The sequence below is a fragment of the Anopheles moucheti genome, chromosome 3 (genome assembly GCF_943734755.1).
Source record: "Anopheles moucheti chromosome 3, idAnoMoucSN_F20_07, whole genome shotgun sequence".
NCBI classification, from domain to species: Eukaryota; Metazoa; Arthropoda; class Insecta; order Diptera; family Culicidae; genus Anopheles; species Anopheles moucheti.
In genome coordinates this window covers 78,531,912-78,604,000 of record NC_069141.1, presented here as the reverse complement: position 1 = coordinate 78,604,000, position 72,089 = coordinate 78,531,912, and the positions used below count along the sequence as shown (strand labels likewise).

General features: G+C 42.0%; 1 protein-coding gene across 1 annotated transcript; it reads left to right on the top strand.

Moving 5' to 3' along the window:
* The first annotated feature begins 46,215 nt into the window (after positions 1-46,215).
* LOC128303028 (alpha-tocopherol transfer protein-like) lies at positions 46,216-64,600 on the top strand. Its single transcript, XM_053039881.1, has 3 exons — positions 46,216-46,226; positions 63,515-64,268; positions 64,346-64,600. The coding sequence occupies exons 1-3, from the start codon at positions 46,216-46,218 to the stop codon at positions 64,598-64,600; spliced, it is 1,020 nt and encodes a 339-aa protein (XP_052895841.1).
* The last annotated feature ends 7,489 nt before the right edge of the window (positions 64,601-72,089 follow it).

The following is a 72,089-nucleotide window of genomic DNA, read 5'->3' as shown; positions in this document are numbered from 1 at the left end:
CCGGAAATGAAAAGGCAGATCTTTTGGCCAAACGAGGTGCCTCTGAGGGCAACTTTTTTGAGAGGTCGATTCCCCCTCACGAGTTTCTTCGCACCCCACAACAGCTTTGCATGGCTCGCTGGCAGAGCATGTGGGCTGACGATGAGCTTGGGAGGTTCTTGTATTCAATCTCACCTCAGGTATCCCTGCGTCCTTGGTTTCACAGGCTCCCGGTTGGTCGTGCGTTCATTCGTATGATGTCTAGACTTATGTCGAACCATTATGCAATGAATGCGCACCTTCAACGTATAGGTATGTCCGACTCCAAGGTTTGCAGCTGTAGTGTTGGATTCCATGACATCGACCACATCCTCTGGTCATGTGGTGAATTCGACACCGCAAGACCCGGTCTTCTAGCAGCCGTTCGGGCATCAGGAAGATCCGCTGCTGTGCCAATTCGCGACATTCTGGGTCAGAAGGACTACGAGTACGCTCGGATTTTGTTCGACTTCGCCAAAGAGATCGGAATCACCCTATGATTCCCTCCCCTTCCCCATCCTGTAGGTAGTACGCACTATCGTTTGTTGTTGTCTAGTCCTTGTTACAGATGTTTGTCCCTCGTTTCTGTTGTCCTTACTGTTATATGTACTATTGCTGTTGTCGAGGATACATTGGGGAGGCTTGGACAGTCGCACCTATATAGGTTGGGACAGACGCTACCATGAGGCAGTCTGGTATGCCAAAAACAAATACAAATAGTATTTGTCCGAGACGTCAGCCCACACGGACGACAACGAATCAAAGGCTCCAAAGACTGGCAAGATGGTCACGACGCCGATCATCAAACTCACTTCCGACTAAAGGACGCCGCAGACGGCCTGTCTAAATGTCGAAATAATACGAAAGCCCACCGAAAAAGGAGGACAAGAGGGACTCCAAAATGACACAAATATTCCTACCGAGTTCACCCGGGATAAGGTGCATCTCAATGGTGTGAGAAGGAAATGTCCCACCCCGTTAACTACTAGATATTAAGCATAGTTTATAAGATATACGGCCTGGCCGTTCTAACGATAATAAAAAAAAATCAATTCTTCAAACATTATTATTACTCTTCCTAGTAAAGCCCTTCCAGCTAACGCTTTAAAGCAAGACAAAAAATACATAATTTAAACAATTTCGTCCGAAACTCCAAAAGTAAGAAAAAAAACACTAAATTGCACTGCTTAACAACACAACATCATGAAAATCCATTGAGTAAATCGAGGAAACGTGTAAAGAAAAATCAATTCACCACAGAATAAATGGGAATGGGGAGGGAGCAGAAAAAAAGAAAACCAACACCTAGAAACATTCCAGCATTAGCACCAATGATCGTATCGCGTGTGATGCATGTGGCTATCCGTACTATACACATCGCTACTGACAGCACCCGATAGATGGGCGTGATACCAGCATATGTTTCGCAGTGTTCTGATTTTTTCCTTCGCGTTTTATTATCGCATAGTGCGCTTCCCACACCGGGCAGTGCATACATCCCGGGGTTTAGGAGCACCCGAGGTTCGCTCCTGCCGCTGATGTTCAATGCACTTGACGCGCAAGAAATGGAGTGTTCGGAAAGATTGGAGATTGGATAAAAAAATATATTGGCCAAAATTGAATTGATCTAACCATTGGGGCCTAGTAGTGGAGGGGATGGTACCGTACCGTCTCTCCCCGTGCGAACGAACGTACGATGCTGACCGGTAGTTTCCGGTGCTGTAACAGATTGCTTTCGACCGCCTGTTACACACTCCCTACCCTTTATAGGCGTCGGTTAGTAGGTTGGTCATGTTGGTTCCGTGGTTTTGTGCTCAACTCGCACCAGCCGACCAGCCAGCCAGAGCCGCGCTCGACTAGTGTTGCTGACCGCGGTGTTAGGAGGGCGGCATTGGGGATCCTTCCCCCTCTTTTGCTGGCAAAGCCGGCTCCGCACTGGTATTGTCACGATTTTAATTGAAAGACTTATTGGATGCACGGCCATGCAATGGTGCAGGCGCTGTGTCCCGGCGCAGATCGAGCAAAAACGCGGTCAACAGCAAACCCTTATTTACAGCAGCCGCCCTCTATCGGCCCCGTTTTAGCGTGATTGAGAGATATTGAAAGGGGCAAAACAGCGAGTAAAAAGCTGTGAGCGAAATATGTCCCTCTGTTCAAGCGGTCACACTCACTTAGTGACTTAGTTGGGACAGCGCAATAAACACAATCAAAGCCATTATTTACAGGTGTCTCGCTGAATTATAGTCGATCAGCGAATTTTCGCACACTTCCGTGCAATAGGAGGACCCTCAACATGGTGCAATATTGCACCATCAACTTACTGCGCAACAAATGCAATTTAATCGAAAATGAAAAGAATGAGAATTGATTACAAATTTAAAAATAAAAATGGAAAATTCAAGTCTCCATTTATCCGACAATTAATGAACGCTTGATCGAACAATTCACAAACTTTAGTAAATAAATTTATCTAAAAAGATAGCAAAAGACTATTCAAGCTAACAGGAATAAAATTTTATGCTTGGTGTATCATCACAAAAGCATTTGTGCACTTTTCGGTAGGTTATTGAAATTATAATCGACCACAACAACAACAAAAGGAGATCTCTATTGGAATTATTCCAATTTATGAATATTTCCTGCACAGCGCGGACCAATAACAGGATATGCTTTTTTTTTGCATGGGGACCGGGATGAAATTCTTTCCGCTCAGCCGCAAAAATATGCACAAATTGGTTTTCTGTCGCAAACCTGTTGCGTGCACGTGTTGTGGAACCTCTTTTGTTGAACCTCTTGATTCACTTTGATTGAGACGCATTTGCATGAAAATAATAGACCTTCTGCTTTCCGTTTTTATTATGAACCACCACCTTCTCCTTCCTTGCCGCCTTGGCTCGCGTTCTCGCTGTTTGCCCTAGTAGTAACGCACCAAATGAGGGTGGGAACGTGCGAACCGGCACCGCATTGAACACCGAAAACAAGGACATTCAATTGGAAAAGCAACATAAAATTTAAGGTACATTAAAAACGATATTCGAATCGTCGCCAAAAACAAAGTTTCGCCCGTGATCGATCGGTAGCGCTTGTTTTCCTTTCATGCTGAAGGCTCGAAACCCAATGTTTCACCCATTCGCAGTTTATCCGAATTGCGTTAAGGTGACCAGAAATGGGCTAACAATAAAAAAAGGACAGCACATTACCTTAAAACGAACTCTATTGCAATGAAAGAAAAAATACGAAACACACCTTTTACTGTGTGTGTGCGAGTGTGGATTGCCATTTCATTTTATGCATGGTTGTACAAAAAATGGGTTCCCCCCTCAACACATAGCATCGCACTTTTCACGATATACTTGCTGTTTTTTTATTTTGGTTCAGTTCACTTTGGTTCACTAAAACGAAAAAAAAGCTTATTCGGGGCCAGGCGCGTTTATTTATTCATTATAGAGCTTATTTTCATTTTTATTGGAAATTCATTTTTATTACCATTGGCACTTCGGTTTTGCAAATGCGCGCGTTCGGGGCGTTTGCACCGAGCGGCAGGCGATAGAATGTGTAGCAGATTTGCACCTCTTCTGCGAAAAGCACACGAAACAGTTTAAGGGTTTGGCGAAACGTGGCGAAAAGCAGTGCAATACACGCGTTGCAGTTTTGTGCATCCGAAACAAAAAAAAGAACGGTTTAATGCTCTTTTTTACTTTCGCTGTGCCGTGTGCAATTGATGTTAATCTGCTACCCTGGTGCAGACGTGGGGTGGGAGGTGCGTTGGTTGGGTAGATTTTGCTTTGCTTTCCAAATGATCCCCCATCCCCATTCGCTGTGCTTTACTTTCGCTCTCAATTGGGAAAAAGCTTTTTTTTTCACCCCTTTTAGGTTTGTGTAGTGTATGCCGATCAATTCCATTTCGGAAAATAAATTTATAAATTAAAATCCACCTGAATTTGATCGGTATCCTTTTCATTTCATGCACATTTGTCTGCGCAAGTGTACTCAAGCGCTATCATGGATCATGGATGGTATTTATTTATGGGTGATCTCCATATGATGGTTTTTTAATCGACAGATATAAAAGAGACTTTTTATTGAAACACAAACTAAATGTAGTTGACATTTCATTTTTCTTGGGAATGTTCAAAACTTAAGCTAGGTTTCTTTTATTACAAGCATAGAGTATGCTTCATATGGGTTGATCTATTTAAATAAAAATGATTTACCAAAAACCAAAGGTCCCTAAAACCATCCACATATATAACTAACAGAACTTTTTTGGACAAATCTTAAACGAAAGATGTTCTGCAACAAATTCCAACAACATATAACGGAGGTCCGGTCAACCTTCAAACCGCTAAACCAAATCCTAATTGATCTTCCTTTATACAAATTTTTTGAATAAAATTGGGACTATAAAGAACCCATTTTTTGCTTCGCCAACACCTTCGAGACATGGCCTCTGTTCAATTCTGGTAAAAGTTTCATTAAAAATTGTACGATGATCTCTCTACCGTGCAATTAATTAGACTCGTCAGGCTACGGTTGGTTAATCGTGCCATTAGAATGACATCGAACAATCCGAATTTACAGTCTTTAGTGTTAGGTCATCTAAATGGATCAGAAAAGATGGAAAAATTGAAGGAAGAGAACTGTGAGCAATTCAAAAACTTCTTGTACTATGCTGACGATATGATGCAGTTGTAGTGCCGGTTTGACAAGTAAGGATTAGAGTTCCAACAATAAGCAACTGTTCGGGTTTCTTTATTAATCCAAATTATTCTACTTCAACTCCGGCAGGGTGAGTTGAAGTTACACTCTTTCGAAGGACCAATCTATTCTACAACTCCGGCAGGGTGAGTTGTAGCTCTATCTTAATCGAAGGACCAAGGTGTTCTCTCCTGTCACTTATATACTCTTGAACGTCATCGGGACGCGGTAGTGATGGGCACGCTTTAGGGATGGGCACACTATAGGGATGGGAACACTATAAGGATGGGAGTGCGGGAACGAACTTACTCTGCTATAAGGATGGGAGTGCGGGAACGAACTTACTCCGGTTCAATGGGAACGGAACAGCAACCTTAAATATTTTGATTAATTTTATCTTTCACTTTTTCATTATGCTAGTGCTATTTGAAGTGAACCTATTTTTGCAAAAGGATACAATAATACGCCAGTAAATATTTTACATCAAGCAAATATATAAACAAGTCTTTATAATATTAATAAATTAATAGTATTATGATAGCAAAACAAATACATTTTAAATTGAACTATATAACAGGAATGAACAATACATTATTCCCTTTCAATTTTACTTTCTATTCACACGATGTGCTTTATCATTTCATCCTAAAATGTGCTAACCTACTGGCCAAACTTTCCCTGAGTTTAATTAACACAAAGCTTTATAAAAGAATGCTCTAAAGCGATGCTTATCTTCCTAAAAAGTTGTTCATTTGATGAACACCATTTGGCTATCGCAGGCCACTACCACCGGCAGGCACAATGCGATAAATTTATCACGAGCTGCAATCAACCATACTACGAACACTGAAAAGGAATATCCCTAACAACCTCAAAGACAACAAACCATCACCGGTGGCGGCAGGAAACCCGTGTACCCCAGCAGCGTACGCAGGGAAAACATCAAACTGTGGCAGCGCTTCGTGTGATCTAAAATTCATCAGTCAGCTCTGCACGCCTGCCTGCGTACGGAACGCCAATTACTGTTGGCGAATGGGTGGGTCGGGGGGCACACCTTATGCTAAAGCTTTGGCCGGAACTCACGCGGGTATGCTAAACGGTTGGATGCGCGTGATGTCAAATATTTACTTTTCCAAAGCAAACTGGCGGACACCTACCTTCTCTACTCTACCACGGCCCTCCCACCCCGATGGAGGATGGAGGGGGGGGGGGACATCTCTCGCGCCGATGAGTTGTTGAAACACACGCATCATCCTCCTGTTGTGTAGGAGGCGTTGAGCTGATAGCTTCACAAAGAACCAAAAACCCATGTGCGCACAAATAAAGCCAAACAAGGTGTAGAAAATGGAATGAAGCAACGAAAAAAACGCACACACGCACGCGAAACAGAACAGATTGCCATTGTGAATTGGATTGGGTGTGCACACAGACCTGGCAAGGAAATGATAGGAAAACGAATCTGAAATAAAACAACACAATATACCACCTCTAGGCTCGGCCTACCGACAGTGCACAGACCACCGCTCCACTGGTGGCAATTTGCCGATGCCAGGAAGCTCCGAACGGCACCTTCCGGCGTGAGAAAACCGCGTGGGAAATTTGGGCGCTTTCCCCAGGAGCCTTTTTTTTGCTGCCGTCCCGTGACAACCCGATGCAGGATCGTTACCAGACTGGCTGATGTTTTTCGTCGATCACGCAAAACCCACAACTACCGGCAAACACACACACACACGCACTCACACTGAGAACAATAAAATATTCTTACTCCGCCAACAAAACGCCACCGTCGGGGTTTGACGTCAGCCAAACGCATCAAGCTGTGACTGACTGCGTGTGTGTGTCTGGCGCTACCCGGTTTTGACGTTGGTGTTTAAAAATTCCTTTGCACGTTTGTACTATTATACGAGAAACCGTGCTAGTAGCTCGGAGCGGATGTGAATGCACAACGTGTGAGCTATGCGCGCCAAAGGCCACATAAAGTTGGGACCAAAACGCAACGGTAGTAAAGCAGGATGAAAAACGGACCTTGAGCCGGGCAAATGGTTTGCGGTGTAGCGCGTTTGTATATCCTGCGCGTACTTGAATAGCGTCGTGTGCTCATCAGGCGTACCATGTGAGATTGGCAGATCTATGCGTACCTATTGTAATTGAAGAGTCGTGTATGATGATGATAACCACAGGGTGTGTCACTATTAGAATGTTCATAGAATTTTTGCAAATATTTTCTTATAATATAATTTCTTTGTAATAAATAGTTTTCTTTGTTGAAATTAGGTTCTTTAAAAGCTTTATCTTTAATTTTTGAATATGCACTAGAAACCGTTTGGATGTTATTTTCTGCACGCATTTCATCTGATGCCCATTATATTCAGATGACACTATATTGTCAAAGTATTTGTGGAATTATTTTTGACCAAAAAAGAAGTAAACTGGGAACGATATTTAATTCTGAATATTTGTTGTGTCCGAGAGATTGATTCTGCAGAAAAATTAGTTGTGAATTAAAAAAGCATAGCGTATAATTTATTATATTAATATTAATCTTCTTCAGCTTCTATTTTTGGTGCCTTCCGTTGTACTATTAGACAACGTCATAAATGATTGGTTTAGAGTGGCTGTTTGACACCGAAACGTCAAATGTCAAATGTTCAACCTGGCGATTAGAAGATGTCAGATTGGAGAGAAAGAAGGAGAGCAAAAAGGAAGAAGAAGAGTTTTTTTTTAAAGTTTGATATGAGCACGTGTCTTATTCGGTTCGCTCCAAATATCTAAGCATTTTGTAAATTGATAAACGGAAAAATATACACAACGTAAGGTCAAAGACATTTTAAGTCTACCATTTATTTTACGTGCACGATCACGGTACAAAACAGTGGCATTGACGTGAACAGATTTTGAAAATTCCAAATCTGGTAAAAGTTTCTTTATTCTTTCGACTTTCACACTGAGCTAAAAAACAGGTTCCAAAAATTGGATCGCTTTGCGAGATGTCGCTCGTTGAAAGAGGTATTTTTATAGCATGCAGATTTGCTCGCTAGTAGCGATGTTCACACCATGAGAAGGTTGACTATATATCAAACATTTTCTGCTGGTAGTAATGCGAATCTGACTGAGGAAATACACAATACACAATCTGACTATAAATACACAAAGCAAAAGATATCAGAAACTGATTTATGGTAAACAGCTGTTTAAACAAGCGATGAACTAACCCAGCGCTGCAAAACAGTGAACACATTTTCCACCTGAAATGAATGTACGGCGCTACACACTGCGATGCCACTATTTGCTGTGCGTTATTTATGCACTGACCCGCTGACAAAATGCACAAAGTGTCCATTTTGTTGCTGTTGTGCTTATGTTAGTTTACGAAAAAAAAAAACATTACACTGTCAGTGCAAAACAATAGAAGCATGATATCTATTCGTTCCGGGCAGGACGCGAACAAAAGTGAACATGATACAGACTCCGTAAGGGTAAAAGGTAAACGAAGCATCATCCGGGACAGTGGCCCGTAACAAGTAACGGCACAGTAACTATTTACTTATGCGTATCGTATTGCGAGTAAATTCGGTCAGTCGCGACCCTTTTTTGGGACGTTTTCACGCATGCGACCCTTCTTCCCCGCACAGCGGCAACGAGCGAGCATTCGAATGAAAAATTTAATGTTTATTCGGGGATTTATGATTACAGCGGTACACACGGCACGGTACGCCCGCCCGGTACGATTTCACCCGGAAGCCGTGCAAAACGGTCACAGCACCCGTTCGCTGAGTACATCGCAAATTGTACAAATACTACCAGTCGGTAAAGGGTGGCTAGCATGGTGTGTGTGTGCTCATCTCATCCTATGGTAAATATCGCACTAAAAGCCAGTATCATTGCGCTCCAATTGGACCAGCACTGTAACACCGCCGAATATTCGGAAAAAGGTTCATGCAGTGAAAGTCCACACGAAAAAGCGGACGCCTGGTGCCTCACGGTGGGGGTTGGTGAAAGTGTGTGCAACCGTCATACCGGGGGGACGAGGGCAGAATCCGTACACCGAACCGATTACCACTGCTCACAACAGAGAGCGAGAGACACATGCGCTGTATAATTAATGGGATTATTTTCGGGTTGTGCCACGGATTAGCTAAAGCTAACCTTCCTCATGGCCGCGCCCCAAAACCCGGTATCGAAAGGAGCAAAGTGTGTCCTGGCGCTAACAACCCTGATTTAAGTCTGATTAGTTGTCTCCAATGGCGATGGATAAACGGTAGTAGCCTATAGTGCTCCACGGCACGGGTCAGTGTCGGTCGGGCACGGCAAAGGATAGCAGAATTATTATAAAGGGGATAATGATCTAATTTATTTGCTTAACTAAAACATGCTCGTGTCGCGGCTAATGTTGAGATTAGATGTATCGCTATTATCTTGCGGTGTGCGTGTGTGTAAGTGTGTCCAATGTGCACCAGAAGCACCACTTCGGTACTTTGCGGTATGTCTTTATCGTCACAATAACCATTAGAACCCTTGGCTTAGTCAAGCTTTAGTAAATCGATCGATCGGTAAGGATTAGAACAATTCGCACATTTTTTTTGTGAATTGTAACTAAGTTAATTACGAAAGGGTATGTACTGCAATAACTGTATTTTATTTTAAGAATAAAAGTTGAAATAATAAAACAAATGATTAATTGAAAAATTTAATAAAAAATATGAAATGTTTAGTTAAAATTATTTCTTAATTTCCTAAAATGATACTCAGGGTATATTATCCGTTCTTTGTTTAATTTCTTAGTTGAGTATTAACCTAACTCTATAATAATAAAGTAAATAACTTTATTTTATTGCAAGAATAAAAGTTGAAATAATTAGGAAAATTCTCATTGGAAACTTTCAATACGTTTTTAAATGTTTAATTAATCATATTTCTTAATTTCTTAAAAAGATACTCAGGGTATATTATCCTTTTTTAATTAAATTTCTTAGTTGAATCACTGCAATAACTTTATTTTATTTTAAGAATCAAAAGTTAAAATAATTAAGAAAATTCTAACTAGAAAGTTTTAATATATTTTTTTAAAATATTCAGTTAAAATTATTACTTAATTTCTTAAAATGATACTCAGTGTGTATTATCCGTTTTTAAATAAATTTTTCAGTTGAGTCACTGCAATAACTTTATTTTATTGTAAGAATAAAAATTGAAATAATTAGGAAAATTCTAATTAGAAAGTTTTAATATTTTTTTTTAATATTTAGTTAAAATTAATTCTTTATTATTTCAAGTTATGCTCAGGGCATATTATCCTTTCTTAGTTGAATTTCTTACTTAAGTACCGATTTCCATACCACATTCCAAACGGCAGAAGCCATTAAATGTTTTTTAATGAATGGTAGAAAAACACTCTTTTCACCCTTCAGTTACATTACCACACAGTCCGTTTGCGAGTGTTGCAAAAAAAAATTCCTTACCCAGTCCTCTCCCTGCTTGCCGGCTAACACGTGCGGGATATAAACGAAGAAAGCAAAATGCACAAAGCGCCACTGCGCCAAACAAGACACCGGACAAAAGAGCCTGGTGACTGTTTACACCTGCTAACCGTCATTTGGCTGTCAGCCTGTAAACGAAGCAACCATATGCCGTAGCCCACAAGTGCCCAGGTTTGCTGCAGGCTACGACTTCCCACAGATGGCACACTGGGGCTGAACACGTCAGCACTTTGGCTTTTCTCGTACGTTCCCTCTCTCTCTCGCTCTCCCGGGGAATGGTAATGTGCTTTTAAGTGAATTTTCCCCTTCATAGTGCACTGCCTCTCCACGAACTTGGTCCGGATGCTTTGTCCGCATTCGAATGCGCTTTTCGGAAGCATCCGTCCACCGTACGCACACGCATCCCCGCCCAAAGAGACAGTGGCCTTGCGCTTGACCACTTAACTACGCCTAAACGCCGTGAACCGCATGCAACATCCTGCACCTGGGTTCGGGTTGTTCGGTTAGCTTTAATTGGTTCGCTTGCTGGTGTTGGCGGTTCGTAAACCGGGTGAAAGCACATACGACAAGAAAGAAAACTCATCGCCTTAGGTGACGATTTATTGCTTGTTTTGTGAAGCAGATTGGTACTTTAACTTGATGTGATTACAATTTTTTACAAAAACATACTTACATATTTTCCACATTTTTCAAAACGATCTTAACCGAGAGTACACACCTGTAAAAAAAAGAAAAAACATGACATAATTTATTAAAAAAATTGCACATTAGTAAAGGCTAACATAAACGTGATATCCATCTTATACATTATTGTGTTGACAAGCTCAACTCCGATATCAATATCAGCAACTTCTCAATCACCAAAGCAAACCACATCAAAACCTCGGAAGCCAGAAGAAGAATCTTTCACTGAAGCGATCGTTTCGTGGCGTGTTGAAATCAAATTCTAACATTCCCCGCAGCCCAACACGTGTACGAAAGCATTTCCCGAGTGTGTGGCTTCGTAGCTCCACCGATGTAAATGTGGCTTCCATTTCATACTGTGCACTTCAGTCGAGTACTTTTTTCTTTCGAGACGAACCTTTCGAGACGAAAAAAAACCTTTACCCCTACATTAGTGGAAGAGTGTACGGTACTCACAACCCACAACACTTTGTAAAACCCAATCCAAAACCTTCTAACGCTCGAGTGAGATGTGCGGCTCGGTAAAACTGCAGTTCAATTCAAAGATTCGCTTTTGAAGAGATTTTTAAATTGTAAACGATACCATGCAGGGTGGGTGGTGGATTCGTTTTTCGCCCTTTTTGGAAATGGATCACTTGCAGGATTTCCTTTTCTTGGCTTGGGCAAAATCTTTACATTCGCAGACGAGCTGGCGCAATGTTTCAATCTGTTCTGGCCCTTTATCTATTTCCATTTTCAGAATGTAAATCAATAGATCGATTAGTTTAGAATGTACCTAAAAAAATATATCAGGCTGGTTGGGAATATATGCAAGAAATGATACACCTTGACAGGGGTGGCTCGGTGGCATGATGGTATCGGCGTCGGTCTTCACACGAACAGACCGGACCAAAATCCCTCCCGGACCAATACGGCTACGATGTGATAAAATAAATCTAGCAAGCCAGAAATGGCAGGCATGACCTACTAGGTCCTTACGCCTATAGGAGAGATATACACTCTGGTTTGAAGGCTTTCGAAGATGAAATCTATTAAACTGTTATCAAATAACATTAGAATTTTATTCTAAAAACGTTGTATAAAAATTCTCTAAACGTCAACAATTCACTTTATGTTATATTAATAATAGTTGAATAATGAATAATTACTTCATGTAAACTATTTGCAATGTGAACGAAAAGCTCTTTCATGCCAATTTTACACACATTTAGGTATAAATGAATGTAATCGGCTCTCAATAATTTTCCCCTGTATTGTGCGATCATAATTCCATCGAAATACGTATTCGCTCTTCATTTAGCAAAAACATTTCCGCGAAAAGGCAAAAATTAATTGTAGCGCTCTAAAAATCACTGCAGTTACGTACCATCAAACGGTGGCAGCACACGGAACTGCGTTAATAACTATTTTGACAGGAATTTAGCACAAATTGTGTTATGCGTAAATATGATACGACAAATGTTCCTCCCTGCTTAAATGCAGCAACAGCATGCGTAAATTGTTTTATGACAAATGCGCTTGTATAAAATGAAAACGCAAGCGCTATTGATAATTACCACTTCGTTATCCCTGTGATAATAACACACCATACTTCCACACATTCAATATCAAACATTCACTAATTGCATTCACCGGTTAGTATGGGAAGGGTGGCGTAGAGTGCTATCGGAAATGCACTGATCAATAAAACATCCTCAACGATATCAAATGTTGATGTGCGGGATCATGTTGAACGGAGTGAAATCCGGTTTAAGGGTTTGTTTTTTTTTATGTTCCTTTCATTCATCTATTTATTTGTTTGTTTGTAAACGAACATAAATAGCCATTTCACTTTGATCTTGTTCTGAAGTACCGATAATGAGTGTCTCTTGGTCGTTGTTTTTTTTTTTGTACATTTCACATTTTTTCCCCCTGCCCATTAACATGGACACGCGATGCGTTCTTCCATAATTTCACCGGAACCAATTTTCACCAATCCGCCACCAGGAATAATGGAAAATCACTGAGCGGTGAGGGTGAAGTTGATACCATTAAAACGTGAAAAATGATGTCACCCCGGATGCCATTGGGCTGCGGTTACCAGACCAAAGAAACCATTATCGAATTTCAAATATAGCCAAGCGGAGCTCGCAAATTTTCCACTGCTGCATGGCTCTAGCTCCGTAAAAGGAGCGACAAATAATGCAAAACACAACAATTACATTGTAAAACCGCAACGCCCTCCGAGCAGCGTATACGACATGGGAAATAGTTTATGCATGTTGCAGAACTGAACCAACGAGCCGTAAAACGTTGCGCTACTCCAGTGAAACATAAAATGAAAGATACACCTTTGCACTCTGTCCTTGTTTCAGATCTTTCAAGAGGAAAACGTTGTCATTTTTACGTAAAACAAGTGGACGGAAATTTAATTATCTACCCACGCGCCCTTCATACTGTGCCCCGGTGTAGATAGTCCTACGACTAAAACGCTACAAGGCGAAGAGAAAATTGCACACCATGACCACAAGAAAAGTTCATTTTCCCTCCTATCATCTTGTGGAGCTGAAGTGAACCCTGGCAACAATGGTGCGAAACAAAAAGCAAAATAAATTTACCGCATTTTCCCTCTTCCATTGAAATCTTCCGCCGGCCGCGACAGCCGCCGTACGCGAAGTGCGTCACCCATTCGAGAACATAATCCGTGTCGAAACGAAGCCAATGAAGCCACCCCGGAACTGCTGACTTGGTTGAACTGCGGCCATTCGCTCTCTTTCGCAGGGAACCACCATCGAAAAAAAACTCGCACCGAAAGCCACTGCATAGTATTGCTACTTTGACCATCCTCGTCGACGACACCCCAGCAAAGAAATCCTGCTCTGTCTAGACGTCTACGGAGAATGGTTTTATAGTCTTCCAAACTAAACACAAAAAAAAAACACCAAACTAACGCCACATCACCCTAAACAGGCGAAAAGCTTCGCGCTGTCTGCGTGTGACTGAGTGGGAAGGATTTTCCAGCTCAACACCAGACGTTCAAATTATTGGCTGCAAACAATGTGCTTGCAGCTGCAGCAACTGTGAGAAGGCGTCGGGTTTTGGCCGGGAAGGATGATGGCGCTCAGAATATCGATCACACTTATTTGCGTGCCGTACGTTGGCAAACCACCATACCATTGCTTTGCCGGGCCTCGATAATTATACCCTTGAGAAAGCTTTCGTTTTAACGGGCAAAAAGGAATCATCATGCAATGGTGGGTCTTGATTTGGAATTTATAAGTTTTCATATAAAATAAAACCATTCCTGTGATTGATATGCGATGTATTTGCAGCACGTTTTTCAATCTTTTAGTTGCACAACTTCTAACGGTTTAACTTACTTACCTATTAAGAAAAAAGCACAACCACAAAGCTCACGGACTATTTGCCTAGGGTATCAGTTTGTTTTCATGTAGCTCTTCCAAGGAACATTTTTTTCAAGCGGTTAGGAACTGAACTTGGAGCTGAGCGCTGGTTTTCACTTTGCGGTTTATTTGTGTGTCCTGTACCGGTTGGCGCGAGCAGAGTATTGGTGAACTAATAGGCTAACCACAATGTTAGAAGGTGAAACTAACTAGCTCTGAGCTTTGACCAATACTACTTTTGCAACTAAAGGGGTACACCTTGAAGCGAATTCAGTACGCTTTTTCATAAAACTGCAAACTTTCATGCTCAGTGTTTTCAGGTTGATTTTAAGTTGGAAACTTTTGAGAGTCTGTAGTACGAATACTTAAATTGTATTTTTTTAATATAAAGAAATGAACATTTGGAGTACAAGAGAAATTTCCAAACATTGTAAAATCTTTGCTGATATCAGTATCAAATAGATATTTTATTTTACTTGCACCTAGTTGTCAAGATTTGAAAGTCGTCTGACAAAAATATGTGAGGGCTAATTTCCACACAGTGGGATTTTTAACATCCCTCATTATCTCTTAGTTATTCAATAGTGTAAAGGCTTACATTATACAAGATACTATAATATATCTACAGCGGATCTAGCCAGACTCCACACTCTCTCTCCCTTCGGAAATAGGAAGCCAATTATCAAACGGTGGTACTTCGCTAAGTCACTGAAAAATAAGTGCAAATGAGCAAATTTTGTTAACGGCTTAGCGAACAAGCGCAACTTCCATTATACACTTACACCGTACTACGTGCCAATGTTGTGTCCATTTTGTATTTGATTTCTTTGCTGCTAAAATGTTGACTGTCAAACGAATAGGATTTGGTGCAAAGTTAGCTCAAAGATGAGTGCAACAGTGCAGCAGCGGTAACTATAAAAGTCACTCCCGCTAAAAGTTGTACAATCCTTAACGAATGGGTAACAGCAGCAGAGAAAGAAATCGTCTGACCGGATTAAGTTTTCATCAGCTTATGCGCTGTGAAGCGCTTGTTGGACTGGGAGTTAAAGTTTGAGTGGTGGTGAAGGTGGTAAGTTGTTTGTAGTAAATTTTATAATCTGGACATAATGTTTTATGCTTTAAAGATTATGAAATGTATTTTATTTATTTATAAATAAGGACTAATCATCAAGGCTTAACAATTTGCTATGTTTGATAACAAATTAGCGCGGATTAGCATACGGATAAACCGTAGAAGTCGACTCTACAATACCTTACAGATTATTTACATTTTTTTTTAAATACTAATTGTAATATTTGTAGAAACAATCCTAACAAATCATCAATTTCATTATCTTGCCAATGTATATCGGATAAAAGTGTATATGTGTGGACCTGTTACAAATTTCACGACAAACACCATATACTGACCATGACACGTCTTCGGCAGCATGTCCCCATTTCCACTGTGGTTAAGCAACAAAAACAACTTCACCACCGGGTAGCATAGCTCCTCGGGTATATGTGACCGTAAAATGTCATGTTGAAAATTTATAGTCCCTTTTTCCACAGTGCAAAAGGGGTGCTTCCTGAGTGTGTTGCAAAATAAAAGCAAAAAAAAAACACATATATACACATTTTCACACAGAAACTAGAGACTCTAGAATTGTCGGAACACCAGTCAACCCTGCTAGAACGGTATCAAACTGTTGCCATGAAACTGTTGGTAACAGGAGCTCAAGTATCGTTTGAAATTGGAAAGCGAAGCAACAAAATGTGCCCTCCTCTCGACGGTGGCGGGCGCACACGGCACCGGTAAGCGTTTTAGGGAGCGGCGGCAGTGGATTCCACAATGACAGACCAAAGAATTGTATTCTGTGACGGAAATCGCCCAGACGTGTCTTTTCAGCCGCAGGCAACCTTTGCCGTGCCAGGTGTAAAACGATTAATGTAATTCTATGTCAATTGGTGTGCAGCAGTGTAATGCATTTATTATGTCACGCTTTCGAATATCGCAAACTATTATTAAACCAACATCCTTCAACAAAAATCGTACACAAAAATGAATAAACTAAACTCAGGATATAAAGCTGAGGATTGAAAGAGCAAATATTTCACAAAAAAAGAAATGGAAAATGAAGCCTATTACCCGAAAACTATAAAATCTCACAAACCACAATCATTTGTGGTATGCTCTAAATGTTTTGCTCGATATTTGATTGAGAAAAAGGATAAGAAAACAGCATGCCAACAACAGATAATGGTAAACCACATCCAATTCATTCCCACTTCCCGAGCAGCAACTCGATAAGGATCATCGTTTTTTTTTCATGCAGGCTCGCTATAAAGAGAAAAGTTTCCCGTCTGCCTGTTTTATCTGGCCTGGTACATGGTCGAACAATTTCACAGGAGGAAAAGGTGTTTTACTGAGTTGTTTTGTTTCAATTTTAACGAAGCGTCAGAAGTTGTATGTCGAATAGTAACGCGATAATTGAAAAAAGTTATTTAATTTGGTATTTTAGGAGTTTCAATAAAGTTCTTTTAAACTAAAAATAAAACACCGTAGAGCTTACAGACACTACATTTACAAATTTTAAATAAAAGTTAATGTAAAATATAAACAAGTGATAAAAAAAAATATTCCACGTTCGTTCACTAGGCAGCCTACTAACATCGCGCATCGCTCATCATTAGAGCACGTTTAGGCTGATGACGTCTTATTTCATTACCGGTGGGCAAACAAACGGCACACCACTCATTGCAAAATGGACGAAACGTCAGCAATCAGGACACTCAATCAGCATCATGATCCCCGCAAGCACGAGTGCATTACGGTTATGCTTTCGCTGTTTAGTAACGTTTTTAAAAGCGCTCTAAACGATGGTAAGCAAACAGAAAGAATAAATTTCAATATGAACCAACGTCAACAAGCACATCGGCGGCGCAGTCATTGAGTGAATCATCGGGTCCGGGCATTCCAGCGAGATTGAATCTCTCGGTATCGTTTAGCAAAGGTAAACAGGACATCAATTTCAAATGAAATATTCGACGAACAAAAAAAGTGTGCGGAAAACCGCAATTCAACGAATAAATCAACCATAAACGAGAAGACCAATAATTACTTTTATAATACCTTCTTCGTGCGAGGTTCAGGAGTTTCATAGTACCAAATATTTGAATAATAAACAAGAATTCACGAATAACGCAAAGTGAAACACAGGATTAATAAAAAAGAAAAGGTAAAAACGATGGTCGAAAAATTAGTCTAAAAAAAGTAGAAACTGTCTACAGCCCAGAAAAAAAAACTCAAACTGAAATAAATAAAAAGACACTTAATTAACTGCTGACAGATTGACTCACTCATTTCCGACACAAACTGATTCCGACAGACTTTTATCGTGCCCATTAATTTTCACTCATTAAAGACCCGATACGGAAGGCCTGTTTTTGCTTATTTCATATTTAATGAACCAGGAATGGGGTAACATAGGCCGATCAGAACGCGTACCAGTGAGAGATGTTATTGCAAACCGAAGGGATAGATAACTAGCAGACAGTTAGTGACTAGTGGCGAGAGCGAGAATACTTAAAGCCCTGAAAATGAATTAATTCATCCTTTGTTCTTGTTCTTTAACAAGTTAAACGCAACCGCAGCACATAGTTAGAGAGTTATAATAATAATAATATTAATATAACAATTATAAATAATTAAAATACATCCAATACAACCGAGTATGCACGGGATAAGGCAAATCGCAAGGAGGAAATGCCTTGTGCCACTTGTTATTATCGCTCAACACAAGCGGTGTTGAAAATACGGCATTGCCGTCATAATATAAATTAAATAAATAAAAAAATAAATAATTAAAGCATATCAAGCACTAATTTATATTAATGTTAGAGTACACTAAAATAAAGCTCCATTATATAAGTTAACAAGTTTGAATTCTCTTGAAGTCGAACTCAACAAAGTCCTTTAAGGTTAATTAAAGTTTTCCATCAGTACATTAAAAGTGGCTATCGATTACTGGATGAACGAGTAATAAAGAGTGATGGAATAATAGCAGCAATGCAAAGCACCCTTCGAATGCCCACGAATGCAAAAAAAAACCTTTTGAAACTCACAGCACATAGGGCCGAGTTATCCTTTCGTCCATATGTTGTAATACCACTTCCGAGAAAGATATAACGAATGAAGGCATCCAACAGCTTCTACGAAACGGAATGAATTAACCACAACTACCCATATCAAACATTTGACATTAGTAACGGTTCTGAAATCTTCTTGAAGATTTAAAACGTTTAAAGTCATATTGCACTAAATATTTCCCTTTCGCTTCTGCAAGCGATACGAGTAACAGATTCCCTTAGCAATAGGTAAAGGTTGGAAAATACACAGAGATATAAGTATCTGCTGTTTGATAATTTGTAACCGAAGCTAAAGCTGGATTACAGGAAGTGGAGATGTTATTCTAGAAAGGAGATTTTAGTATAAACATATACGACATAAGTGTTTGTCTGAAACATTTGTTGGAAAAATGACTCACCATAGAAGTGAGTTGGAAAATGGGAAATTACGTGGAACTTTCTGAGATCAGAATCCAAACGTTCGTGGGGAAATTTGTCTCCCATGTTCACTTAACCGACGAACAGGAAACGGAAATCAGACTGTCAGGAGTGGTACTTGCATCGATTTGATTAAACATACATGCGACTTTAATGTTTTGTTTCACCCACAAAGGGTAACAGAAGACGCTAGTTTCTCGGAAGATAAAACGCAAACCCAAACACTTCTCTTGCCGAAATTTGGAATTCAGCTTTAAACTAATTCTGACCACAATGAAATTCTCACCAGATTTCACACAAAATGTGCACCGAACACTGCTTTAATTGATGACAATATACTATCCTAGCGCCTGATAGCAAAATCGGTTTCAACCCGTGGAAATTATTATCAACATAACTAACCACCGCAATGCCACGGTAGCGGAAAGTAAGGGAATATCCTCTGTTTGGTTCCAGAGATAAATTGAAAACTTGCTCATGCGCTCATTATTTTGCACCAACAACCAACACCACCACCACCCCCAACAGGGAGCATTTGAATTGGACAGCAGCTGTAGAAACCACCAACCACGGCCAGGGGAAATAGTGTGATTTAGGAAGCGAAAGATCGGATTTAGCCGTAGCCATGCAACGAAACACATAACCTCTAACCGAAAACAGTAGACGAAAAAAAAAACAATAATAAACCTCTTTTGTCGATCCAACCGTCGCTCTGCTGGAGCACCTCCTGCGCAAAAAGCAACCGCTTCACGGAGCATAAAACTAATGAATAAAATTTCCCACCACATCCTAATGCCGCCTTGGACGATCGTACCGATTTCATAATCACTCGGCCATTCGCTGCACACACCGGTAATCATCGAAAGGGGTTGGGTTTTGCGAGGACCAACGAAAACCCACCAACTATTTTTCACGGCATTACTCATCCCGGCCAAAAGGGTTCCAGGTGGAGGAACCACGGCCAAATGAAAAGTTTGACGGTTTACGGGTACACTACTCGTACACCACACGCCCACATACACCCAGGAAAAGTGTACATAGCAGGGCACCACCAGATCGGTCAAGGGCCAATAAATTAAAGAGTTGTTCTATCCGGGATGGTTTAGCTATAAGTTGTTGTTCAACATTTGCAGTTGAAAGTTTTGCTCAATCGAGGAGAATGAAGTTAAAATTAATTAAAAAAAAAAAGAAATCCGCTTACACTAGAAAATGCTAAAAGTGGAGCTTATCTTTAAAACTGAAAAGCTCTCCTTCCAGGTGATGGAATAAAGCCCGATTTAAAGCCATTATTGATGCGGCACCGATACAAAATATTGACCGAGTGCCTATATTGCATCGATAGTCAAAGTTCCGGCCCGCTGATAAGCGTCAAAAGTTTTTCAATTTACGGTCGTTTAATGTTGAAACTTCTCTAGCGAAGATCAGTTGCAGCATATTATGCTGATAAAGTCAAGTGCCTTGCACAAATCGGTTTTCCGAAACCGATGGAGCTACATGTTTTGTGAGATTTAGTACAATACGTCAATGCATTTTTATACGTTGACAATGTCAGCATAGTTGAAAATAAATAAAGCACAAGTTCCAAGAGATTGTTTACTTGATTTATTTACAATTTCTATCGAAAACATTTAAAATATACGAAAAAATCTCAAACAAGTGCAGCAAATTTTATATTTCCAAATAAATTAACACAATTTTTAAAAGTTTATCTTTTTGTTGCACCATTTACCCTCCATCTAAGTCCATCTGTCGCACCGATGCTTTCGAAAATCCTGGCGACAGCAATGCGCACTATTTCACCCTCCGGATTGATTGATCTAAATCGCTGCTATGGCCCCGTTCATGCCGTGTCCATTGGATGGCGAAAAAAAGTGCATGCACAATGTTTCTACGCTCTTTGCAAAAGTTTCCACAAAGAAAAACAAAATGGAAATAGGGAACAGTGTGTTCAGGGACCACATCACCAGCTCCGGATTCCATGTATACATATCATAATTTTCCATTCCATTTGTTCTCGGTTTTGTTTGTGCGTCGTCGTAATTTTTTGCATTCCAACGAGGTTTTTTTTGTTTTGCTTAACTCTCTGTGGCATTCCAGTAACAAAGAAAAAAAAAGAACAGACCGCGTACATAAAATCCTTGATTTGTCCCTACATTCCATCCATTAGAGCGTATGCGCGCTTTGGTACGCGGTACCGGCCCTATTACATTTTCCATTGCGTTCCGGCAATGTACGGGGCAGTGTACGTGAAGCATGGTACCTCAGCGGCACTACATGGTACAGCGCACACAGGCAGCTTTTATTCGCCTAATCTTTGATCTCTCACACAGCATGAACACGGTGTGTCCTACATCGGAATGCATTTTTGTGTGCCGTGCTGTGAACCGTTCGTGTGGATAAAAGCAGTTGCAAATCAGTGATCGGGATGTACTACTTTAGCGGTTAACGAAGTCGCGGACATGTCAACGCATTCTTCTGTAGTGAAGTAGACCTATTAGAACTACTGCCAACTAATGTCGGAGAAATTCCGACTAAATTAATACTAAGGCCTTTGGATATCATATGTCGAGGGTTTAATATAATATTGAACTCTTTTAAAAGTGTTAACATTGAATTTCCCGAAAGCATTAAGTAGATTTTATTGGTAATTACTTCATAAACATTTCCAGCAAGCAGCAAGAGATTATTACTTTATTATATTTATTATTATATTAATGTCTATCTATAATATCATTTATAATGTAAATATTAATATTATTAATTATTATATTAATATATTATATTATATGATATGATTCAGATTCATGAATTATCAAATATTCAATTCTAGTTGAATGATCATGAATCTTTAGAGATTCGTAAATAGCGTTAGCGCTAAATAGTTAGCGCTGCTCGCATAACTGAAAATTGAAATCTTAAAATGACAGCTGTCAAGTATTGGAACGTCATAGAAAACGAATTTTTAGCTAGGGCCACGGCTGAAGAGAGATAGATCGGCAGTAGCACAGGAAGCGTGGAAGAGTAAGGACGAGTTGGCCACTATTTTGAGTTTTTTTACTTTTATCTATTTGTTTTAATACACATTTGTTAAAATTGTTATCTGAACTGTAAATAACTAAGCATAACGATTACTTCGAAATGGACCACCCCTTTGTTGCGTTAGCAATATCTCCCAAAACATGATTTTAGGCTTATTTTTATTCGTTTTGCTTCCAAGATAAGAACGGAGTTGGATTGTTGATTTATTTTTATTGGATTTATTTGTTTTTATTAATATTTTTTATAACAAATATTGTGATTAAAACTAAATACACCAGTCAAAATGACCGATCAGCTAGTTCTTGTGTTGTAATCAACTGTTAAAATCATTAATAAATTAAAATTTCATAAAAATAACATTTATAACAACAGGACACTAATACGTTATATCCAAAATAGCAAGAATTTGTGACACTTGTACTTATCACATACACGCTTTACATAGTTTACTGTTCCTAGAGCACGAGCCACAAAGACATCCCATAAACCAGCCCTTTGCCTGCACATGTGAAAAAGTCGTGCGTGCGTAAGCATGGAACCGTGGTGTCATACGAAAGGTGTTAAAATATGTCGCCACTATGCGAGAGAGTTGAAAAAAAACGACACCCCCCAAACATGGATTCGTCCCATTTCGGGTCCCATTATGTGTAGAGTGAACCGTTGGAACCCATCGCGCGGGCATACTTCCGACGGCGGGCTCTTCCGGTTACGTGATAAGGTGCCGCCGCACAGAGAGTGCAGCCTAATCGTACGTAATATTTCTTCGGCCAGCGAACGATCCGTTTTCCCCGGTGTGATGCTTTCCTCCTGCTCGTCTATTCTCCAACCATCTCTCCTCGCATCCCATCGATGATTACACGGTCGGGTTGCTTTCAACGGGTGAAGAATGGGTTTGTGATAGTATTCTAAAGGGAATGTGAAGGATACAGCAGCAACAACAAAAAAAAAAACGAAAAACCAACCATACCCAAAACCATTTGGACGCGAGTGGGTGACAACAACAAAAAAAAAGCCGTGGCATGCATAAACGGAGCCCGCGCGCATGGCAGGGAAAGAACTAAAAGACAGCCACCATCCATTTGCTCGTTTTCCACGTTAAGGCCGAGCTGTATGTGCCCCACTGCGAAACGATTTCCGTGCAGAAACACATTCAAATCGGTGGTCTACAGTTGCAAATCGGTGGTGCGGTAAGGTCGTTTTCAGCCGTGTTCTGGTTCGCAATGCAGCAAAACCCTTAAAAGGTACACAGCCACCAGTATCACCATCAACCGCCCACAACGTAGGCGCCCACGTGTATTACGCGACAGGATGTTGGGACACAATCGTGAAAGCAAAAGATGAAGTACTCACACACACACACACACACACCCACAAAAAAAACGAACACACAAAAAAAAACAAAATTTGTCCTCCACCAATGGAAGAGAAGTAATGATGATAGATTTTTTTCGCTTCCTTTTGCGGGTTGCACTACTAAATCTGCACCATTGAGCATCAACATCAGACAACATGTCGCTCGTTAGGATCGGGCGACAGATTGGAGTTTTCCGCGGTAGGGTGAAAAATTGACCCATTTTATGTGAGGCGACAGATTGTCGCTACTCCCAGCCCGTAAGTAGCCGGTTTTAAAAGATTAATCTTTCAAGCCCAGTACAAACAACGGAGTTGCTTTTTAGTTCAAGATTTTTAGTACATCTTACCAACTGAAACATTTTCCGCTATTGGGTACAAGCGTTGCAAAAGCAAAGCTTCTTAAGCCCATCGATACTCACACGCTGACCATTGACACCTGTGGTGCAGCGGAAAGTTCAACAGGACTTTGCAGGGAAAAGTCACCTACAACGGCTGTCGGTGGTCACAAACACACTGCCCGGCGGGCCAAAAGGAGCACTCAATTAACACGTCTTAAAACTTTCACATCCCCTTCGATGCACGGAGGAATAGGTCGTACCGAGGCAGATGGAAAGTACCATGGCATCGTCCAATTAGTACCAGCTTTGGCCTCCATCTATTGGGGCCGTTCTTATCCCTTCGTTGCAACCGGGCTATTCATCGTGTCCCTGTCCGGAAGCGGGCATTCGATGAAGATGTTGCTCCTGAAGAACCCCGTACATGGATGCGGTTCGTTGCGCATCGATTGCCATTGTGGTGAAGGTAAAAATAATGAGCGGATAAAGGAAACGTAGCGGTTTCTAGTGGTGCTCGAGCAGATCCGGACCAATGGGGACCCAGGAAAGGCCAGGCCAGAGGTCACAGGGATCAAATCGATCGGTCACAATGCTACACATTGCTGCACTCTAGCAACGATTTCCCGGTGAAAACCCGTACGAAGAAGGAAGGATCGACCACGACCGCCCCACGTCAGGTGATGTCTGGTAAGATATTACGGCCCCACCATATTCAAGATGGTTGGGCAGTCCGAGCGCGTTGGGTGTAAAACTTCTCGCCACAGAAAAGCGTACGACACTGCTCACCGACGACGCAAACGCGTGTCCTTACTTCACCATCATCACAGTTTGTGGTTTGCAGCAACCTGCAACAGTGTCGAGCATACACACACGCGCGCAAGTAACATACAGTGTGGTTTTCTAGAGTGTCCTTGCACTAAAGACACCACCGGAACACATCGACCAGATGGTTCCCGGGGAACGACAACTTTCTTCTCATCTGCTCATCTCACTTCCCGCCATACCGCGACGTGTGCATCTGTCGGAATGCAACCAACCACCATACCATATCCTTTCGCAACTAGTTTTTCGTTGCGAACCAGGCGGAAGAAATCGTTACAGCACCACACTGGTGATGCCGGTTCAAACCCGGGACCAAAGTCCAACAAAGCCCGGACACCCATGTTGCAATGTTATTCGTTTCATTGCCGGTTTGCTACGGTCGGGAACGGGAACTTTCCGGTGGGAAGAAGTAAAATCTACCACTTTATTTCCAATCATGCTCGTTACCCGGAAGTGCACCCCGAGTATTCTGACACGCCGAATGCGAAGGGAAGATACAAACATGCGAGAAACTTTACGTCTTAAAACAAAAGCGAAACAAACCACACACGGGTAGATATCATTTTCTTCAATGCCATGAGCAAAGCTTTTTCCCTGGAAGGTGAATTTTGGTATGTTAATGCACACGGGGACGTTCCCACATGCAGGTGAGTTTGGTTTTGTCAAGTTTTGCCAAAGAATGGCACTATCAACCAGCTCGGTTTTACGACAGGTGTTTGCATTTCTTGTTTTGCTGTTTGATTTTTTACCTGGAAATGTTGGGAGCTTTCATATACCCGACCATGCTTCGGGCAAATAGTGAAGTACTGGGCGCCTCCATTATTTTGTCGCCACGGAAAATTAAATATTAAAATTAATATTTAAATACCAACTCGTCGTTCTAATTTTTTTTTAAATTATTAAACAAAAAACACCGACCTGATTAAAAATTCAAACTTATATAAAATTTCCGACCTTATATTAAATTTCCGAAATAATATAAAATGCACAATAATTATTTACTTTTATAAGGAAAAGGGAAAAGTTTTTGCATTACAAAAGTCCCTTATGTAATGCACCATATATTTACGCATTACACATAATAATATCGTTCTATTTGAAGGAGTGTAATGACCTGATACATCGGAGCCCATTAATCATCGGTGACATTTTTGTGTATGCACTTGACACCAGTGACCTTTCTCAATGCGACGCCCCGCGATAATGGACCGTTGGGGGAAAATAACATTCTCGTTAAACTTCAGCATATCTCATCGTGCTCCCACTCATTCAAGATAAAAATAGTCATTTCAGTGACATTGCACGAGATGGCGAAATCACAGTAAATGTGTTCCCCCCGAAGCATTTGACGCACTACGATTTCTGATCAATTCGACGTCGTGGGAGCGATTGCGAATGTGTGTCGTCGTCCTTCTTAATCCAATAATGCGTTCGTGATAATATGGTGGACCAGTTCGTTTTTTTTTCGACCTCCGAACAACAACCTATCTCTTGCAAACCCATCGATAAAGCTCCCACCAGCCGCACACAAACCACTAGGCTGAATGCTATGATCCTGTCCGACCTTTATCCGCAGTGTTATCTGATCCGGGCTGGAAAGGTTGAACACATGCACATGCTTTGTTACTCGGCCACGAGATATGTGTATGTTTCGAGGCGTGGGGCAACACAGTACCGCCACCAAAAAATCCCCCTCCCCGAACCCATAACGATAATTGAATGAATAAATCAATTTTCCACCAATACAACCATGCATCCAGCTCGATGGAGCATGTCACGTCCTACATCCGGCGTCGAGATGACACTGATAGAGAGCCCGGGGTGATACTTTTGTTCCTCTCGTCCCAAGGTTTTGAGCGGCTGTCTTTTCTTTTCAGAAGCTGTTCCCGTGGCCGAGATGTTTCGGAGAACTCGGTGTCCGCCTAGCCTCGTTTGAGGTGTGATGCTATCGAACGATTTTGCCAACGTATGTTGAAGTGTACCTGTGCTACTGACATGGTGTTTCGGGGTCAGATGTCGAACCGAACAGGTCAGACCGGTGGTGGTGAGAAGAAAATGTTCACTCGTGCATAGTTCGCATCCGTTGCAGAATCGCACTAGGGAAGACTGTCTTTGGCTCACAGCGTGAAAGGTGATCGATTTTGCGAAGGTACTGTGTAAGCGGCATTAAAGAGAAAGAGCCGTTAAAGCTGGCAAGAAGGATTAATTTTCAAAGTTCAACATAAATTAAAATTATTTTTTAAAAGATGAAATAGAACATCAAGTTGCTCGATCCTTACCCACAACTACGATTTTGCAGATATTCTGAATATTTTTGCACTGATATTGCTACTCAAAATTACTTTAAAAATCGAATTGAAAAAAGGGCTTCATAAAATAACCCTGATATTTCTAGATTTATAAGACTAGATTTTCCCAAACGGTGGAGGTTTTCGGAAGCTAACGATGGTCATTTTGAATAAAATTTGTTTATGAAATATGAAACATAATAAGTACCAAGAAGATTAGCTTTTTTCATTGCGCAGCTGTCAAATTTATCCCGTAAACCCATTATATCACAAAAATATGAGTACGAATAAAGCAAAACTCCGTCTAATAATGTGCGAAGAAACACAAACCATTATTTCTGCTACTTTCCTACACCGGCACAAACGTTGTACTAAACAGACACACACCAAAAGATACAAAACGCGTAGCGGATAAAAAAAAATACAAATGAAGAAACAAAAAAAAACAGGTTGCTTTATGTACCATGGCCGTGAAGACGTAAAGCAATTGTTTTATGCCAGCAGCGTGTAGAAGGTTCCTCAACTTCCTTGATTTGAAACACTTTTCTTTTTCACCGTCGTCTTCGGGCAACAGTATAAACACAAGAAAAAAAACGTCGGACCAACCGGAATCATGGCCGGAATCAATTCCAGATTACAATTTCCGGGTGGCACTTTTCATTTCGTACCTAGCGTAGCTCGGCAAAAAAGAAAAGCGAAAAGAACCCTCCAAACAAAAAAGGTATACGAAACATTAGTAACTCAATTGGTGATGCTTTTTTGCTTCTCTTCTATTGTTTTTATTTACACCGTATTATTCATGGCTGACTGTTTGCCCCACGGAAAGCCTTAGGAAAAATGAATAAAACATACCGTGATTGCAATGATGGCAAAGGAATAGAGTGATATGTACGATGTTTAAAGCATAAGGGCATCACAGTATGTGCAATGCATGGCATTAGGGGTATTGATTAAAATTAAATTTTATGATACTAACTCGACAAATTATCGTAATCCTAACACTAGTCAAGTTAATGCACATTGGTTTTTTTATATTCTTTATTTTTAGATTTCTGACATTTTTTGTCATAAAAAAAAATATTGAGTTAAATGGATGGATGAAGCACAGAAAATCATACAAAACCTGCATAATCAGCTAAAGGCAAATGAAACAATTTCAACGACAATTGAATTTAGCAGCTGTGCTGTACAACCAACCTTCGCTGAATAAGAAACCAATCTTTGCTTACTAGTCTTTCACTCAGCTAAACCTCCGTATCCCAAATGATGAACTGTGTGTTTGTGTCGTATGGAAAACATTCATCCCACTTACAGACAATGCAATTTCGACTTTCATTTTGTTTCATTGCAAATTGCATTTGGTTTCAAAAATGCATATTTGTAAGCACTTTTGCTAGGCTGCTTGGGCAAAAGCCTCTCTGCTTCGTGTGTTCCAGCACCACACAACACATGAGACAGCGGGAACAATTGCAAGACGCTGTACGGGAAAGGCCAGGCCAGCAGTACACCACGCAACCGACGGAATAATGCTTTTCTGGCAGCATCTGGTCGGGCTCAAGCACGACTGTACGGGCTGGGTATGAGTGATAATGCCAGGACCGAGTCGTCGTCGTCGTCCCCTGTGGAGCAGTCAAAGAAGATGAGGTACGTGCGAGTATAAATCCTATTTTATACGCTGCTTAAAAACACTATAAATATAGTGCAATCTACATGCACGATGCGTACAGCACTCACTGGCTTACGTGTGCAAAGAGGCAGAAAAATATGTACATCTCATTCGGAGGATGCAGCTGGGGCCATGTCTACGGCAGGTTAGAAGACCATACATTATAAGCCCATGAGAGAAATTTTAGCAAAGTGTTTTGCATATTTGTACGCATCCAGAAGTATAAACCTTCTATAGATTTGAATTTTTCGTTTAGTTTAAGCTTTGCAGTCGAATACAAAGTAAATAAAATGCATTAATAGAATTTAATGGAGAAGACACATGTTTTACGACATCTGACAATCTAATATTTACGAATATATTATCAGTAAATCCAAATCAATGCCAATCAAACCGAATCGTCTAGCTCTAGCTATTATTTATTCATGTTTCAAATTAATTAACTGACTAGATAATCCATTATGATATTGTCAACAAAAAAAAAAAAGAATTGCGACTATTTAGACAAGATAACTTTGGGGGGAATTATTAGCATCGCAAACAAATTAAATTCACCAAAGGTTAAATATTCATACAATCTCCTCTCCTTCTTATTTGCCTCGCGTTCATCGAGCGCAAAACTGTTCACGCAAAATAAATTCACCTCACGAAAACAATAATGGGAATGAAAAATCGTTCACATACATCTCACGCGCTGAGTTCATTTTGAAGTACACTTCAATGAAGAGAATTTCCACCACCAGCCCCCAAAAAAGCACACACACACAACAGCTTCCAACCAGTGTCGTTGCGCGAACAGCAAGGGAGAAGAATGACCGGTCATTCATTTTGTGGCGATCCCTACCACCTAACCCGGCCCAAACCCGAGAGTATGCTGCGGCCAAAATGTTCATGCCAACATGCCAATGTTCGTCGGGAACGTTCGATGACAAATACAAAACAGACGAAAACAAAAAAAAACACACACAAAATGTCGTCAATATGAGCTTGTGCTTGGCTGTACACGCCCGGAAACGGTATGCGCGTTCGGTTCGGCCGTGAACGGCAGCAGCAATCGTTACGGAAACAAATTTCAGTCAATAAAACAAATTTCACACAACAAACCCCGTAGTTTAGTGGCGCACCGGTGCGTCACACCGGACCCGGAAAACCGGAGCACATAATCGGGTACCGGGGTTGCCGATAGCATTAAGCGTATGCACATACCCAGTCGCCACGGGCGCCGTCTCGTGTGTGCAGCAGCAGCAGCAGCATGGCGAACATACATAAACCACCGAAAAACGTTCGATGAATTGTATGTTGACAGAGACAAATAAACAAGGCATAAAGTGGCCACCTTGCTGCCACATTTTCCACAAAACGTGCCCGGGATGTTTGTCGATTTGCTGCCGGGTTGGTAAATTCATAGAAAATCGACCATCTTTCGATACGCAATGGAAGGAGAAAAAAAACACGCACACAGCGGTGCGAAACCGGGTCGGCAACGAAAGAGAGCATAATTGATGGTTCTCCATTGCATTTTACCGCCGGTGCCAGTTGCGACCGGTGCCTGCTTAAGGGGATATAACGGACGTCCGTAGAGTAATTGGGTTTGGGTATCCGAATGTGAACCAATGATCCTGTGCTTTCCCTCCGGACGCTCCGGTACCACCACTGCCGTTCTCACTCGCGTGGGAAATACTCGAACGCAAAACCCACATTGTGACCGACTTTAAACAGTCGCTACGAAGCGCATGTGTTTCAATTTACCTTAACGAATGTCAGAATTGAAACAGATTCGATTAATAGGAACGTTTTATCCAGCAGTACCTCCGTTTCGAGGATGATGGTAAACGTCATATAAAAGCTTTAAAGAGTTCAATTTATTAGACTACCAAGCTGTTTATTTACAATATTAATTAAAAAAAATATATATCAAATAAATACTGTGAGGTTGTTTATTGTTTGTCTTTTTTAGACATGCAATTTTGAACAATTTTTTATCCATCAAATCCTACCGCGGTACAGTTTCTAATGCCTTTATTGGTCTTGATTTCAGCTAAACCCTCTAACTGACGTCATCATGCCCAAAAAAAAAAAAAATCCACAAATACCGGCAACCGAATACAGAAACTACCTTCTAATCCACAGTAGCTGTCAACCGGCGGTGGCCGAGACCAATCGAACCTACCAATCTGCTAATAGGCTTACGCGGAAGCCGCCAGAGATTATTTTCGAACGAACCGCGCGGCAAAACAGCAAAACAGTCGAAGTGCCAAAGCGAACGCGCGGTTTAATCCTGCCAACCAACAAATCTATGCCCAGCAAAGAAACAAAAATCATCCACGAGTAAGCGGAATTTGAAGAGTTCAATTTCATCCGTAAACCGTAAGCTTTGTCCCACATCTGGAACACTCACACACACACTTTTGTCAACAAATGGCTGACATCGGATACGTCAAGTGATACGTTGATGTTGGCATTTATAAATAATCCCGAAAGCATAGTTTGAAGCAACCAATCAATACGGGATTTGTATATTTATGCTTTTAAAAATTTTCGGTGCAGTTAGGGTATTCCGCAGAGTCACCGAGTTAAAGTGGTAAAATTGAAACCTAGCTCTAGCTCTTGTTCAAGTTCCCGGAAAGCTTTACAAATGCGTGAATTGCGAACAAAACTGATTTATATATTTATTTTATTCATTTATTCATTGATTGATTTATTTATTTATTTATTTATTTATTTGTTATTCTATTATCTAATTATTTAATTATTTAACTAATTTATTTATTTATTTATGTATTTATTTATTTATTTATTTATTTATTTATTTATTCTTCAAATTTTTGTAATCAATATAATCAATGTTTATAATTTAACTTTAAATAACTTTTAATCGATCCAGACTGTGCTGACCCAGGAGTTATAGGAGATCTTGAAGATCCTGGACATCCAGGAGATCAAGGAGATCACGGAAATTCAGGAGATCCTGGCCTATAACAAAATCATTTGACAGCTTAAACGAATTTGTCTCCATGATGGCGAACAAGAGCCCCAAAACCCTTGTCATCATCACTTTATTTCCAAAAACCACCCAACAAAGTCTACACCGGAGCATTAATATATAGCTTCCCATAGACATCTTTCCGCTATCACTATCAAGGGCACTAATTTCTTTTGTACCGTTTCGTTCTTTAGAAAAAAAACATGTCCCAAACCTGGTGCAAAAATGCACCTTGCACATCACAAGCCCCAAACCCAAAGTATTGCACCCAAAAGAATTCTACCGCCTCCTGGGTCGTACCAGTGCTAGTGAAAGCGTTCACCGGGTGATGGTCGTTATTTTTGATAAACATTTATTAAGGTGCAGAAAATAACTTTTGTCACGTGTGTTGGGCCAGCGGGAGGATGGCGCGATGGAGACAGGTTCATGCAGTCGTCGCCCGGGATAGACGATCCCAAACAAGTGTCACACCCTTCCGAAACCGAAACGCACACAAGAAGCCATCCTTTCCACCAAAGGTGGAGGAGAAGAATGAGCATGGTATAGTCTTACCACTTTCATAAAGTATCGTGTTATCATACGCTTCTGCTGCCGGAAGTCTTACCGACACCCGGTAGCGGTTGCATCCGACACATACGATTATGCGACCGAGGGGAATGGTGCACGAGTTTTGTTGAAACAAAGAAACTGACAACCTTCACCTTTAGAACGTTAGAACTGGGTGGTTTTTTCCCCCCTTTCTTTTTGCTCCGTTGCCTTTAAGAGCCGTGCGGGGGAACGACGAAAGATCAGGAAAGCAACCCAAACCTCTCTCACGGGAAAATGTGCAAACTCGCCATGTTGCTTCGACGGTACACGGGACTACAATTTTCACTCATGAACATCACACGCTAGCGTAGGCCAACGCCCGCACAGTCACACCACACCCATGGGGTGATATAATTTACCGGAAAGCTGGCCTACGCCTCTTGAAGTCATTTCGAAGCTATCTGCAAAAGCTTTGCACGAAGGTATGCAATAAACTTTTCCACCTTATTGCAATCTAATCACCGACACAAGAAGCTAGCCTGTGCTTGAGTGTGCCGTATCTTGTGCCGAAGGAAAAACTGGCGGGTTTTCGCACAAAAGATGGCCAGTCGGCGGGAGCAAAACAAACGAGACACCAACAATTTCCGACGAAATATTCATATTTCCTCCTTCACCGATTTCTATCAACGCAGGTAATTCAAGTGAGTCCTTGTAGCACCAAATAAATGAAAAAAAAGGATTACGCTGTGGACGTTGCCTAAGCGATGCGACATTAAGATCTCATTTGGATCTTCTCGAAACAACTTGTCGGGGATACGGAACTGTTCACAAAGAAATTCCGCGATGAAAGAAATATTAAATTCATCAACAACAACAGCGAATCCTGTACGAGTTTCAGTAAGTAAACAATAACAAATGAGAAATTGCAATTAAATATATTGAATCTAATGTTTTCTTTCTAACAAAAATTCTAAGAAGCTTAAATTTTTCACTTAATTTTTTCTTGTTCTGCTACGAATAAATATTTGAAAATTATTAAAATAATAGTATTGTTAATACTCTTCGAACAATGCTCACCTAGATAAATTATTAACTATTAATTCTCAAAACTGAACGTTTGAAGCAATCTAAAAATTGTAAAATAATCAGTCAAACTTTAATAATATGCTATCTTTCAACAAGTTCTTTAACCTTCCATGCAATGGCTTTGTTACTGGAACCAAAAAAAAACCACCCATCCTATTAAACCTAATCGTTCCTCTCAAGCGAAAGTTAGCCTTTTGATAACGATTGCCACCAGCATCGTGGCATCATCCACTCCTTTTCCAACCCACGACGAAGGAAAAAAAAGCACCTATCCAATACACTCTGCAGCGAGGATTGCGTGAGAGCAACGAACGTAGCTGCACAATTGAACAAAAGTGCTTCTTGAGCGCGCAGCGTCAATACGATGCTAACAAGAAAATTCGAATGCAACCACCATTTGCGCTGCGACAATAAGAAAGCGCGGTTATTTCTTCGCCACCGATCGTTAGATGGTAGCAATAGCGCTACACAACACTCGTTGCTGCGCTGTGTGAAACCAATATCGTGCACACACTGGAAGTACTTTGACATCGGTTTAAGAGAACGGTGACAATAGAAATCAAACCACCCGTCGCCGCCACGGGCCGCCCCGGACTAGCGTGGGCTAAATCGTTAGTGAGCGAGCGCGAATTTCTTTGCACACTGCTGGGGTTTGCCACAGAAATGAACAAAACTCCCATAAGGCATATATGTGCGCCATTCCATCCCCTCACTTATGGCCCGTGACAGGGGCAAAAGGAATCCGGCAGCACAACACACGGGGGTGGTAATTTAGGAAATTCTACACAACACATGCGGAGCACATTCTCGATACTCGCGCGACTCAGGTTTTCCGACACGGTGGAAGCAGCGCGAAGAGAAAGTTTTACCGCCAATCGAACAATCGCCACCTCTGTACACCGTATCGGCATGCAGATTGCATGCGCATGCATGATGATCCTTAACGCGTATTACCACCCACCCCCGTCCTGTTTTGGGTGGGGGGTGTGCACTTGCAGCCTTGCACACCTCACCTCCCCTATTCTAATGCTTTCCCATCGAACGCGAGAGGAGTTCGATACGATCTGAAATCCAGTCTTAATGGAGTCATTTTTTGCACGTGGTTCCGCTACGCGAAGGAAACCCATTTTTCTCTCTGCTACGAGGCAGATAACGGAACACATACACACCCATACGCCAGTGGAACGTATGACTTTTCTATGCTATCTGGCTGCAAAGACTAGACGGGTTTGCCGGGAAGCACAAGCAACGGTGAAATATTGATAACGGTTATTATTGATAACCGAAATTATCCCATTCTTTCCGACGGCTTTAACTTTGTCGATGCAGTTCATCCTTACGACAGCACAATTTCAGGACTGTTTACCATAAAACTGTTGCCACAAAAGTGGCGTTATCTCGGAACGCTCCGAAATCCCGCTGGCGTCGCGAATGTTGAATTTGGATGAAATAAAAATGATCGGATGCGTAGATAAACTTTGAACGAAATTCTCGATACTCGGCCAGTGAGAGATGGTGGAAGTTTTTTTGGGAGGAAAAATTTTACTTCGAGTGATTTCGATATGCAAGATTTTCTGTGAACTATAGAAATAAACTCGTAATTACTCTTAGAATGAGATTTGTAATATTTCTGTCATTCGATGAAGTCATTAGAATGACATCGGCTTAAAAGAAATTAATCTCTTAAAGGAGTTCTACTACAGACTGTTAAATATTATTATTTGCTAATAAATTTTGTCAACTAAAGCATAAGATAGAAATAACGCACATCAATGAAATATCGACATCAATTTGAGAGTTGAAGCACAGTTGATAATAAGTGATAGTAGCGAGGTCGGTCTTCACACAAACGAACCGGACCAAAATCCCATCCTGGACCAATCCCTCGTACGCAGGATTTGACTATCCAGCTGCGGGTAAATAAAGCCACAGCAAGCCAGAAATGGCAGGCCCTAAACTTCTCTTGAGGTTGTTGTGCCACTAAAGAAGAAAATTATGGAAATTAAGAGAAATTTTTAACAATGAGTTGCTCAACGTGTAGTGACCATCTTCTGTATGAGTGGCACTACAACTTCAGTAAGTCTCTTGGGCTGACAATGATAAATTTTCTAGACTATATTAACCAAGTATTTAGTCGCTATTAAATCACTCCCATAAAAATTTGATTTACGCGACGAGTCCAAACATTTATTCAAAGCAAATGATCCCGGAAAACGTTAAATAATAATTAAAATGTTTGATCTTCTCAGCATTACACTTCTGGAAAATTCTAGAAAATTTAAATATTACAACCCGACGAACTCGAACCCAAGAATTCTGACATTATAAAAGGGTTTTCCTGAAAGAAAATCAAATTTTAAAAATATGTTCTAATAAAACCAGCAGCAAAAAAAACTCATTTGCCTCGAGTACGAGCCGGAATTCAGGCGAAAAAAAGCCAATCAAGGTTTGTACCTGTTCTTGTCCTTTTCAGGAGACATGATCCATTGACGTTGCATTTTTTCGCAAGATTGGTGGCATTTCCGATCGGCTGGCTCTTTTTTTTCTTTCTCTTGCCCATTTTCACCATTCTCATCGGACAAGCCAATAATAGGAATCCAATCAAAGGCAATCGATTCGCCACGGTTCGATGTTACGGGTGGGCAAGCCGGAGAATGTTCCAATTCCCGTCGCAACTGATCCTCGGTGCTTCAAAGCCACAGATGAAACCGTAGAACACACCACGGCAAACCGAGAAAACGTCAGAACGATAGGCGATTGATCTTCGGGGCACCAAATACCTTGTCAGTTTCAATCGTACCTCTCCTCCAAAAAACAAGAAAAAAATAATGGTGAGATTTTCCTATTTCCAACCATTCACCAATACGAGCCAAAAAGGTCTTTTTGCCACCTCTTAGCGCATCGATCGACTTTTCCCTCTCGAAGCCTTCATTTTGGAGCAAATCCTTTGAACGTCAAGCTCCACGCATCGGTAGAGCAAGGCGTACACGCACTGTGAGAAGAAGATGAAATGTCGGAAAATGTGCCAGTAGCTGTGTTGCCGTTCTGCTTTCAAACGTGCGGCGTCAACATGCAACGGAGGGATGCGACCGGAGGGAGACTGCACACGCTACACGGTATAATAAAATCCGTTTATAGCGTGGTTAGCAACTGAAGGACTAACCGCAACCGTGCGCATGCATGGTATGCATGGGGTTGTAGGCGAATGATGATGAACCGGTCTGAAGTGAGATCCGGAAGCATAAAGGATCATTAGAAGGAACAGATGGGACGAACACTCTGAGCTAGAGTTCGTGTGCACGGCCATATTTTGTGCCCGAAGTATCCGACGAGCACTCCCCCCGGAGAGTGATTTGTGATTTATTGCGATATTTCCCGTTCACATCCTTCGATTGGGAACCACCGAAATAAAGGGTTGATAAACAAGAGGAGATATTTTATGGAAGGTTTGAAGTACCGGCACTGTATGCATTGGAAAGCGTCCCTGCTACATGCCTGCAAGGGTGCAACAAACTTCGGTGCTGCTGTTGTTTGAGTCGGCTTTGGAATATTTTCTACAGTGGACAACGATGCCGAACCACATCCATCATGTACTGGAAGCACCAACAGCCCTTTCCTGTCCGGTTTACGAAACAGTAGTAACAAACGCTGACTGACGGACTGCTGACCGTACCGACAAAAGTTTATTGGATGCAATGTTACGAGAAGCAGGCCTTGCACTTGAGGCCCAATTGAGGCCTGCCATGCCATGTGCTGAAGCAGCATCACGCCACAAATCACACGGAAAAGGTGGGAAAAGGAAACCGGGTGGAATTGTGGGCATCGGACAACGTGAGGACTAAAAACAGTACTTGCACAACAGGCGGAAAAGGTTGCACTGAATGCAATAAATCTAATCTCACCATAGGTTTCAGTGTCGATGTTTCATGCATGATTAACATGTTTTGCAATGTTGGTGTTCCACCGAGTGGTCGGGTTCCATCCCGAACACGGTACGGCGAGACCATAAGTTCGCTTCACCGGACCAAAAACCCATCCCAACGTGCGCCGGCAGGCTGGAAATGATGAACCGGAAGTAGGGTTTTAAGGATCTAACGCAAACTAATGATCGGGTGGTATCGGGGCTTATCCGATCGGGGCTTCTGCACGGATTGTGGTCCGGTTCGGAAGGGGAGCGAGATTCGAGCCGTCTCAGAACCTCATCGCACTAATTGAATTCTACTACTTCGTAGGGCTGTTAAAATATATGCATTATTTATGGTGATTACGTTTTACGCCATTGCATCTTTCATGAATGCGCCAAAACGAAACGATTATGCCGGAACTTGCCGGTTTTCTTCGATCGAGAGGAAATTGAGTCTGAGTAGTGCTGCTCTAGTGCTGCTGCACACGTTGCGATACAGTATTAAATATTTATTTCTGACCAATCATTTAACGAAGCAAAGATTTTGTGGAGCTTTATTGCATAAGGGATCCAAGAAGGCTGACACAATATTGTTTTTTTTTTGTGAAATTTAGAATACTTTACTTTATACCAGCACGATGACATCTTCAATGTGACATCTCACCCTTTATATTTGCATTGATATATGTTCTACAAAGTATTTTTAAGTACAGGCAGTCCCCATGATACGCGGTTTCTCTTATGCGCGGATTCGGAGATACGCGGTTTTTGGAAATTTGACAGCTGAGCTGGTTTATAGCACAAAATCTAAGCAAAAAGGTGAAAATTTGGTCGAAAATACTATTCTGTGTCATATAAAACATTTGTTTTTAACTTATTTTAATGTATTCTTGCTAAAAATCACCTGATTTGCTGAGTAAATTACGTGCAGAGAAAAAAGTCGACTCTGTGACTTTGAAGCATAAACGAAATTGTACCAGGATTCGAGTTACGCGGAAATTCGAAATACGCGGATTTTTCCTAGGATACAGCAGTCCGCTATAATTGCGTATCTCGGAGACTGTCTGTAGTTAAATTGGTTAAATAGCCTTGAGAAGGTTGGTGGCTAGAATCTCATCAGGACCGAAGCGCCATCAAACATCGTAAGCATATCCCCCTTCGTTTGACCGGGGATGTCCATTAAGTTCAGGAGCATAATCCTTTCTTTGGTGGCCAGGTTTCCACCTGGCGGGTTTTTGCCCCAAATAAACCCACAAAACCAGAAAGTGAATGACGACTATGGGGCGAACTTCTTCCAGGAAATGCTATTTAAAACCGCCTCATGATTGGCTAAACTTTAGCTGCACAATTTAACTTTTGCCCGAGCTTCTTCGCTCACCACTCCTCCGCCCAATAATCGATGGCTTTTTCTTCTCCACTGTGCTACTGTTTCCTTTCTCTAGGGCCCTAGTCCTATCCGCGATGGTCGATTCCTATAACCTACGGCATCACCTGATGGGACACACTGTAGCTGGAGCGGTTTGCCGAAAGCTAAAACAGCCTTCTGCGAACGTTCCCCAGGTTACATGGAAGATGTATTCAACGCAACCGTAACGGAAGGTTTTAGTGGTGATGGTGGTGGTGGTGGTTGGGGGTGGCCGACAGCACACTTTAGGGCAAAAATAACTCAATACCCACCGACCACTACCACCACCAAAGCATTTCAGCAATTCTATCAACCCATTAGCCCACCACTCAAAAACGCACCCCCTTTTAACGCGCGCCGGGAGGACTCCGTTTGATCGAAAGCAAAACTTTCGAGCGTAAGTTTATTAAATCCTACAGGGCTACTTTTTCCATCGCCGCTTCTAAGGCACGTCGAAAGGCAATTAACGCACCGGTAGTACTGTGTATGTGGCGTTTTGGTATGCCGCTTTCCAACAAAAAGCTTTCGGTCTTCGATACACAATCACTTTCAGAAGATGGCAAAACTGAAACGATAAAGTTTATTCGAAGCTTCGCTTTTAAGGAGGACATAGGAGACGAAATGGATACATTAAAGGTCGTAGAGGTGATTTATAAAGTCACAAAGTAATAGCTTTTAGTAGCTATTACAACCCATTTGGACACTAGTGACATACAACGGATAGTTATGCAGATTGCTGGAGAATTAATATTTTTACAGCAACTTTGATTATGTGAAATTCTGTACAATTTATAGAAGAAAAATGGTAATATTAATAACTTACAGCAATTACAGCAATTAATTAATATTAATATTTCATTGTTAAATATTAAATTAATATTTTAACATCAACTTTTTCAAAATAGGTTATGTGAAATTCGGTACAATTTATAGAAGAAAATTGTATCATTAATAACTTACAGCAAAAGTTTTTATATAATGGGAAATTTACACAAAAAAAAAATAGTGTGAATGTGAAGATCCAGTATCACAACACAAAGCATTTTCAATTAAATTTATATAAGACAACAAAGCGCAGCCAATTTTGCTACCTCATTCTCCGAACAACGTGCCCACAGACTCACATCAGCTTTCAAAGCTTCTCCCCTCCTGTTTTATGTCAGCTTCCATAATCAACCAATGATTGCTGATTCCCTCCCTGCCCCAGAATCGAACTAATAATGACAAATGAGCAGCAATAATTAATTGAAGTAAATTGATCTCTCATCAGCACCATTCCACATCGCTCCTCCTTCATCGACACCTCACAGCCGAGGCAACTTAAATTTCCACCTAGTTCCTATCCATGGTGAGCGCAAAGAGCATCGTTTCTCTGTTCGCCACCTTTGCCTTGCTGCGTCAGACGAAGCGAACAAAGTTTGGTGTCGAATACGTTCCCCGATCTAACCGACTACATAAGAGAAGTTGATGTATTATGCTACCGGATGTCTGGCGAACGTTTTCAACAAGTCATTCCTACCGACATTGCGCTTTCTGGTTGCGTTCCTTCTGGCTTTGTTTCAACAAACCCCGGACGATGCTGTTGGTCAGCGATGAACACCTCGCCACCTGCTCAATCTGGAAGAGTATCTTCGTGGCTGCTTAAGAAGGTTTTCTGATTTGTACAACTTACAATTACTTTAGCTCGGTGAGCGAGGTGGCGGTATGGAAGAACACAAAAATTACCTTGAGACGCTCCTTAGCCAAACAAGCCAGTGGATGGAATGAAAAGCTTGCTTGCTTCGTTCATGCAACATACACACATAAAACAGGTGCTGTTTTACTACAACTTCTTCCTGTTGCTTGCACAAAGCACCGCACAAAAGGATTAAACTTGAAACTCTCGGGAATATGGACGTCGATACCCGGGGACTTGGGAGCTTAGCTCGGCTTTTATTAAATGCGCTCCATAAGAATCTTATCGCTGTAGCAGCTTTTCTTTTTGATCCGTTCCTTACAGTTGTGTGGTTTTGTTTCGGAAAATCTTTACAATTTTGCCTCGGAACGCTAAAGTTCCTTCGGTCTTCAACTTTCGCTCCAAAAACACTCACTTTTGAACGGATCTGGTCTTTACCCGACCTTTTCCAACCGTTCAGGTTGGGCAATCAACAGCTTGCTTCCTTCTAACGATCGTGATTACGCTCTATTTTTCATTCACGCCAGTATGATCCCAACACACTGAAGGTGATTTATTTTTTTTTATTTGTAACACCCATCCCCACCCCGTTTGATTTATACCCGGTGTTGGATTGCATCGCGGAACGATCGGGCACCATTTGCCAAGCGCGCACGAAACCGTTACCGGCAGCATGCAAATAACATGGGCGAGAAGGGGCAAAAAAAGTGTAAATAAATAAAAACCGTTTATGTAGCCGTGGTTTTGTATCGTGTCACGTGTTCACCCGTTAAGTGGGCGAGCAGGAGAAGGTGAATCAAAACAAAAAAATATCATACACACGAACGCAAAGGGAAACAAATGCCGCAGCATTGGATGGAAAGAACCGTGCCATTCCTTTACCTACGCCACATGGTTTAGCGGCGATAAGAAAAGCTTATTCCGACCGCGTACGGCGGAACCGGGAAGTGAAGCGTATGAAAATAGGTTAACTAAATATAAACACAAATGGAAATAAATTTATTTTTGGGAACTTTGGCTATCCCATTACCATTTCATAGTTCACTTGCTGTTTTGTTGTTTTGTTTTTTTCATCCGTGGCCCGGAGGAGATAGTTGTTTTGGCTGGGGGGGGAAAATTCTATCTCACCGCTTCCGGATTTTTTTTTGTTCTCCACCCAACCCACTAGGTGGACAGCATTTAATCGCCTATGCAAATGGCGTCTAGATCTCGTTGAAGTGCACGGTCAAGTGGTGGCGCACAAGCAGCTGCGTCTAAATAGAATGGTCGGAAAACATTTCACCAACTAGTTTAGTATTACGGGGCCCCCGAGTGTCCTTTTTTTCTCTCTGCCATGCTGTGTATAGATAAGGGAAACTATTAGCGTACTTTTGCCGAACGAACTTAACACTGGACTGGCGAGACACATCGGGCGCTTTTCTTTTCCTGGTGCTGTTCACTTGCTTTCTGCTGCGCGGTAGTATGAAGTTATTTTCTTCTCGGTTTTTATGTGGTTTTGTTTGTTTGTTTTTTTTTTGTTGCTTCCCGCACTGGGTTTCTGCATTTTCCTGATTCGGTCACACCATTCTCGAGGGTTTGGCAACATCAAAACGACACCAACAATTAAAGGGAGTGCAGAAGGAGTACAACCAAACCAAACCACAAGAAAAGTGACCGGTTTTTCCTTGCAAACGGACGGACTGTTCCACTGCACTCCACACGGGATGCCTGCTGCTGTGCAAAGTATGGCATAATCCTATTAAGTGCTACACCGTTTAAGTGTACTTCTAACTTGCGTTGACCGTGGAACAATTCGTGTTTTTGCCATATCTTTCGACGTGTGTAGCATAAGTTTTCAAGAGGGAATGAATGAATGTTCTGGATAAGTTTGGTACAGAATTTCTTCTCGGAAGTGCTTTAAGTACTACTGATACGAAAAGGATACTACATTGTGCAAATAAAGCATAACGCATTTTTCAAATGAAACAATAAAAGCAAAAATGGTTTGCAATCTTCTAAACAATTTCTGCAACCCATCAAGAGAAGCCGGAAATGTTCAATTGTTTGCAAATCGGTACTTTGAATTTTCCGAAAACTTTGATTTTTGGTAACCTTTGCATCTGTTGCTTCCACGAGATCATACTTTTGCTTTTCTTTCCTTGGTTTTAATTAATTTGTGATTACAACATCAAGTAAAACACAAGCTGCTTTCAAATTTCAACAACTTCCGATGTCTATTAATTTGTCAATAATTGATACTCGCACAGTCTCGGTTAGTAATTTCTAGAAATTATAGGAAATCGATATTGATGGACCAATAGGTATTGAAGACGCAGTTTTTCTTACAGTGCTGCTAATTTAGGTGATTATAAGCTTTAATATTTGATACTTTTATACATCTGAATGTCCAATTCGATATTTCAGTTGGTTTTTGTTTTAAAATTAAAGAAAAATAACGAAGAATCGTAGCTCAAAGATATATCAAAGATAGATATAAGGTTCGATTTCGAAGTTAAACTAATTCTTTATTTAACAAAAAATCTTTGTATAGTTTATATTTGTGTGTGAATGTATACTACATTGTATAAATGCCCCTTTATATATGGATCAAATGGGTAAATATACATTGTATAAATGCTAAATGCTAAATACTAAATACTAAATCCTAAATACTAAATTAAATTAATCCTCCTAAAAGAGTTGCGTTCTATTTGGTATGCATGCATTATCGCTCACATCTCTCTCTCTCTTTCGCTCTCCGATTTTCATTAAAACCCACACATATAACAGGATTCGAACCAGTGGTAACCTTAAGGTAATATCGCATGGTCTTAACCACGAGACCATCACGGCTTTCGGGGCAATTGAAGATATGCCTATCGAACCACTAATATAATGAAATTGCTCTGACTCCATTACATTCACCCATGCCCAATAAACCGCCTCAAACAGGACTGTCAAGAAACGAATTGACGCAAAGAGCCACAAAAAAGAAGGCCGGTAAACGCAACGCATGGAATTGATCATGGTTTCTTGAAGGCATATTTATTCAATCGAAGTGAAACCAATTACGCGTAAAATGCTTCATTGTGCTTCTTTTTCTCTGTTAGAGCCGATTTTCCGCCCAACACTCGAATTGATTAACCGAGACGCCAAAGATGTGTGATTGACTAGTGTATTGCGGCAATTGCAAGGTAATAAAGATCATACTGATGAGTGAAAGCTTTCTATACGAAACAAGAACGTGTTTTTTTTTCTGTGTTGCGTGTCTTGCGTTAGCTCATATTTTTCCCAGCAAATTTCCACCGAACCGTGTCCTTCAAACGTAGTCATCCGGTGAACGGATCCTTTTAACGGGAGACGCTTAATTTTTATTATTATTTTCACGGTCGGCTGAACGGGGGATTTTGCAAGAAACGGAGCCGCTGCTAAAGGACTATTTTCCACGGGCGTGGCAAGTAGCCGACACTTTATAAATCTTAATTACGATACGCTCTTATCTGACCGATCTGTCTTCCCTGAAGGCGATCGGGACTGTGTCGGCAAATTTTGTTTTACGAAACACGCGCGTAAAGCGTCCGGAACCCTTTCGAGTGGAAGATAAAAATGACACTCCACACGAACATCCAACGCTGTAGCTTTTTTTTTACTGCTTCCTAATGATAATACAGGCAGTAGTCCTTCTTGTGCCATTTTCGATCAACTTTGCTAAAGTCGCACACTTCCCGCGGAGAGATACGCTTTCCTTTGCACCGCTTTTTTGCACCAAAGAAAGAATAACAAAAAAAGTTCAATTCCACAAGGATACGGAAGAAGCAAAAAAAAAGGACGCAGTGCCCAATGGGCGATAAAATGAATGGAAGCTTTTCACTTTGCCCACCCTACCCTAACCAAGGGAGCATTTTTCCCGGTCCCTTTTCGAGCATCGTAAAAAATGGCTGCAGATCCGTGTAACCGTGAATTCTCGGTGGAGTTTACGGTGGCATACGGTTGCCACCGATACGGTTCCGTCTCCGCGTCATAAATATGCTGTTGCTGTACTAATTTTTGGAACCCATTCGCTTTCGTTTCACCCACTTTCGTCTTTCGTGGAAGCACAAGGCGCACTTCACTACCAAAAACCGGGAGCGTTTTATTACCGCTACCACACACGTTATACGATCATCATAATGAACGCTCGTGAACAACCGTGATCGAGTATCGTAAAAATAAACATAATCTTGCACGCTTGCTTGCCAATGCTTTCACACATTTATACACACAACTCGGTCTGAAGACTTCATCATTATGCGGAAATGTGTTGAAAGATATTTTGTCAAAACAATCTATCAATTCTTAAGCGTTGGTCCACCGGTGGGAGCGCGCGAAGACCGTGTCTCTGCATTAATGTGCATCTCATCTCACAGCTTACCTTTAGCACGGATTTTTCCTACTTCGAGCGCTTCGAGTCCAACAAAATCACATCGCATAAATTTTGCTCATGCAGATTTGGAATTAATTTTCGCACCGCGATCGACAACTTTTCTGACGTACGCGAGCGCGAGAATTGGATCACTGTTCATGCATAATTCATTGCTGGAAGGTATTGTTTTCTGCTAAAATCATCAGGAAAGGATGAGCACACTTCTTATCCTGCTTTGCAAAGCGTCTTAAAGGATGCCAAGAACGAAATTTTCCGAACAAGTGAAACATGCGATTAATTTGCTTTCCGAGAATAGAACGCAACAAACTGAAACCAAATGTTCGAATAATGCTTTGTTGCAACAATCCTAACATAAATGTTATCATGTCAAAACGATAATTGTAAACATCGATATCTCGAAGAGTGGATACCCCATAGCATGGCCCACTGGTCCCGGCAGCACACTGACGGTTCAATTTGGCAATTAATTTTAATTTCTCAATCATTACATTGATTCGCAGAAGGGTACAGCCGGCGAAACCCCGAGGCTTCCGGATGAGTACACAATCCCCCCCGCTTAGTGCTCCTAACATCTCCGCCCCGGTCGGTCAAAAGTGTTAATTATTCTAATGAATTGCTTTTCCCTCCCTGGTAAACGGCCGTACGCAACGATGCGCTTTTCCGCAAAAGGTCTCATCAAGATTAAAGCTCGGAAAAACACGGCGGCGTGTTAGCTGGCGTCGTTATCTTGGTTACGTTAATGACACCCCAGGTAATACCCGCCAAGGTGAACCGAAGATTGGCGTTGTGTGGGTGTTTCTTTTTTTTACTGCCATAAATTAACCTTGATCACACACCACCTTCCTAACGAACCTTAAAATCGGCGACATCGGCAAGAGAGATCTGAGTGAGCGTTTTTCAGGCGTTTCCAAAACGCTGGAATCCGCGGCATTGGAAATAGACGATATCATTTTAAAAAGCAAAGCAAAGTACGCTACTCCCCCCAAACACTCAATAGCAAAAGCCGTAGCAACGATTCCGCCAAAATGGAGCATTTTATTGGAAAATTTTCACGATAGCGATCAACCTAAATCCAAACCGGGGTGGAAATAAAATACACCACCAAACGATGGCAGGCAAACAACCTCATTTCTGCAGAATGAATGGGACGCGGAAACGGCTCGAAAAAAGCGCCTGAAATTAGGCAAACAATCCGTGGACATGACCGTTCGGGTGGCGCCCGAGAGATCAGGAACTTTAGCGCGATTGGGAAGCACGGATCTCAAGAGGCACGACCAGCAGAATGGTATGGCTTTAATTTTAATTAAACCCTCTAGAACCATGGCTTACCCTTATAGCCCCATCATTATACGCCTCGGTACGCTTAGATTGGGATGTTCCGCACACGTTCGCATACCTGGCTGAAAGGAGTACATTAACCGTGCCAGCATGTTTTCACAAACGCACAGATACAGAAACAGATGAAAAAGAACAAATAAACTGACATCCACCAGACACCCTTGCTGCATTCAGTGCTTAAGAAATGGAACCGAAAGCACAACCTTACGACCTACGCGCGCCCAGAGATCTTCATTCAAAGCTTTTCACCAAAAACCTTTCGGTGTCCTTTGTTTGGATGCTGTAACAAAATAAAACGGAAATAAAACAACAAGGAGCACCAAAAAAAACATGGAAAATCTTCAACAACCACCACGGATGGAAACGCGAAGGGAAAAGTTTTAATAAGATATCCACCGGCATCTCGATCGAGCCAGGGGGAAAAAACGGGGCGGCACCGTAATTAAGGATTTCTCGCGCGTGGCATCTCGAGATCTTCCGGAGCGTCCGGAGTGGCGGATGTTCACCCGAAATGTGAACGATATGCTCCGTATTTTCGCGAGGAAATTACGGTCTGGTTCGGATGGGAATCCAGCGTCCCGTACGGATGGGTGTCAGGTAAGTGTGAGTTGCCATCGAGTGAGCCAAGTGGGTTCTCGCTTTCAATTTTACAATTTCAACACAAAGCCACGAAATTGTTTATCTTTTGCCCGCGCTTGTTGGGTAAAGTTTTAACGACCTACAAGTACAGGTAGCAGGTAACACATGGAAGAGTTCTTGGACGAAGCGAGAGCCTGGGCAAAACCTTCGTCCAAGGATTGTGACATTGATGTGAACTTGTGCGAAATCTTTATCGAGTCACTGAAATCAACATTTGCGCCTAAAGGACGGCAACCCGCACAACTTCATGGCAGGGGCCGTAAGTTGTGTAGTGCAATTATAGAACATATCATTACCGCAGATGCAGTGAACTTGCGCAAATTTTTTACAGTACGTACAGTGTGTGCGGCTGAGAATGGAAATAATTAAGGTACTCTTACACGAGATTGTAAAATTATCGTTAAAACGATCTTCCACCAAGAACCAGCGTCATACACCAAGAAATTAAAGTTAGCTTCTCAAACATCCATCCATCGGCAATTACAACACCCAGTCTATTAGCCAATGTGCATTTGCTTAGAATAAAGCTATTAAGAAGCCTGCTCCACGGCCACTCACGTCTCGGCCGGTCTGCACAATTCGCTGATTGCATCAAGACCAATTGACAAATGGCGGACGTAAATCGTAAACGACGGCAATAATTTAATTTCGCATTGCTCGCTTACAACTGATCTGCATAATTTCGTCCCGGCAGCATAAATTGCAAAAGGCAAAAGGAGCAGCCACACACAAAGAGCATCAATTTTCCATTTCCATTGTCTTATGATGGCCGTTGATTTGATTTAAATATTTATCAAATAGAATGTCATTGCATCGGACAAAATAGCGGGGAAAAAGCTTTTCATCTATAAATTTCTGACCTGGAGCTATAGATGAACGAACGAGATTGAATGTTCGCTTTAGGGATAGCAAAGAACAAAAGCCACAAAATTCCATACCTAAAGGAATGCAACATAAAAAAATAATTATCTTCCGTATATTCGTATAATAATTTATTCCACTACTTTCAGGCACTATCCTACACAAGTATCGTTCCGTACTGAACTGTACAGTAAAAATGAATTTTAAAATTAATTACGCTTCTTCGTGTCACGGCACTCCACACCGCCGTTGCACTACACCAGGGGGTGTGCAGAGGAATTGATTCTTAATTAAGTTACGATATTGTTTTCGCTTCTCCGACCATGTCTCACACTGTGTTCCCTTTCACTATCTCGCTTACAGAATTTTCCAATCATTTGACAAATGAGACCAGTATCCAGAAAAAAGCAACGCACCGATGCACAAAACAAGTGCATCGGCAGGCGAGGGCATTCTTCACCTTCAGCTCGGAACGAAATTTCGTTGGGTCCTCTCCCGCGCAGCCTGAAATTGTTTCGTGTCATTGATAATGGTTTTCCCACTCCGGGTACCCGAAAATTTGGGATTAAGGAATGAACATTCGCGGAAAATCAACGAAAGCAAAGGGATGCAGCAGCGTATCAGTAAGCCGCCTGTGGTCTCTCGCCAGAGTGGTGAGGTCCCCAGGACTACCACGGAAAAGAAATAAACATCGCGTCCGAACGGGGGGCAACGCGCTGGCGGTAAAATTAATTAATATTTATCATAATCCGGCTGAGCGCTACCGAATGAGGTCACAAATGATGGCGCATCTGTGATGCCCAATTTTACACGCCCCAGCGATCGGATGCGAGAGGACTTCAGCAGGAGCGTTATAAGCGCATATAAAAGATCGTGGAAAAAAGTGTAATAATTCATTGACTTCCGAGTAGTACACCTCCCCCCGAACGGCGCAGATTCTCGTGCAAACATATTTGCAGCACACAATGTGCAGAAGGTGCATCCCTTTTGTTAGCCATCTGGTAGCCTATTGTTGTGAGGACAGAATAATGCACACATGCGATGCGATCGCAGCACCACGGAACACAGGACTGCGTGGCACGTGTGTCTTTCGCACGAACATTGTGGGGAAATTGCAATTTAATGATACGCTCCGGTGGACATTGCGTCAGTTGTAATACACGTTATCCAGTGCATGTGGGAAAGACTCTCAATTTGACAGCTACCAGTGAAAATATGTGGCAAAAAAAAAGGGAAGTGCAAAACACGGTTCAAGCATGGAGCAAAACAACAACAGTGCTAACGGAATGCGATGTGGCATTTGTATGGAATTGCGCGCGGATCATCGGAACACCGATATGGGTGTGATATGGGGGGAAACGAGATATTCAATTTCATGTTGCACGTACAACAATATTCCCTATTAATGGTTATTGATAAACTTGGCACAGCAGAGTAAGGGTTTCACCTTCGCAACTTTGTAGGCTGCCATATTTGACTTGTGGTAAATCTATCACAATATCGATATTATTTTTAAATGTTAAATACAAAACAATAGCAATGTGAAAAGCAGAGAAAAAAGGTATTGCGTTACAGTTCAATTGGTTCGATTCATTTAATTTGCGAACTAATTTGTAATCGATTTAAAATAGTGTTAAGTGCAATAATTGATTTTGCAGTTCATATTTCGAACCATCTTTAGAACTTTCATTTTCGAATAGTAAGGGATAATCGGAAACCCTTTTAAATGGTTTCCGGATAATTGGATATTCACTTCACTTAACCCGATGTTGTAGTTAATTAAATTTTTAGTTCATCTCGTAGTAACTCTGCTTACCTAGACTTATCTTTATCCCTTTGAAAATGTCAAATGTCAAATATTATTTCTACTCTATTTCTAAACCCATTTCTTACATAAATGTTAGAAAAAGTCTAATTCAACAGACTACAAATAACGGAGTTTTGAATCAATACTTATTAAGAACCTGCCTGAATAAGCCACACCCTAAGAGTTCCAATTGAACTTTTTTGATGAGCTGCAACATAAAAAGCAAGCATAAAACCACACGCGTATCAGGTGCGAACACAAACTTCATTTCATTCTCGATTGTCCCTAAAATACGTCAAAACCCAATGCAATTTGTAATTTCGGCAACGTCATCCCAGATTCGTGCAGTTTTATTATTTCTGCCATTTCACCATAAAGAATTTGTGACATCGCATCGCATAGCGTGATCATCTACAGGCGCATTGAAAACGGTTATTTCCATGATGTGACGCATAAAACGAAAACAGCCAAAGGCAGATGGGACACAGGCATCAATTTAAATTAATCACCAACGATCGTTCTAAATGCAAAGAAGTGATGAAATTTTATATTTTTAAATTGTTTCTGTTTTTTTTTTGTTTATAGCTAGCTGCACACATGCGTATGACGATATCAAGCTGTCGGTTAAATCGAATACACAAAGAACTCATCTGCGGTTGCATCTTAAAAAAACCAAGGTTATATCGAGCATGTTCAGCAGCAGAAGAGAACGGTAGCATACAAATGTTTCTGCAAATGAAAACGAATCGTAATCGAGAAATGGTTGACTGTTTTCATTACTTACGAGACAGGGTGGGGTCCTGCTCGCGGTGTACATTTTAATTTCGTGCCGATGTTGTTGTGGGTTCCACTTCACGGTAATGAATGTATTGCTTAATTTCGATCCCGGTCATACCACAAATGAAGATTTGTGCATCCGTGTGCACTCCGGGACCTCTGAGAGGCCATCATTCTAGCTCATGCGGCAAAAAAAGGGCCCCGGGATGAATCTGATGGTAAATTAATTGTTATTTTTGCTCCTTTTTTTTCTTCCTCGCGGTACGAAAAGATGCTTCGATCATAAATTGTACCCGGTTTTACATAAACCGTTGAGGGCTGTAAACTTCCCCGCGTTGCTCTTTAGAGTTCCTTTAGGGAGCCATGTCCTTTCTACGCCATGGCCACAACGCCCAAAGGGTAATAATATTGAGCATTGCAATGGCATCCAATATAACCCGGTTGTCGTCCACTGATTGGGAACAAGCGGTGCAAATCGTCCCCCCTACTGGTTGGATGATTTGTTGTGTTTTCTCTCTTTTTCTCCTTTCTCATCAAAAAACCACCATCCAAAGAACGATCCCATTCGAGAACCCTTCTGTTACCTTTGCACCATAAGTACAGTATTCTTCACTCATAAATAAGTCTCCCACAATTTCAATTTACACCTACGCGAACGAACACACACTCACAGAAGGTTCCAGCGCGGAAAAAGGAAATGAGATTCATCTCGTGGTATCACACCGGCAGTTTGGCTTCAATTCTCACGAGCCGCCCTTACGCTAACGTACGGAAGGGAGGGTGTGTAAACGCGAGGGAACCAAACAGTACGACACATAAATTACCACCAATCGATTTTGAATAACGTCACAAAATAAAGGTAAAAAGGTACGGCCGGTAAGGGACGGGATAAACGCAGCGGGAAGGAACGCAGACGACATGGCGAGCATACAATCGTCTTCAATCATCGTGGGATCAAGAAGAAGCACAATACGCAATACGCAAAGGATTATACACGGGCCCGGGACGGAAATGATGCGTCTCGAAGGCAGAAGATCCAAGCATTCAGTTGCTCCCAGCGCGATGCACGGCCATATCTTCTTCCGACCATCAGCCAAGTCAGAAGAAGCAGCAGTAAAACGAAATGAAATGAGTTGGGTCGGGTTAAAACCGTCCGACAGTTCCTGCTCGACATTGTCGACGCCTCGTTGCTCGGTTTTGTTTTTATTTCGGGGGTTTTGTGCCCGTGTTCGCGCTCTAGAAGACGCGGATTGAAGACGACTTATATACGGAAAAATTTGTATATTATGCCGATGATAGCCACTCATGTTTTCGGTCGGCTCCACCTAAATTCCGCTTCCCAGGTTCGCGGGACGTATCGAGCCGCTGCCTGCACACATTTATCTTACGCCTCTCGTTGATGTACGCGCGCTGCGCCGGGGAGGTTTATTTTCTCTCTTGCGCCAAACCCGTTGTGTTGGCGGCAACGCGCGTTTCTGTATTTTTCTCTTACTTTTATTGGCATTTTGTCCGTCCGCGTACGCAGCGCGCACGGGTCTTGGGCTTTTCTTCGCGCCATCAACACAGGGGTCGGCCCAGGGGTCGGATTAAGCGAGGTAATCCACCTGGATGATGACCGGGGAGTGCATTTCCCGGGAACACGCACGGGAACACGCATGGCTGCTAATCAACCCGGTCTGCCCACGCGCCCATCCAAATGGAATGTGGCGAAAGGGCAACGTAATAAAACAAGGGCAGATGGATGAAGCAGGGTGAATACTACTAATTCGGGTTTTGAGGGTATGGGAAGCGATAAATTTCCCTCGCGTGTCGTAAAGGGTTTAAGCAAACGTAACAAATAGTGTAATCAATGTGTCGGAAACTAGATAATCAATTTAAAATTATTTTCTTGAAGAGAGAGCATTTTATGTAAAAGAACACAAAAAAAAGTTGTAAATCTTATAAGAACAAACCCTCAGTCACCCTAAACTGCTGTATGTGCAAAAAATAGAAAAAAAAACATTCTGAAGACGTAAACAATGCATTAAAAATGTTTGACATTTATTAGAACTTATGTAAAATTATTTTTTAATGATATAAGAGTCTAAAAACGTATATTACAGGGTTTTCGAGTTTAAGGAAACAAAGGGATTTTTCGTGTTTTTGGATTATTTTCCAGTTGGAACCAGTTTTTAGAGGGAATTATACACTTTTTGAAACATTCATTAACGGAATTCGACGGAAGTTGAAAAGACTGAATAAATTACACCAACCTTACTCATTAAACGAAAACCCTGTGAAGCAAAACAAATTAGCAATGAATAAAATAATTTTAATTTCAACATGCAAATAAAAATTATAAATAATTAATCAATTCTTATCAAATCTCCTTAAATTCGTCACCAAAAATTTATACAATAAATATAAGAAAATAAATCAACATAAGCAAAAGTTTATCTGTTAAAGAATGTTTCAATTTACTTCTGTTCTGTGTAAACCGTCCAATCAAAACGCAAGAGAAGGTTTCATTTTTGTTTTTCTTCTGTGTATCCGAAACCCAAAATTTAACAAATTACAATGTACGATGCAATTTGGTGAGCATACATGCAACATGTCCACCTACGCAAACAAATTAAAATCCGGTTCAATGCATCGCACCCCCCCTTACGACTCCATCAATTTTAAAAACGCTTGTCCTACCACTCCATCCGCACGCACACGCTTACAACCCCGGCATTTACCGACAAAAGTATGCTGCAACAACACAACATGCCACTGCAGTCCGGTGTGATAAGACCGGTCAGGAAAGGGGGGGCCGGGCTGAGTTCACAACGAAACGTCCTGATCACACGTACGGCCCCAGACACATAATCCGTGGCCGGACACGGCATAAAACAACAATGCAATTTGAGACAATTAATAATACAAAAGAATCGTAGCGCTCGTGTACCGAAAATATGCTATGCTCTACACGGCCCTTTTCGGCAGAGGATGGGTTCGGTTCGGCTGGTTGTAATATGCACACCTTCGAGTGGGAATGGGGCACCGAATCCCGCATCGAAAAACCCCCGAATAAGTGTCTCCATCCGGCGACAGAAAACAAAAGCAAACGTACTCATAATGAGTGCAAGTCATGTACGTTTTTCCCTGTTCCCCGTTCGGAAGAGACGTTCTTGTTGTTGTCGTGTATCATATTTTGTCCATAACAGTTTCACAAAAAGGAAACATCTTTTCGTGCTCGCTTTATATCATTTTCATCATTGTTCTCGACAGCAGACAACCTTACGACCCGACCCCGGCTTTTGGTGGGGAAGTGGGCAGACAAGCAGATGGATGCCTTTACACCCCTTTTCGGTGTGTCGGTACGTGTCCATATGCTGGTCGGGGGTCGGGTTCAACCTCACACTAGGTGGTGCTAGTTTGGCGCCGGCTAGCATCGCTTCTTTTATTTGTGAGATGAACAAAAAAAAACATATTTGTGTAAGGCAACCTCCTATTGCAATTCTCCTTCCAGTCCCTCTCCGTCTCTTCCTTTGCCTCCTCATACCTCACTATGCTGCGGGGCGGAGAGGGGGAATTTATGCTCCATTCTTATGAGAAAGTTTTATGTTGAGCTGAAACTTTGAAGAAGTGTCATTTGAGTGGCTAACCGAGCGCTTAGTAACTATCGCATAAACCAACCAACGAACCAAAAAAAATGTAGGATGTGCAGGAAAGTTGTTTACTTCGTTTTGTTATTTTATTACCATTATACCAAGACTGGGAAAAAAAACCAAAAAGAATCGCCGAAGAACAATTTAGAGCATAGAAGCACTGCGAAGAAGGCAGAAGTGCCATAAGGCACGTAAGAATTTTCAAGCGCTGGAGATATCAAACAAAAACCAAAGCAACACGATTCGTGCCGGGAAAGGCTCATAAAACGAACAAACTCGGAACAATCCGGGCACAACGCACAAACGAAAAAATTGTCATCCCGACAGGGTTTTGCCCTGTGGTCACATTACTTTTGCCCGAAACCATAACAAGAGGTGGAAGAGCGACGCAAGCAGGGAACGGAGCATAATGAAAAATTAAGAACACAAACCCAAACCCACAAATAGACACCCACGTGCAGACGCGGCGGCAGCGTCGGCGGCCGAATCGTAAAGCGTCGGAAGCCTCTCAGAAAATCCCTCCGTAACGCCACGAAAACGATGGCAAAAGGGTGGGCTCCATTTGGCTGGAGACTGGCGTCTCAAGGGGCCTTCATACCCACTATAACTCCACGAAAACCCCATGCACCAAAAAAAAAAACACATACCTCCCCCGGACAATGGACACATTCCACGGGGCCATCTCGCGGAGAATGGTGGTGGTGGCGGCGTAGAAACGCGAGAGAGAGCTTGGTAAAATTACTTTTTCGCGATAAGATTTATGTCGAGACGATGGATCACGCAGCTAGAGCGCCGATGCCGAAAGGGCGCCATCTATCGCCGGCCGCCAGGGCTGCTGGGTAAGGAATTTTCGAGAATATTTCCCTTTTACTTTTCTTCTTGGTGCTCTCGGTACTCGAAAATCCTTAGCATAATATCCGAAATATTGCCCGGCCAGTACGAGTGATCCGCGGGCGTTTGGAAGCTCGAACGAATTGTTCGTGGAATTCCTGAATTTAGTTCGAACCAGATTAAGGGAAACGAAGCCGGTGATGACCATGGCCCGGGTGGTTATAAGAATTACATAAACAATTCCTTGGACAGGAAAATTTGCTTTCCGAGGAAAATGGCCCAAGCAGGCCCTAGCACGAGCAATCCCCTGTACATTCCATTAGAATGTAATAACTTTTTTTTTAAATAATCAATAGAAAAACTACAAATTTATTAAATCCTTGCTGTGAGATTAACCACTTTAAGCACACTATCTCTTCTATTGACTTTCATGCGCTGTGGGACATGCTTTTTTATCCGCTTTTCATCAACTTATTTATTCATAGCTTCGTATCAACGCAAATGCATAATTATAATTCAATTTTCCTAGCTAAAGTTCGCCTAGCGAAAGATGTTAAACAAAGACAATGCATAAATTATGGATGCTGCTGTATATAATTGCGATTCTATCGATCACTTTGAATCGCAAATTATTTTTCCACCTAAAACACACACACACACACCGGCGGCAGTTGAAAGGTTATTCATATTTAGCTGGAAATTGAAAAGAGCGTACACTGAACGAGACAAATAACAACAATACATTCATACAAATGGATCTAAATAATAAAGCCCGCCCCGGCCGGGGGAATTAGCATCTCTCGGTCGGTCTCTGGTTCGCCTAATGGCGTCGCTCATCAAATTGCGACTCTAGGAGGATGGACAAAAAAGCAGCACCGAATAAAAAGAGTATCAACTTCTGTATCAATTCATCCACCATCTCGTCGTCTGTGGTGCCATATTAAAACAAGGCATCAAAAACACGGACCGGGACCGGTACCGGGGACCGGGTGGGTGATAATTATGAGGACAGCTAAAGCATAAGAGCGTCCAGTACGCACAAGGGTGAGAAGTGTGGGAATATTTGATTAGTTTCGGACGGAAAGCTCATTAGCCGTGATGTGCGACTTTCGAAGTAGCAGCAGCAGCAGCCCTACCGCCACCAGTGGAAATGCTGCAGAAAATGCTTAAATATGAATCATTCAGCTGTGGGATTGGATGACGAAGGAGCGCGCTTGAGCTAGCACAAAATGAAAATAGCTACAAAAGTGAATAAAAAAAAATGAATCACTCACCATTCCCTTTGGAGATCTCTATTAAGGCAACATACCGGTATTAGTCGTTATTATATGCCAGGGTAACCGGGGAAAATTAATCTATCAGTTGGACAGCTATCAGCAGATCATTCAATGGTTGCCAGTCACAAATGAAGTTTTAGCAGAGTTATACAACTTCAACAGGGATTTTGTGAAATATTTCTCATCAAACGTTTAATGCTTCATCTCAGTAAAATCCTCGTGAGAGGATTCCTTTCTCTCACATCCGAATTAGCAATAATCTATCGAGGAAATTGTAATTTGAATTCTCCATTATCTATTTACACTGAGGCAATCCAGCCCAACCGACGTCAGTAATATGAGAGAAGCATGCAAATATTTAATTATGGAAATTTGCACAAGCTACATATTGATTTGGTATTTCCACAGAAGTACACCTACAGCGCCCATTATAGCACTCAGCGACTTCCCGAGAAACAACTAATTACATCCGATTACCACTGTGCCTCACGGTTCCAATATGCCGAGACCCAGCAAATTGTCCGGTACGTGGTGGAGTTATTGAAATTATTACAAACACGTTCGTCAAATTGGTTACACAGTTTGTGATGCTCCCCGTCAACAACTCATCCAGCGCGCGTGCTGTCAACGTCGTGCATATTATCGTCAACACCATCGGCGTCAGAGGAGGAGATGCGCCTGATTTGTTACGCATCAAATGGCGAAGTGTAGGCACCACAGCATCATTGTGTCACCGCAAAAGACACAAGACAGACGCTTCGCTTCACTTTGCCCGGGGTCTCCACACACACAACCCACTTCGCGCTAATGGCGCCAGCCAATTGCTATCACCATTTGCTAGATTAAATGGATCTCTTCGTTCCGTTTGGACGACAGTACTATTATTATTATTATCGTACGAGATCCCGCCCCCGCTAATGCCCTTGGTTCGGTATTTTCGTCTGCGGCGACACAATTAATTTGCACTCTAATGTAGAGATGTGACTGTGTGTGTGTGTGTGTGTGTGTGTGTGTGTGTGTGTAAAAGCAAGCGAAAGAAAAATAAACACATCCATACGCATTCCATCCTTTGGCATCGTTGCGCGGGACCACACTTTGTCAGTTTCAGGTGCTACTCCGTCATGGTTGGGGTTGTTTTTTTGATTAAGAACCAAAAAAAAAACAGATGCATAAAAAGCGGCGCGACGCTTTGAATTAATGGAACAAAGTTCGAAAAGAGAAAACAAAAACAAACAGCAACAATGCTACAAAACGCCAAGAAAAACAATAACAAACAAATGGGGGAAAAAAACACTAGCAAACACTAGCGAAACGAGAATGAAAGAACAGTGGTAAACAAGACAGTGGCTGACAGTGACAGTTTCGTGTCGCTTGCAGCTAAATGCGACTAACGGCGATGATGCCAACGGGCGGCATCGGTGGATGTTGTTCCTCATCTCAAAACATCTTAACGCACTCTTGCGCCACAACACCCGAGGACCAACCATCAGCCTACCTAACTAATGGCTGCGGATCGGCGAGAGAAAGAGCCGGCAGTACGACATTTTCGTGGATATTGTTTCACCCAGCGAAACCAAAAGAATAAACCAAACGAACGCAGAGCAAACACAACCGCGTACGCGTGATGCGGAAAGAAGATATCACACGCCCAGGAGAAGATGACATCTTTGGGGGCGACATTTTTGGAATTCCATAGGCAAGGTCTTACACGGGACGTATATATCTTCTGCAGTTGTTGTCATTTATTGACTTGTTTACGACTCCCCGGCACGCGTTCGCACCGTTTCCGGGCGGAAAGAATGCTGTTGAAGTAGTAATTAAACCAGATACGGCTGCCCACATCGAACCAGAGATCGAATGAAACCGGAAACATAAAATGCACGGTACAGAGTACATGAAACGATAAGTACTCGAGAGCTGGTGAGTTGTTATTTTGGTCGAATGGAAGTAAAAGAATCCGCCCCAAAAACCGGGGGAAAAGAACAGTGATAGAGCAGAAATCAATACGCACACTATTTCCCCGGCAAAAAGGGAAACCGCAACCTGGGCAACTCTTTTCACAAGAAATCAACTGTAACGAGGCGGATTTGAAGCAACAACAACAAAAAAACTATGTACCGAATGCGTCCACTTCACACGCAAAACTTTTTTCCCAACCACATCTTAGCGTGGTTGAGACCTAGCGATCTCGCACGGATCGGCGAATAAGATTCTCGCGCGAAATACATCACAACTCCACACAACTTCAGAAGCGGGCTGAGCAAGAGGAAAAGTTATCTAGCTGTCAAATGAAACTAGCATTTGTAAGGAACAGCTTTACGACAAAGGACACCGAACACACAGTACACAGTGAGCACTGGAGGGCAGCGAGAGTACTGCCGCATAGTTGATTCTGTCGCTAATTAGAAACTATAACGAGAAAACTTTCTTTATCTACACCAAACGCATTGCCCGCGGTAATCTGACAGACTACTCTGTTTCTAGTATCTGGAAGAATTTAGTAGTGCAGCATCCGTTGAGTGACTTACATAAAGCAACTCAAACTTTTCGCCTGCTGTAACTTAGTTTCTTTGATTGCAAACGGGAAGGGTTACAGGGTAAACTCCTGTTCTGTTCACAATGCAATGTTTCGATAACGTACCGAATTCGTATGGAGAAACTAGGGAAACTCATATTTCTGAAGCCTCTGCTAATTTATTTTCACGGTGCCTTACGTCATAGAGCTGTCAAACAGCATCTGTCAAACAATGATGCAGATATCGAACTATTGAGCTAAAACCAGGTTGTTGCAACCTTGAAAAAAGGAAATAAAAGTTGTGGCAGTTTTCAATAGTGCGATCACTCGCCGTAGTACATCACCTTTGTATATCTAAACAAATTTCAGTAAGTTTATTCAATACCTCATATCTGTGAGATGGGCGCCAAATGGTACACCCTGTGTTACGCGGGACGATGAGTGAATGCTACTTGGGCTAATGAGTAAAATGTTAACTGGGGGGAAAGGAAAAGGATCCGGGGCAGTCGCGATCGGGACGTGATCAATAACACGTGGATTAGAACATTAGAACAATATTTTTTCTTAATAAAGCTCTATATATCTTATATTCCTACATATCTCAGTAATAAATTGATGAGTTTTCTCACAATATCGTCCTAGGACATAAAAACAAAATGGTACCATTCATAATGTAAGATCTTGTTAACTTTCTTCCATAATCCAAGGATAAAAAACATCAAGCACATGTAGTTGACAAATGTTTGCCGACATAAAATATCGACAAACCCCGAGAGCAATACAATATCACAAACGCAAACGATCGTAGATTGTTGCTAATCAGATCCCGTTCACGATATACCAATTTGTCATCTCTTTCACCCGGCACTTGTCGTACAGGAAAAGGCAAATTAGATTCCGCAAGGTCGAACACAAAAATCACAAGCTATCCAAAAGAAAAACAAATCATCACCTACCACCTCCAGCTGATAACAGTGGTGGTGGTACAGCATAGATCACAACTGTTGGAAGGACAGTAAAAAAGCTGCGGTGATCCTGTGTCCCACAACAGCGGAGCCGTTCACCGTAGAGCAAAAAGCCGACGAAAAGATCAGGAGTACACAAGCACAGGACGCCGCTCTCATCAGCGAAAATATCATTTTCGTCGTTCAATCAAGACGATTAATTTCCCGTCTCAAAAAAAAACGACAACGGAAAACCTCATCAGGGTCGGCCGGCGCTGGTACACACACATGCCAAACCAAGCACACTGATTGGATGATTCGGAGATGAGATAGATCAAACGGAAGCAAGTCGTGGAAATGCGTGTGAAGCAGAAGGGGAAGGAAAAATAGCGGAAACCACCCAACACTGTCACCCCCCCGGCTGTCTGGTGCGACCCAAAACGGATGAAACGGAAATTGAACTTCTGCCAGACCTGGTGGCGCGATTTGGCCGTGCTAGACACGTCGCTGTCTGCTACCTTTCCAGCTCCATTTCTGCTACCCATCGAGACGACCGGCCAAATGATAATAATGCACCAGCTCCACCGTAGGTGGAAAATCCCAGCTTAGGAGCATCCTTTTTTTTGCCTTACGCGTGTGAGCACACAGAAAAACATACGGAACCCTGCTGCAAGTCACACTGCGTCTTGACGCCATGAGGCGGTCAAATAAGAAACTAACGACAAAAAAAACTGGAGCTACGTCGGCGTGTGCCATTGCGTGATGCTCAAAACATCATCACCAAAAAGTCTTCCATCATCATCGCCGATTCTGTCAGGGTTCCCGATTGCTAGATCTACCTTTGAGTGCTAGTTCCACGAGGGGAGAAAAAGGAAAAAGATGGATCCTCATCATTCTTCCGCTGAGTGGTGCAAAATTGATGAAAGCCTTGCCACCACTAGGGCAAACGTTGCTGCTCAGAATCAGAAGATCTCCATGCCTATTCCCATCCTGCTGGGAACAATTGATGGGAAAAGTTACCTATTAACTTTCTCACATCGACCGGTCAGACATTCGGGGCCATCTATTCACTCTGCCGTATGATGGTATTAAACGATCGTCCAATGAACCATTTCTTTGCCGCCAACCAAACCGAAAAACGGGACGCATTTTTGCGTTCACTTTACCTACCCCCCCATCGAGCGTTTATAGTGCGAGGTTTCAGTGTTACGGTCAATGTAGAAGCAAAACCTGCGTGTATGACAAGATTAGTTAGGGGCAAAATGGAATAAAACACGCAAACACACACCCACAATCATCCCTGTTCATTATGGGATGATGCTCCGGGAAAAAAGGGATGTTCTTGAGTGCGAAAGCACAAAGAGGCAACGGGAAAAAGTTGGCCAGAAAAGTTTTCTCTCGCAAAGGTATTGAATTAATTATGAACGCCTCAAGAGCTGTACCATTAGTCAACTACTTTGGCGCATTTTTACTTCTTCTTTCTGTTCCTTGTTTTTTTTTTTCGAGGAGGAGGAGTCATGTTAAGGGAAGGTGTTTTATGTTCGGTTTCGCGCACCCCCCGCTAACCTTTCTTGCCTATGCTCGGGCAAGCATAGAAAGTGGACGGAATAATTCAATCAGCCAAAGGATACAAAACTTAGGGCGGATTAGGGCACGGAGCGTGCAAGATCTTGTGCGCCACGTACGGGTACCTACCTTGCTTTGCTGGGATCTTGCTGGCTGCTACTTGCCCGGTACTTCACACGCCTTCTTGAAACAAGCTGTCAATTATTATCCACCACCGGATCGATCGGGTCCGAGGGTACGAAGGGTGATGGCAGTTAAGTGCTGACAGATTTATCTCTGAAAGTAAACGGAATTGTAATGACATTAGAGACATCGCACATGATTGCTGGAAGAAGCTGGAATTGGCCGTCAAGTGCAGTTTTGCTAGTGTGAAGCGATAAGTACATAAGCTTCAGGAAAATGGGATTATGCGATACACTGGGATCCTAAATTAAATCCTTGGCATGCAGTGCGCATTTCGCAAGTGGAAAAGCAAATTCAGGAACTGCCACAGCAAATACGTTTAAAATTTTGGTAATTCAAAATTCATAAATCAAGCAGAAAAAAAAGGTTATAAGTTTCCCCTCATTCATTGGCATGAGATTGACTCAGCACTTTGAACGAGTTCATTCGTATGAGCTTCTAGAGGAAATGATTCCGTCCCCCCCCCCCCCCCCCCCCCGGTTCGAGGGAGGGGGCCCTCCTATGCGGTTGCACCAGTTCAAAGCTATTTGCATTTAATTACATTCCTCCGGTTACACGTCGTCGCAATAGCCTCTCTCCCGGGCTCGTAATCCAAAAACCGGTGGTCGACATATGGTTAAAATAAAATTTTGCCGTAAACGGATTTGCGCACGGAAGAAGCTGCAGATGAAGCGATCAAGAGAGGATAAAATGTGAGTGAAATCCAATCATTGCATATTTCGTTACTGCTTTCCATCGTGCCTATACGTCCGTTGGTGCCCCGTTTACGGTTTTTACTTCGTACGACATGTGCAATAAATTGCGGATCTTAAGTGCAAATCGTTTCAATTAGCCTTCGTAAGCCCTCGGGCAATATTTGCCAAGCGACGTCAAATATTACGAGTGTCAGCCTTTTTGTTTGGGTGCCTCGATATGCCTGAAGCGATCCAATTAATATTCCATAGAATCAGTAACAGCTTATAAGTAATAAAAATGAGTTTATATGCTTGATTACAAAATGTATTGGATAGATTTGGTTCCTTAAAAATAAGGCAGCTATCGCTTCTGCTCTCCAAACCCTCTCAGATATTGGTATATTTTAAACCAACACTATCTGATCCTTCCTTCAATTCATCATCAATATTTATAAAAGTATGTTCAATAACTATTCTGTGTAAATAATTTTAACAACAAAAAGTTAAATAACTATACAATGAAAGAATAATGTTTGTCAGGAGTTGATGCTCATACCCTCGCTTTAGGACCGCGCCCGAACAAGTAACGTCTGTACCACAACTAGCGAAGACTGTTGGATCATTTTACGACCGCTTATACAGCACACAAGGTTCTGTGTACATATCGCTGATTGCCGGACCATTCCGTCGTGGCACAATAGCCGCGTCCGGCATCAAGATGATATTTATCGCACAGCTCCACACGAGCTCTGGTCACCACTTTTAGAGCCCCAGCATAAAGGAACGACAAATAAACCGCAAAAAAAGGACGACCCCCTTATATTGGTACGCATTCCTTCCTATCTCTTGATGTGCGCACACACAACCATCACATTGAATGCTTCACTTCGATCATGTACTTTCATCGGAAGTACATACTCGATTTTTTTTTATGGCGCTGAAGCGTCCTCCCAGCAAGTTCAAGGGAGCGATAGACTGAACCCTTGTGCAAAAGCACCGGGATTTGGCAAAGCGTCAAATAACGACGGCCGTCCGGGAGACCGGGGACACCACTTCGTTCGCGTTGGGGTTCACTCGCTTTATTTATCGATCCCGAGGCGTATTAACCTTGGAAGAGATAGTCAACGAACAGGTCTCTCCAGCGTATTGCCCGGAAGGCACAAACATGGCAGAATGGTGGAAAATCTATCCCAGGCAGCAAATATATCCTAGCCAGATCTGGGGAAAAAAGTACGAAAACAGGAAACATGAAATGTCTGCCATGGGAGAATTGTTGTGCAAATTATGCTCGTACATGCACTAGCAATAAGTTTAATAACCATTGAGGACCATGGAGACATGTTTGGTGTTCGCTAATGGTTTAGGCGAGTAACAAATCGTGCTCTCTTTTCACTGAGTTCAGTTTTCCTGATAATACGAAGGTGGAAAGTAATTAGGAATGTTCAATTAAGGAATTCCCCATATAAATCCCCAATAACCGAAGAAAAATATCTCTACAAATGTCTTCGTCTAATTCAAGAACATTGAAGAATATTTAGACATCCACGACTAGAATAAGAGCAGAAATCCTCAAAATGATTAGAGTTTTGAACACTAATTTGTTGCAAAGCTTCTCTTACTATTTTCATCATGAAGTTCCATGTGAAATTATCGCTTTACCAAAAGCCCAAGTTCAAGTTCATTTGAAACATTTCAAGTTGCCTTGGCGACGCACTTAACCATGTACCATGTCTCATGGCAACGTATGTTTGTACGTCACACTTGCCCAAGAAAAATCCCACGCAGATAATAAAAACTTGTACTTTCCATACATTACGTCAACAAAAGATATTGTCCATTGCTAGTTTTTTCCCTTTCTGCGTACATTGGAGGGAAAACAAAGATGGAGGGAAAAGATACTGAAGAAATTAATTTCGCCACAAAAAATTATATCAAACTTCATGTAAGTTATCGTCTTCATACGTCAGGGTAAGACCGACACCAGGGTTTTTTTTTTGGTAACGCTGTTGCTCGTAATGTAGAGGACGGTTTTAATGTGCTCCATCATAACATATTAGTGGCATGAAAGCTATATTAAACCGGCGGTCTCGTGACAATCTGGTCTTAGTACATCTTTGAACAGTCAGTCGCCCAGAGGTAGTTCTCGGAGTGATAAAATTCGGTGTTCGGTGTGGTTCAGAGTTCCCGCATTCATTCTTCTCAAAATGACACCATTGTCCAGACCGTGCCTCGAAAAGGCACCGGAAGTGTACGACGATGAGTACGAGCAACCGCAAGGTCCGGAAACAATCAACAAAACGCTTGAATTCATTCGTGAGGATCGTTCGGCGGTGGAACAAAACCTGGCACAACTGCGCGATTGGATTGCAAAGCATCCACACATTCGGCTGTGCCGCACGGATGCTCGCTTTCTGTTGCGTTTTCTGCGCGCCAGGAAACACTCCTTCCTGAGTGCGTCCCAGGTACTGGAGCGCTATTTGGCCGCTCGGACAATCCACCCGAGCTGGTTCCAGCGTCTGGACATCCGCGACCCGGAGCTGGCGCATCTTACCGACATTGGATTTGTGTACCCGTTGAAGGAACGCGGCCCTGACGGTGGTCTGATAACTCTGTGCGATTGGGGACTGATCGACCCGAAGCGCTACACCGTCGATCATAGCAATCGCATGCACGCACTGTTGGCCGAGGCGTACAGCGAAGATGCACTGTTCCAGTGTGCCGGTGTGGTGGCCATCTTTGACATGCAGCATGTACAGCTTGCCCATCACAGCATAATTTCGTTGACCGTGTTACGACAGGTGGCACACTACGTTAACAACGCCATACCGATCCGCTGTAAGGCGATCTACGCTGTGAACATACCGTCCGGTGCACTGTGGATGGTAAATGGACTGTTGGGATTCTTCAACGAAAAGATCCGCAATCGTTGCCAAGTAAGGGTTTTTTTATTTTCGTTGACGGTGTGAAAAGTGACACTAATTCGGTCTTAAAATGCGTGATTTATTTTTAGTTGTTTCGTGATTACGACGAGCTTGCGGAAAAGGTTGATCGAAGCTTGCTGCCCAAGGAGTACGGTGGCAAGGAGCCGAAAAGCGAACATATTCGAGCCTTCCGAGAGCAGTGTGAGCGCTACCGGGATCGCATGCTGACGCTGGACGAAATGGAGATCGACCTTGATCATAATGAACCATACTCACGGCACGTTATGTTGGATGACATCGAGGGCGGAGCCGTCGGAAGCTTCCGCAAGCTGGAACTCGACTAAATTGAAGCTCAGGAATTTTCAAAATGGCTTGATTTCTTGCTGTAATCTTCACCAATTTACCAAAATGATTTAAAATTTAAATCCACCCATTTCCAAGCTCACCAATCAATTATTAAAATCTTAATATTCCACATTAAATTCAACCCCCAGCAGAACACATTTCTTTACGTTTAAATTAAATCGATTTTAAATAACCTGAATGTAGGTTAATCTATCGTTCCCGACCATTCACAGCCGTATGCGGGCTTACATCTCAATCTTCCGTGTAACCTACACCCACCATAATTAGAATATGATACGACAAATTAGTGTTTGAGTACGTCCCGCATTGCGTACGAACGAGATGAAACCGAGAAAAAGGAGATTGAAAGAAAAAAATCAACATAAGCCGCAACATTAAATACCCAACCCGTCCGTACCGGTAGAAATGTGGGCAGCTTTGATAAATCAGCCAGCGGAGGCAGTGCCGGCGTTCCAATCGTCAAAAAACAGATACTTTCACACAACAGGTTTCACAGCGAGACCGTGAGACACAAACCCGCCTAAACGATGGCTATAACCTTGCAGGCTAACATTACTAAAAGCAATAAGGTCAACTGCTTAAAGTGTTGCTACAACACAACCTGTGTGTTTGTTTAAGCTAGAATGTGGCTGTAGCATACAAGCCGTAAAAAATGGAACTCTTTGGCACTCATAAAAGGACGTTTGGAATGGAGCAGATTTGTAGAACACATAACGACAACAAAAATCTCCCAAGAACGATACTGCAAAAAAACGGGGACACTAAATCCGTGCAAGATATAAAACCGGAGCGTTGTGATGATTGTGGGGTCTTAAAATAAAGTACCAGTGGGCTATAACGAAACTAGCGCACACGAACATATCGCGTGTCACAGGCATGAATGGGCATGAGAAAGGGCATATTTGAAAGAAAAAGTTCATAAAAGGAACATATGACGGTTTAAGCAATGCTGATTTATAAACATTAAAATGTTATAAAGTACACGTTGGTGTAATCAATATTTTCCCACAAAAAAAATGTATTCACCGAACAAGAGAAAGATTTATTTTAAATCATCAACATTTTAAAGGACAAGACAAAACATTTCATTTTTAAAACTCTAAAACTGTTATTAAATTTATTACAGTTCAAAAAGTTTGATTGTTATCAAAAAGGCATAATTAAAAATTCTCTATTTAAAAAAATATACAACGATGTAAGGGAAATAAATTATCATCAAAATAATTTTAATTTTAGATAAAAATTAAAAAAAAAACCAATGATAAAATAAATATAATATATGTATATATGGAAAATAAATTATCATCAAAATTGTACAAGAAGAAGTATGACAAATAAAATAAAAAATCAATAAACTAACACTTCAACACAAAAAATCGTGTATAATGACTCGTGTTTACAAAAAAACCCCAAGAAACAGTGAAAACGATAAAATTTAGCCTTGTATTTACATTTTTTTACTACCACCTTGTGGTAGTCCTTAATGAAGCGAACACGTCCTACACACGCCCTAGGTAAACTCATTCCTTTCATTCGTCACAAACTTATGACTCCGCTAGTGCGCCATGGACCAGCAGCTCCAGAGCGTTCCCGTCCAAAAGTGTACAGATTGATACCGGGCCGGGATACTGATGCTTGCTGATGTACAAATGGGTAACTTTTTACGGTACAGCACAAAAACTAAGTAAATATTCCCACAAATACACACACACGCGCACAAACTGGTGCTACGAGAAAAGCATTCGATTTCCCTAGCCCAGCACCCAAGGCCAACCGATGAAATGCATGTAAGGAGCTGTTTTCTCACCGGAAAGCCGTTTTTATGCAGGAGACTCTTTAGCAGAACGAGAGAAAGCATTGACGAGAGTATTGGTGGGTCGGTGGAACGGGAACGGGCAAAAAACGGAGAACGAAAAGAATTGTCATTTGAGTGAAGTGCAGCCATTTCCATGCGCTGACGATGGATGGGAGGAAGGTAATATGGGCGACGAGTGTGTGGCGCGAAGTGGAATAAATATGGCCTCATAAATGAAATCCAATCTTCATGATTTACTTTTGTACTTCACTCATCATTGAGCGCTATTTGAGCAAAGGATGTAGGATGGCAAACGGTCCCCAATCCACCACATGCGGCAGCGCGTCCCATGGCTGCAGCGTAGAATTGCATGCATACCAGCGGTCTAACCTGCAGCTGCTATACCAACAGCCACCCCATCCACCCCCAAAACCCACATGCCCAAGCCCACGCTTTGCGACGTGTGACATGATGTTTGCCGATTTGATTGGGATATACTGCTTGCGTTCGGTCCCCCACTCGGGACTCTCTCAATGGGGTTGTATTTGACGAACATTATGCAGAGAGTTGTGATGCCTGCTGCAAAAATGGGAACTGGAAACCCATCGTCTATTCGGTACCATGTTTAAGCGATTGAAAGGGCAAACCGTACCGGGTGGGAATAATTCTGTTCGAGTAAGGAGCGCAAGAAAAATGGTCCATTTTCCAACCGTTAAACATTTTTTTTGAACGTCTCATCGTACAACATCGTCTCTCTCTCACACACACCATCTCCGATATGTAGATTTTAAGCAGCATTTTAATAACACCCCACTCCTGCTAACCGTATGTTAACAAATGGCAAATGACGATACCACCACCGCGCGGTGTGTGTTGCGCGCGTGTGTGTGAAGAGGCAAGCAAATAATCGCCGAAGCTAGAATTTAAAATAATCACCACGAAGCACTTGACAAACGCACGCAAACCCGGGAACGGAAGGGTCTCATCAACGTTGATGGATTTTGTTGCTGTTTGACGAATGAACCGGGGAGGGGGGACGAATCAGCACCAGGGCGCGTTGACAATTAGATGAGTAAATTGCAAAACCGGGGGGGGGGAGAACTTTATTGGATCAACAAAAACCACACGATGAACTACGTTGAACAGAATATCAAAATGTTCCTGAGTAAAGTGATTATTATTATTATTATTATTAGAACATTTTTTAGGTAACCCATTTTACATGAAGCTTAAAATACTTTGAGAATTAGGAGTTATTCTTAGACTTAGCTGTAAGTGTTAATTAAAAGACTTAAGGTTTAAATAATAAAACACGAACCACCACGTAGAGGATAGAGCGATCTTTTTCTTGATCTCTATGCAAATCTTGAGTTATCCGAATATAATTCGTAAATTGAATATGGATGGAATCAAAATTAGGTAAATAGACTATAGAAATAGAAAGTTTTGACATAAAAAAAGGAACAGCGATACGCCATTTATCCGAACTCTTCAATACTCGATACATATGTATTTTTTTTTCTTTGAACTAGGTATCAGAAATAAGAACTCCTAGGATCAGAATAATCTAGGAAATTTTAGACTATTGAGACCTTGCCCATTTGACGTCATCGGATTCGCAGTTAACAATTTTTTAAATCTTTCTTCTTTTTTTAAATTCTTCTTCATCTTCCTTTTCTTATTATTATTATTATTATTTTTCTTAGTCGTCTTTTCTGTGCGAGAATCCCAAGGAATGACCAGGGACTTCAAGTTCTTTCCACAGGTTGGAACAGTAAGTGGTTAACTTCCTATACTAACTATTGCGACCTGGCATCTGTGGCCATATGTCCTGACGCTATTTATTGCAATAGTGAAACTTCAACAGACAACCCAGAAGGCAAAAGCAATCGATGCTCTCCATATGTCAAATCTTTGGGTTTTCCGCTAGAATTGTCGCAATTCGAATATATCCCAGAGCATTTGCATTTCCTAGCAGCACGTATAATCTGACACCCGGTTGTGGCATCATCCAGGCAAATCATGTAGAAGCTCTTTCGTGTAATTAAAGACAACATCAACTCCACACCCATATTGCCCTAACGCACGGACAAATCTTCAACAATTCATTGAATTCGCCAAACAAATGATAGACATGCGGATATAATAGCAATGTCTGCAAAGGACATTCTAGCCATAGCCCACCATCAGCCAACAAGCATAACTGGAGCATTAGCGTCCTATTACCGGTGGTGCCCAAAACCGGTAGGGAATTCGATTTTCCACACTAATAATCCTCCTGTGAGCAGCAACGGCGTTCAATCAATCGCCCAGACCTGGAACAGTAGGGCCAGATAGTAGAACCACCAGCATTCGCCCAGTAAGAGAGCCTCGAGTGGGTTATCTGTTTAGCTGATTACTGGCAGCATATGAGGGCAAATAATGATGTCAAGCCGGCGGTGATGGACGGTCGATAATTTTCACCCACGAGCGAAAGGAAACTAATAATTATGATAAATGCCAGCCACTACATTAAATTAGCACCATTCTGCGATTGCCACCCCGATTGCCATGCGCCACACAAATTAAACGCGGCATGATTGTTAATCTATTTCGAATCAAAGTCACCACCTTCAACGCAATGGTCACCGGATTCGGTCGAAATACTGACCGGATGATTTTGCACTCAGCGACCATGATTAAGGACACTTCATCAAGCAATCGCTTCATTTTCCCGATGATGATCCTCACTCTGCCGCGCTAGAGGCCACCGAGTGTTCTTGAAGAGTTTATGGTCTTTCGGACCACCACCACCCACCGCACGGACAGCGTCGTGGCGATTTACGGTTTCTCCTTCCACCGGGCGGTAAGTTGACACGCGTAAGCCGCCCGGGAACGGAGGAGGTGGTGGTGCCGGCATCTTCGGTTAATTATTGGTTTGGGCGGCTGAGACGGCCACCGCCAATAGATGGCGGCGACACGTACCGTTACCGCGCCATTTCGAAACAGATAAAGACTCCATCATAAAGCCCATATTCCGAGTGTCATGGTAATAATGATCTGCTCTCGTGCGGTCGTTCGATCCGACGGGGCCGGTGTGCCGGTCCCCGATGAACGTCGTCGTCGTTCTCGCATAACAGCTCATTCGGCATTTGGAATGCTGCGCGCTGGAAGGACTAGCACAACCAGCACCACGGTGACGACGATTTCGGCTCGGCCCCGAGTCTCCGACGTCTCCATGAAACGTGATATCATAAAATCGTTTTTGAGGTTTTCTTTTATAGGGGCGGCCTGTCGTTTTTTTTTTCTTTTGGTTGGTTTATTTTGTTTACATGCAGTTGCGTTGGAGCATGGTGGACCATTTGTTGCCATCGCGCCCCCGGGACGTGAGAGTGGCGAGCAACATGGTGCGATAAAGGAATGCTGCAAACGACTCCTACGCAAAAGCTTCTTTTTTTTTAAACGTTTGTTGCCTGTGGTTGCCTGTGGATGGCTGTGCGTGTCCCGCATTCTTCATTTGGAGTATATTTGAGAGTATTTTATTTAACGATATTGTTTGGATCGGCACGGTGCTTTAAACATGGTTCCACGGGCCGGTGTGAGATGCTCTTTAAAAAACCCGACGCAGCACGATGCTGTCGAGCAACAGGGCAGCAAAGTGGGTTTTAATATTTTGTTTTTAAATTGGAACACATTTTTTTTTTGTTTTGGCGAATGCTTTCGATTTAATAGGATATTATGCGAGGAAAAATTCGAACGAACTGATTTAATTAACAACCGCATTGAAATACGGATCATCGTTCAACGGCTCATTAAAATTTCCAACTTGATTTCATGCGAATGTACTTAAATAAACAACGATTCAATCATGTTGTAATTCGATTGATATGTGAGAAAAACATATGGTTTGATGGAAGTAATGATGTGAAAATGAATGGTTTTGATTTATTTGCACGCCGACTTCTTGTAACATTTATTAAATAAGGATAATTCTATACGCAGAAAGAAGGCTTTATAATATAATTTAATATATGGAGTAAAAATCAGTCCATAAAGTGTATTTTTTAATATAAAAAAAATATTCTTTTAGAATAATAGAAGACATCTAACTGGTCCCACCAAATGACCACACTGCCTTATTTGCGGGATGTGAATATTTGGATTGGTGGTCAATCTTGAGACACGGACGATACAGACATTCGTTATAGGACCTTTCCGAGTGTTTTTAGATATTAATCTCTCATTCCACCCTCCGGTTCTTCCGATTGGTTTTAAATGAGATCCATGTCCGTAACAGCAACACACAACACAAACTATCACATATCAAAACGCCACAAACTCAAAGGCAGTCGAACTTCTTATTTAAAAAATATGTTAATTTAATTAACTATAAACACATCCGAATGATCATTCATCTAAGCACTCATTTGCATCTCATTTGTGCGACACCCTCATATGGTCATATGGTCTTGGACTGTTTTCCGTAATAATTGCTCGCTAATCATCACCCAATTAGCAACAATTTCATGCAACGATACGCTCGAACCACTGTTATCGTTGCGTTTTACCGGGTTTTGTTTTCGCTTATTTGGATAGCTATCGTATGTGTTTCTGCGCCACCTTCACCAGTCAGCACCGATCTCCGAACCGAAAAAAAAAACACACCACAATGCTTTCAAATCCATGTGTGAAAACCACAGTAGATGAAGAATCTGAATACCGGCCAAGTGGAAAAGGTAACAAAAAAGTAGACATATTGTTTGCCCAAGGGATCTAACTTTAGGATTCCATTCCGGCTTTTCCGGCACCCGATGGCGGAAATCGCTGCAAAGAAAGGGGGAAACCCGCGAGAAAGTGTGCAACTTCCCGATGCAACCATAAAGTTACGCACCTGGAGAGATGTTGCTCTCTCTATGTGTGTGTTACCGCTTTTCATTGCTATCGAGCAAAAAAAAACCCGATCTGGAAAAAGACTCTTTTGCCACGTTCGTTTGAAGCCGTTCCATCCTTTGGTGGCCACGGATGGTGACGATCGTTTTGGTGGATTTTCGGGAAAAGCTCGATTGGCGTGTGATTGGATGTCATATCATCATCATCATCGTCGTCGTTGTCGTCCTTGGTGTCGTATGATGGCAGAACGCCGATTCTCTCAACCCGGTTTTCCCCGTTTCGGACAGCCGTGACAACTCCTTCCCTTTTTGACGTTCCAGCACCTGCACGTGGAATCAAAACCGTTGCAAAACTTAACGTATTCATCGATCTCATCTACACCTGCAACACTGCTACAATGATGGAAGTGTATTGGGGGATTTCGATTTCCTTTTTTACATTCGTCTTACAAACGATCCATCTCGCGCTATGAGTGAACGGCACCGAGAGAGCCCAGCACCGACATAAGCGTATTATGCTCATCGGTTCTTCTCCACCATCCAATTTAATGCTGATTTCGTTCGACGCGATTTTACCACCCTGCCATTGCGCCAGGGGGATTGCCAAAGTTTTGCGTGTGTGTGTCGTTTGAATAAAAATCACGTCACACATGCAACCACGTGATGCTTTGGCTCATCCGCTGGGAGGGAGAAGCATTAAGCGCACCACCGTTTGTTGGAGATTTTTTTTTTTTTTGTGGGATCGATGGATGTCAGTTTGATGCGCGATGTGGGCGTTTTTGAAGAGAGAGCATAGATGGGAAG

What these genes read in the sequence shown, in the direction of transcription:
- LOC128303028 (XM_053039881.1), top strand. An exon ending in AGATCCGCAATCGTTGCCAA is followed by an intron (nt 64,269 to 64,345) that starts GTAAGGGTTTTT and finishes ATTTATTTTTAG; the next exon opens with TTGTTTCGTGATTACGACGA.